The 61,465-nt window shown below is 44.1% G+C and overlaps 1 long non-coding RNA gene across 1 annotated transcript; it reads right to left on the reverse strand.

Moving 5' to 3' along the window:
* Positions 1-21,775: 21,775 nt before the first annotated feature.
* Positions 21,776-52,850, reverse strand: LOC142830937 (uncharacterized). The gene is made up of 6 exons (XR_016350599.1): positions 52,620-52,850; positions 50,714-50,795; positions 31,176-31,253; positions 29,269-29,374; positions 28,505-28,609; positions 21,776-26,282 (listed from the first exon to the last, which is right to left on the reverse strand). It is a non-coding gene; the product is annotated as an uncharacterized LOC142830937 (long non-coding RNA).
* Between the last annotated feature and the right edge of the window lie 8,615 nt (positions 52,851-61,465).

Consider the following 61,465-nt stretch of genomic DNA (forward strand, 5'->3'; position numbering starts at 1 on the left):
CAAATATGGAGGAACTGGCTGAGAATTAGAAATTGGAAGGCAGCTTCGGTGAAGGCGAACATGGCAGAGTTCCTGATTCCAACAAACGGTAGGAGTGAAAACAGCAGAACAAAGATAACGGAGACAGACCTCAGCAAATTTAGGCAACTGATAGGTAAGATCCCATGGGAAGCCAGTCTAAGGAAAAGAGAGAAAGTTGTCAGGTTTTCAAAGAGAAATTATTTAAGGGCACTAGAGTAAGGTAGGAAATAAGGCAAGAGACCACCCCGGGTTAACCAGGAGATCTTCAATGACCTGATACTCAAAAAAGAGTCCTATGAAAAGTGGAAATTAGGACAAACTGCAAAGGATGGATATAAATATAAATTACACAAGTATATAGGGATGAAATTAGAATGGCTAAGGCAAAAAAATAGATTAAACTCGCTAGAGACATAAAAATTAACAAAAACATTCTACAGATACATTAGAAGCAAGAGGAAAACCAAAGACAATGTAGGCCTGTTACTCGGGGGAGGAGCACACAATCAAAGGAAATGTGGAAATGTCAGAAGCGCTATATGACTTTTTTTGTTTTAGTTTTCACCAAAAAGCTTAGTAGCAATTGGCCACCTAACATAGTGAATGCCCACGCAAATGAGATAGGATTTTCCCTGAAGCTAAAACAGAGAAAGAACAAGATAAAATTACTTAGACAAGTTAGCATTATAGAATACTCAAGGAGCTGACTAAGGAGATATCTGAGCCTTTAACAATTATTTTTGAAAAGTCATGGGAGACAGGAGAGGTCCCAGGGACTGAAAAAGTGCAAATGTTGCTCTAATCTATAAAAAAAGGAATAAGAACAACCATGGGAATTATAGACCAGTCAGCTTAACTTCAGTACTTAGAAAGATAATGGAGCAAATAATTAAGCAACTAATTTGCAAACAGCTAGAAGATAACATGGTAAAGTAACGGTCAGCATGGATTTGACAAAAATAGATCATGTCAAACCAACCAGATAGCTTTCCTTGTCAGGGTAACAAGCCTGATGGATGGGGAGAAATGGTAGATGTGGCATATCTTGACCTTAGTGAGGCTTTTCAAAATGTGCCCCATGACTTCCTCAAACAAACTAGGGAAATACAACCTACTAAAAGGTGAGCGCACAATTGGTTGGAAAACTATTCCCAGACATAGATATCAGTATTCCATACTCAAGATGGAAAGGGCATAATGAGTGGGGTCCTGCAGAGATCCATTCTGGATCCAATTCTGTTCAATATCTTCATCAGTTATTTAGCTAATGCCATAGAGAGTCCACTTGTAAAGTTTGCAGATGCCACCAACTTAGCAGGGGTTGCAAATGCTTTGGAGGATAGGACTATAATTCAGAATGATCGGGACAAACTAGAGAAATGGTATGAAGTAAATAGAATAAAATTCAGTAAGGACAAATGAAAAGTGCTCTACATAGGAAGGAACAATCAAATGCACATGTACAAAATGAGAAATGACTGTTCTGCCTAGGAAGGAGTACTGTGCTAGTTTTGTGGAGAGGCCTTTATTAGCATATTCAGACACTTCTTTCATATTCTAGTTATTAAATGTGTCTATCACTGGCGTCTTTTCTATTGTAATAATGACTAAATTGCTATGAACCATATAATTACATGATAAAAAATTACAGTGTATTAAAATCAGTGCAGTCCCGGCAAACAGTCTTCACTAACATTTCACTAAAAAGACATATCTCTCTGTCACTTTCTGGGTCAAATGGTCAGCAATCTTAATTACATCTCACTCCCTTGTATTATATTGATACATGTTAAGGACAGCTCGATTCAGTTGCCTCTGGCCCACTGATGACTGGAGTTAATTTTTAAGTGTTCTGCAGTTCATGATGTTACAGGCACATTAAGAAGGATTCTTTTAACTTTGATGCATTCTGAGCATAGTGTTTCCAACTACTGAAAATTACTCCAAGATCTCTTTCTTGATGGGTGACAACAAATTTAGGCACAATCATTTTGTACAAATTGCGTTTATATTTCACCAAGTACATTACTTTGCATTTAACGTTGAATTTCATCTGCCATTTTGTTGACAAGTCACCCAGTTTTGTGAGATCCCTTTGTAACTCTCCAGTTTGCTTTGGACTTAACTATCTTGAGTAACTCTGTATCATCTGCAAACTTTGCCATTTTACTTGATAACCCCTTTTTTATATATCATTTATGAATATGTTGAATAGCACAGATCCCAGCAAAAGCCTCTGTTGGGCACTGCTATTTACTGCTCTCCATTCTGAAAATAGACCTTTTATTCTTACCCTTTGTTTCCTATCTTTTAACTGGAGTACCTGGGAATGCTTTCAGGATCATCTAATGATCCTTATTTGAATTGAATTGAATTGAATTGAATTGAATTACAACTCTTTTTTACCTTAATCACCTTGCCTCTGTTTATAAACCAATTCCCTGTCCTAAGGCCACAAGCTGTTAGCAGCACAGAACTCATCACATTCCTCACTCAGGCGTTGGCTCCTGAGTGCTGAGCACCCATATTTTTTCCCATGTGTACTTGAGCCCCAGAGCACCTGAAGAATCAGTGCCTATGATTTGTCCTAATCTCCAACCTCAACCACCATTGCTGCAATTTAAGCCCCTTCCTTCTTTCCCTGTCCCCTAAGGTTAAGAACAATTTTTCTCCCTCCTCCTTGTAACAACCCTTTAGATACTTGAAAACTGTTATCATGTCCCCTCTTAAGTCTTTTCTTTTCCAGACTAAACAAATTCTTTCAGTTTTCCCTCACAGGTCATGTTTTCTAGACCTTTAGCCATTTTTGTTGCTCTTCTTTGGACCCTCTCAAATTTGTCCACATCTTTTCTGAAATGTGGCACCCGAAACTGAACATAGTACTCTGGTTGAGGCATAATCAGCATGGAATAGAGCAGAAGAATTATTTTTGTGTCTTGCTTACAATATTCCTGCTAGTACACATCAGAAGAGTGCTTTTTTTTAACAAAAGTTAATTGTTGACTCAGTTTGTGTTCCACTATGACCCACAGATCCCTCCTCTTACTCCTCTATTTCTAAGTCTGCAAGTTCATCAAGAATTTGCAACCTCCTCAAGCATCAAGAAAGACACTTTCCTCAACTATTGCCTCCTGATTCCTCCTTCTCTAGGTCCCATAGCCCAAGAGTCTGCTCAGGCCTGTGACTCACCTAGTCAACAAGACAAGGTGATGGGGCCTCTGTCTCCTACTCTGTCTCCTATCACAAATCATACTGTATTAAAACATATAACTTTGTGACCCACTGAGAACAGGACAAGGCACAATGGGCTTAAATTGTAGCAAGAAGAGTTAGGTTAGACATTAGGGAAAAAATCCTACCTAAAAGAGGAGATAAGCACTGGAACAAATTATCTTGGTATGTTGTAGAATCTTTGGAGGCTTCTAAGAACAGGTGAGACAAACAGGCGGGACACCTGTTAGAGTGTTTTATGTAATACGTAGGCTACAGCTACACTGCCATGCTCTTCTGGAAGAGGATATGCAAATGGTGTGCTCATTTGCATATCTTCTTCTGATGCTTTTTGCGGAAGAGGTTTTTGCACAAAAAATCCCCATGTAGAGGATGCCTTTTTGCGCAAAAAAACCCTTTTGCACAAGATCCCTTCGTCCTCAAAAACTGAGGTGTACAGGACCTTGTGCAAAAGGGAGTTTTGCGCAAAAAGGCGACCTCTACAAAAAGGCGACCTCTTATTTGCACAAAAACCTCTTCCGCAAAGAGAATCAGAAAAAGATATGCAAATGAGTACACCATTTGCATAGCCTCTTCCAGAAAAGCATTGCAGTGTAGCCATAGCCTTAATCTTGCCTTGGTGCAGGGGACCAGTCTACAATTCTACTGTTCTGTGAAAACTAGAGCTGCTCAGCCACGGAACAGAAGAGTCATTATATCAGAAAGCTAGTGGTGCTGAACAAAAGCCCACACAGTAAAGTTTGAGGGGCTGCTCTTGTAACCATGCAGCAGCCTATTTCGTGACATCAAACCAGCAAGATAGAATTGCTGGGTCAGTGACCTCACAGAGGCCTTCATCACACCAACATGATAAACGATATTCACTTAAGGCACGTCTACACTGCACGCTTATTTCAAAATAAGCAATTTTGGAATAAACACTCTGAAATAGCTTATTTTGAAATAGCGCGTCTACACTACACATGCCCATCAAAATAGTGCTGAGCTATTTCAAAATAGAGTGTCTACCCTGATTGGCATCTCAATCACATTTAAGGACCCCCCAGAAGCACTTTGGACAGGGCGTCAGGACAGCAGACGCCTCCTGGAACTGCAGACTGAGGCCAGCTGAGGCTTGTGCTAAAAGGACCCCCCTGAATAGTCGTGTCTCAGGCTCTTCACCCTGTGATTCTCTGTTAGGGGTGGCTATATCCTACACTAGAGAGAGGGGGATGAAAGGCCTATGGGCAGAGAAAGCACCGCCGCTTTCAGCCAACTGGGCGTGCTCCCGGTGTGGGGACTGTGTAAAAGGCCTGAGTACAGCTCAGTTGGGGGAACTGCAAGCAGGGAGGGAGCTCAGGCTGGAGCTCCTGAACCAGCCTGGTCGGCACAGCCGCTCTCCGAGCAGCAACCCCAGCAGCAACCACCGCAGCCGCTGTTGGAGGAACAAACCCAGTAACCACCACCCCAGCTGCAGCCGGATCTGGAGCAGCCATCCCAGCCGCAGCCCTTTCTGGAGTAGCAGACCCTGCTGCAGCCACCACTGCCGCAACCCCAGAGACTACTCCAGGACAGGGTGACAGCCACAAGATCCAGGAACATCGTGCCACATTCTGGGGATGAAGGGATACCCCTCCAGGAGCTCAGCACATTTTGGGTGGACTTCCTGCTTAGCTGGCAGTGCAGTTTCCACTGCCAACAGAGTCCCGGGTTGGAACCCGGTGGAGTGGGAGGGCCTGGGTCCTCCTACACTCACCCCAACTGGTGTTTGGCTCTCCAACAGCCGTGGAAAGCACACTGATTACTCAGGCTTCTAGGCCATTGAACTTTGGGAGTAGGCCCGTGTGGGCCGTATTTCCCCTGAGTAAAGACAATTGAACTTTGAGATTGCTCTTACGGGGTTGATACGCCCCGTGACGGGGGCGTACCCCATGACAATCTCCTTCTACAGTTGGTGAGGGCCATCAACACCATCCTGCTGTGCAGGATCATCATCCTGGACAGCATGAACCACATCATGGCTAGCTTTGCTGTCATGGGCTTCCCCAACTGTGGGGGTGGGCATTGACAGCACCTTTAACCCTATCCGGGTCCCCAACCACCAGGCATCAGAGTACATCAACCAGAAGGGGTTCTTCTCCATGGTCCTGCAGGCTGTCATGAACCATCAACTCTGGTTCACCAACATCAACATCTAGTGGTCGGGGAAGGTGCACAATGCCCACATCTTCAGGAACTCCAGCCTGTTCCAGAAGATGCACACCAGCACCTTTCCCCCTGACTTCACACTCCAGGTTGGGGATGTGGACATGCCTATGTGCATCATGTGGGATGCAGCTTACCCCTTGCTTCCCTGGATAATGAAGACCTACACTGGACACCTTGACCCCACCAAGGAATGTTTTAATGTCAGACTCACCAGAGCCCACATTATTGTGAAGGCGCCTTTGGTGATCTCAAAGGGAGGTTCCGCTGTCTCTTCACCCACCTGGACCTCGGTGAGTAGAACGTCTCCCAGGTGGTGTCAGTCCGCTGTGTCCTGTACAACTTGTGCGAGAACAAGGGCGAGAGACGTTCCTGCCAGGATGGGAGGCAGAGACCAAGCAGTTGACCAGAGCCTTTGAACAGGAGCCATCTGGAAGGCCCATAAGGGGGCTGTGCACAGACAAGGACACCTGTTCCACTGTCCCCCAGGCATCTCCATAAGGGGCCTCTGCAGTGCCCCTCTGTGACTTTCGTCCCACACCCTTCCCTGCCCTTGCCCTCCCTTCTCCCCCCTTTCTCCATCCTCTCTTCCCCTGCTGATAAAATAAACAAGACTTTTTGTTTTGGAACAAGAAACTCTGGGGGGGGGAGGCATTTGGGTAAATGTAACTGTGGAAGAACTGGGGAAAGAACCTGGGAGGTGGGAGTGGGAGGAGGGGGGAAGAGAGGTTCAGGGATAGGGCTGGGGCTGGTGCCTGCCTCAGGCAGTCCCACTGCCTTGTGTGTGGGGCTCTCAGCAGCCACGGGTGGGGGTGGGGGTGGGGCTGGAGGGAGAAGCTGGAGGGAAAGGAGCAGGAATGGGTGAGGAGGGGTGTTGGGAAGGAGCCAGTGCAGGGGGTCTTGAGAACGAGCGCGTGTGGGAGGGCAGCTGCTGGACCACTCAATTGCAGTGATCATGTGGTTGGCAGTGGCACCGTATGCCACACACATGCTCCAGGCCTCCTGGGACAGCTCCTGCCAGGTAGAGCATCACAGCACCCGGTCAGCACAGAGCTCCTCTAGGTCTGCACCCATCCTGTGGGTTCCCACCGAAGGTCCTCGCGGGGTCGGCGGAGCCTACGGGTCTTGCAGTGTCAGAAGTCTGGCGCAGGAGTTGTGGTTCACGCCCCATTCGCAGCTGGTCCAGCTGAGAAGAACAAAGCGAAGAGCAGTCATCCCAGGAGACAGGGTGCATGAAGCCCAGCCCTCACCTCTGAGCTGAAACCAAAAGGTCTCACTTCAGACAATGGGGATGTGCTTGGAACAAGGCTATCTGAGGCCTGGACAGCAGGCACTTTCCTGCAGGGGCACAGATGTCCATGGGGGGAGCCTTGCTACTCCCACATCCCAGGAACAAGCAGGCCTGGGAAGGTGCTAGCAAGGCCGGGAGCCTGCAGGTGGGTGGGAGGCAACGGGGCACCTCAGCTTCCCTCCGTGCTGCACACACACTGGGTCCAGCAGTGGTGGCATCCCACAGAGAGAGGACTTGTACCCCTGACCTCTGGAAGAAGTGGGGGAGGGTGTTGTTAGAGGTGAGCGGCAGTTGCCACTTGCTGGGGAGGGTGCTACTGACAAGCCTTCCCCTCTCAGCAGGCTCCCCTTGCAGAAGAATGGTGTCCTCCACCTCACCACACTTGCCCAGGAGCGGCTGCTGCCCCAGAGTGTGGGCATGCCCATGTGCAGCACTGCTCTGTGTGTGTCCCTGACCCCATCTTCTTTAGTGGTGGCTTGTGGAGGAAGGTGCCCCACCACGGGCTGGTGAGTAAGGCAGGCCTGTGCAGGAACCTTGTGAGTAGGAGCACAAGGTTCCTTTGTGGCAGCCTCATTGCAGCTGTGTGCTCTGGACTGGTGCTTCATATGCACCCACATGCACAGGCTGCTCTGCGATCCCCAGGCCAAGAAGGCCAGGTGAGGAGCGCGCAACCCCCTCCCCCCACAACCGCCTGCTGCTTCCCCCACGTGTGTCTAGGGAAAGTAACAGTCACCTGATAGACCTTCCCCAGCCTCGTCCAATCCCTGGGTGGCATCCTAGGAGTCGGGGGATAGCTCCAGGGACAGGCTGAACTTGTGGCTGGTGGGCATGGTGTCGGTGCTGATCTCCTTGCCTTCCTCTTCCTGCACCTCCTTCTCTTCTTGCTCCACCTCCACAGCCACACCCTCCAGGAGGCTGGTGACAGGTGTATCCCACCTACAGTCCACAACAAGGGGGGGAAGGGACTGATCCTCCCTCCTAGGATGCAGTGAAGCTGACCGAAATACTGAAAGGTCTGGGGTGCCACCCCAGAGCAGGAGATGCACTCCCTGGCCTTGGTATAGACCTGCCTCAGCATCATCACCTTCATCCTGACCTGATCCTGGGTGCGGCTGTGGCCCCTCTGGCCCAGGCTGGTGGCCATCCAGCAGCGTATGTCAGCATTCCTGCACAGGGCTGACCAAAGAGCTTGTGGGGCCCAAGGCAGCATGTTGTGGTTGGCTGCACTGCATGGCCAGGTGGCTCCTAGCCAGGGCAGTGAGTGAGCAGCCGAGTGGGAATCCCCTACCTGCTTCCTTTCTCCCACATTCAGCTCTGGCTTCTTCACTCTGCTCTACTAGAGTGGAACAGGAACCCTCTGGGTGACCAGATAGCCAGCCCAGAACACAGCTGTTGTCAGATACCTTTCCTTCCTGGCAATCCACATAGGGCTGTGTGGGTGAGGTAGTGCTGGGAACAGAGTTGGACAGCGCAAGGGTTATTCCTCAATCTTGCTCCATACTTTTCACATGTACCTATCTTTTGACGGGCTGTAGGTCATCAGGAGTTTGATAGATTCTGTCCAGACACTTTCATTCCTCTGCCTCCATTCTCTCCTCCAAGTCATGTCTCAGAATACATAATGATACAACGTGACATCAGCTTGCATAATGACATTTTTAGATTGCAAGCCTTTCCGGGCTAACCTAGACTGCACCTAGAATGTCATGGACAACCCTGGTTCACCTCTCACTGACACCACAATATAAATCTTAAGCAATAATAAAAAATAGACACTACCACTATGGGAACTGGTGAGTTCCCTCTTTGTAGTTGTAACTACAACTCATGATATTGTCACTGGTTCAAATCCATTCTAGCCCAGTGATGAGGAAAATCACCACTAACCTGATTTATGTAGTTTCAGAGAGGTAGCTGAGTTAGTCTGTAACTAGAAAAATTTAAAAAACAATTAATAGTCTTGCAGCACCTTGGAGCCTAACAAAACATGTAGATGGGAACATGAGCTTTGGGTGGCACCCACAAAAGCTCACAATACCATCTCCATGATTTGTTAGTCTCTACAATGCTGTGAGACTATTTGTTGTTTTTTAAGATTTTCCTGATGCATGTAGTGGTGTTGTAGCCATGTTGGTTCCAGAATATTACACAGGCAACATGGGTGAGGTAATATCTTTAACTGAATCAATTTCTGTTGGTGAGAGACACAAATGTTTGAGCTCACACAGAGCTCTAGATGTCACCTCTCTCACTTTGTCTTATTAACCAGATGGCAGCTTGACTCTGTCTTTGAAATGAGGTTGGCAGTCACTGTTCAGTTCCCTGTGGGTATCACAAGAAACACTACCACAATTGATGCCCATGTTGAAACTCTGAGCAGGAATTCTGGTGGTTAACTAGGCCATGGAGACTAAACTGCCCTTTTCCTCCTAAAGGCTATCCCTCAGAAAAGGGGTTAAAGTATATTGGCAGGGCAGAGGAAGGGTATCTCACGCTGCTGTTGCCTGTACTGTACCTATTTTGTGGCTCAATAGATTATTTCAGTCTCTAATACAGAGAAGCTAACTATGGAAAATTAGCTCATTTGAGCCTGTAAAGAAAACACTTGATAAAATAGCAAACTGAGTTTTGATGCTATTGATTTGCTCCATCAAACGGCTGGTGGATTCAACCTGCTGTCCAGGAAGAAAGTGCCCTTTGCAGGAATTAAGTGTGATTCCTGATTCAGCAGTCAATGGGCCCTACAAAATGCTGAACAGGGATGTCTTAAAGAACATGTTTAATGCTTTGCTGAACTGGGTCCTAATTGAACACTGGAGAAACAAAGCAAACAAATAACCCCTCACCACATTCTCCAAAACCCAAACAACCCCTCCCCCCATCACAACTACACGACAGCTGGAATTTTAAAGCAATAGGTGGTGAATACATTTTGTAGTGAATACATTTTCTGCCTATTCATTTATCAGTTCTTAAACTATAACGAATGAATAATCAGGAATAATTGTCACATTTGTATAATGATAGAGAAGCGCTACCTGTGAAGATAGTAAGATCATTTTAAATTTATGAAATCCTATTTTATTTTTTAAACTTCTTTCTGTGAAGGCAATTCCCATTGCTAGAACTTTACTTTGCAACTCTTATGTAGATTAATCACGAACAGAATTCCTTGCTGGTCATTAAAATTTGAAAAATGAATTCCCTTTGATTAATCTAACCCAATGCCTTGCTCAGCTACTGTGTGGAGTGCTCTGTATTTTCATTTGTTTTTTCAGTCAGAAAACTTAAAATTGGGAAGTCAGGATTTGGATACAAAACAAAATGAAACAGGGATGGGATGATGGGTGTGTGAAATGTTAGGGAGATTGAATAGCAAAAGGGTCAGATTACAGCTCATGAAGAGGCCAGGGAAATATTAAAAAAATATGAAGTTTATAATACTGGACAGAGGATTAAAAAAAAACTAGAAATACAACACAGAAATAGATGGATGACAGCTGTGGGAGGGTGAAGAGAGAAAGAATAGGAAGGGGCTGATTTTGTTCTCACGGAAGTCAATAGCAAAACCCATTTGACTCCAGTGGGAGCTGGATGAGGCTTATGGTAAATGAAAACTCACCCCTGTGAGAGAAAATTCTAGAATGAATGGAAAGGGAATAAAATGAACAGGGGTAGGAAAAATAACAGAGAGCAACAATCAAAGCCTGAGGTGACACAGTAAGAGGAGTATATGTGGCCAAGACAGTCAGGGAAGTGAGGGTCTTCAATTTATGAGCCAGTCTTGTAGATCTTATTGTAGATGTGCTGTAAACAAAGCTGGGGAAAGAAATGACAGTCTTGTGACTACAGCAACTGAATGTTCCCATGGAAAATTGGATTCTATCCCTGCATCTTCCATAGAGTTCCTGTGTGATGCCAGGCAAGCCACTTAGACCAATCTGTTCACCAGGGGGTCTCTAACTCCGTGTTCCTTATTTTCTATGTGCACAATTTGAGATACCTGGCTTCTCACGTGGAGAAGTGCTGAGCAATCACAATGACAACTGAAGCCAATGGAAGCTCAGTAGGAGTTGTACACATATAAATTCTGCAGAATGCCAAGTACTCTGAAAAAATCAGTCCAGAGGCATGTCAAACTAGGCACCAAAAAGGAGTTGACACTTTGGGCAATTTTGGCTTTAATCTCCGTGCCTTCATTCCCTGGGTGCCATCTGATCTCACAGGGGTGATATAAAGAAAATGTCATTATTCTTTATAAAAAAAAGGTAAGACATTAAAATGACGACCATAGAAACACTTAGGAATACATTAATAATTCTGTATTCAGGTAGGGTTGGGATAGTGTGCAATAAATGAGACATGGGCCTTATAGCGAACGATGAAGATAAATGGAACAACCGAATCTTTCCTGTGGACTTAAGAAGGCAGATGGGGTATGTCTACACTAGCTCGGTAGTTCGAGCTAGGTAGGCAAATGAGGGCAACCGGAGTTGCAAATGAAGCCCGGGATTTAAATATCCCGGGCTTCATTTGCATCTTCCTGGGTGCCGCAATTTTTAAATCCCCCTTAGTCCGAACTCCCTGCCCGCAGCTACACGCAGTACAGAGTAGGTAGTTCGAATTAGGATCGAACTACCTACTCCGTGCCACGTGTAGCCGCGGGCACGGAGTTCGGACTAAGGAGGATTTAAAAATGGTGGCGCCCAGGGAAGATGCAAATGAAGCCCAGGATATTTAAATCCCGGGCTTCATTTGCAACTCCGGTTGCCCTCGTTTGCCTACCTAGCCCGAACTACCGAGTTAGTGTAGACATACCCATGTTCTATGGGGGAAAAATGATCATCTAATTAAAAACTATCAAAATTCACATATATGAGGGGGCCAAATTAAGGTTGTACAGGCAGCCTTAATTCTGTCAGTATGAAATTTCAGTGTATTTTTTTCTACAGTAATTAGAGGTAAAGATAGAGAAAGAGTTTAATGCAGATAAAATGTGTGTTTGTATACATGTGTGCACGTTTGTATATATACACATGTGCATATGTGAGAGAGAGAGAGAAAGACAGAGAGAGAGAGAGAGTCTACTGCCTGAGACAAAGAACATAATGTACTGTGTGCAGGTCTTTTGGGGCTGACTTGGCTTCACACGCACACCCCCTTCATTCAAAATTACACACAGATGACCCATTAATTACAATTATCCTATCTGGGAAAGGACATCAACAATATTCCCAATCTCACAGAGCTGTTGGAAGACTTAATTAATTTATTGGCCCAATTCTGCTCTCCTTACACCCTCAAAATTTAGTTTAGTTCAAGCAGGACTTCTAGAGGGTGCAAGGAAAATAGGCTCTGGTCCATCACTTGTGATCAGATTTGAGCTCCTCAAATGAGAGGGCCTGTAGAAGTGCAAAACACAAGACTGTATACACTGTACTTCTCACAGAAATCTCAGACCCGGTTTACTCCTCATCCTTGTTATTTGGCATTGCTTGTGCTGTCACTCCCAAATCTGTCACGTTAAAATCAAGTGTCAGTGAACCCTGATGGTCTTTATTCACTCTTTTTTGTTGAAAGAACAAAGATTAAAGCTAAGTCCATTGGGTATAATCACATGGTAAATATTAATTTAGTCCAGCATCTGAACATTTGGAGTAAATTTGAAAACAGAACCATCTGTTATATAAACTAATCCAATAGACTCCACACTTTGTATGACCAGCCGCTGTCAAGTAACAGATTATGAAACCAAGTAATAAATCTTAATTCAGAAAATGTTTCCCCATCTGAAAGGTTTGAGAATTCATTTCTGCTTTCCTTGTTTTAATGTAAACTTGATGCAAGTTGGCAGAACTCTCTGACCTAAAGGGGTTCTGGTATTCACTCAGATCCCTATGGGAGGCTGTGGATCAAGTCTCACTGAGGTCAATTGCAAGGCAAGCCTTGTGATACAGGCCCTCTTTTTGTGTTTCAACCATTTGCTCTCAGACACATAAAGTGTAAATCAGTGTTTAAAAAGAATTCTAAAAGGCCAGTGTTTTTCTCTTTTCCCCAAAGAAGGAGCCGGCTTCTAGTACTGGCCACCGAGCTTTCTTTTACAGTATGCTGGGGAATTACTAGTTCAGGGTAGCTGGCCCAACCCTGCTACTCTGACAATCCCTGTACTTATTGCATAGAGCTGTGCTCTTTCCTCTACTTAGGGAGAGAGATAAAGCACATCCAAAGACAAGCAGGGAAAAGGACTATCCCTTCTGCCCACATCTACCTAAAATCTGTATGAACATATTTACCTACCTCTAGTCATATAATTTAACTTTCATGTATCAATGTGACACACAGAGGAAAAAAAACATTTTTTAGGGAATATAACAAGAAAACAAACAAATTAAATGGAGGAAAGATCCACAACTATATTTTATTTTCAAAGCAAAAAGGTTTTTTACTAATTTATTCCTTTAAATCCCAATCCCAAGCCAAGTTTTGTTATATCCCAATAAGAATCACATATGTGGGGAATGCCATGGGAAATGTTAGTAGCTTTTGCCACCACATTTACAAGCTAGAATAAAGTTAATCAATGAAGAGGCCACTGGAAATACTTAGGAACACCAAGCATATGGAAAACTGCAAAGATTAGTCACCTTTAGTTTGGGTTTACTCCCAGTTCCATATGGTAGTGGAAGTTGAAGAACAGGATCTGTTTGGGATAAAATCTTTGGAAGCCCGATGATGTTGTGCTGGGACTTGTTTGCGTGTCATGGGGAAATAAACATAGGATGAAGGAGTAGCTATAATAGCTTATTCAATAATGGTCAAATTCTCTCAACTTTCTGATGAGTAATACATTATTTCTCCAGCAATCCCATCATTTCAATGGGACTACTAAAAAAGTAAGGCACTAACCTTCAGGAATAAGTGTGGAAGAGTCTACTCCTAACAGTTGTATCTCATTATAAATATACTGTTTGCTAAAATCTTCCAAACTCCATGGCAGCTGTGTATTGCTGGGGAGGTCCTAACCCAAATTATATCTTCCTATTTCCTTCTTTACTACCAATACCCTCCTCCAATGAATGATTAGGTGAGCACTTCATAAGTAGCACCACAAGTATCCAATGGGACTACTTTGTTGAATAAGGCCTGAACCCACAAAGACAGAGCTGTCCTTACCCATACACCAAACATGCAGATGCATCGGGCACCTGAAAATTTAGGGCACCACTAGTTTTTAATGTCCACCCACCTGCCTCTTTCTATCCTTGCTCTGAGGCTTAAGAGACAATCTAGTTAACTTAAAAGTGAAAAAGCCTGCCAGTCCAATCAGCAGAATCTGTGAAAGAGCCATTCAAGTGGTAACGAAGCCCTTTAACAGGCATTTGCCAACCTCTATCAGTTTCTGAATTTACTGTGTTAGTCTACAGGACCTTAGTATAAAATATGTTTTTAAAAGATTTCATTAGTGCGTTACTGAGGATTATAAAATCACATCTCTCAAAAATCATTGTCCCCTCTGGCTGCCATTGGATGCAGGGCACCGGTTTAACAGTACTGTGTAGGGTTCCATAAATCCTAAGAATAGCCCTACATACTGGAACTTGCGTACTGTGATGCTGAGTATCACAAAGGCTATCTTTTAGGTGTCTAGAAAATCACATGAACAACACCGAGCTCCACAAAGCTTCATTTAGTTGTCAAGGCTCCTTGAACAGATAGAGGGCCTTAAAATGTGATTCATAAAGCCAGCAAGCCAGGCAAAGACCCATCTAAACTAGCCAATGGGATAAGCTGATGAGAAGGGTGTATCCCAATCCCTACCCTTCTTGCAGAGATCAGCCCCTACCGGTAAATCTAGGCTTCAGGGAGGCATCTATCTCTGCAAGTGATCCACAAACCAGGGCAAGATAGGTGTTCCTTTGCCAAACTCATATACAAATCCCAGTCCAATAGGTGTGCTCTGAGGCCACATAAATCTACACAAAGCAGCTAGGGAAGGCGGGGTATCCTTTAAAACCTTTAGCTCAGTGGTTATAGCATTCACCTGTGGCTTGTCTAGACTACGCAGAAGATTCGAAAGAGGATATGCAAATTCTGTGGGAATTTGCATATCTTCTTCTGATCTCCGCTTTCTAAAGTGAAAGTAGTTGGGACGCAGCTTTTTCGGCAAACCCCCCCTCTTTTTCAAAAAGCTGCGTAAGCCTAATTTTTTGAGGAAAAGCGGCTTTTTGAAAAGGGGGACTGCCAAAAAAGCTGCATCCTGACTACTTTCACTCTGCTCTGCTTTCGAAAGTGAGATCGGAAGAAGATATGCAAATTTCCCACTCAAGTTTCAGCTCAAGTCTCCCCCTAGGGGAGAGCCCTAACCACTCACTCCTGATGGCCCACTTAATATTGGATTATTTAATTAATTGGAGTGGAAGAACCCCAATAGGACCAATTGAGGGACACCCACAGCACACAATATTCCATAGCCTAGCAGTTAGTGCACCTCTCCTGAGAGGTGGTATATCCCTGTTCAAATCCTGTGGCACGAGTGATGGGTATCGTAAGCTAGGAGAGGCTGAGCCTCCCCAAACAGCCCAGTGTGGCCCACCCAAACTCCACCCCCTGGTTCCCTCCTGCCTGCTTCCAGTTCTTGCTCTTCCATGACCCAAGCCAGGGATGGGGGCGACCGGCCTACTCAGGGCAGCTAAGGATGGTGCTCACAAAGCTTAGGCCAGAGGAGCTGAGCCTGTGGCTGTGCCCGATCTACCAGCTCCAGGGGGTAGGGGAGCAGGGATTGTGCTGCCCACTCTGCCCTCCAGAACAAGGGGTGCTTAGATGGCCTGCGGCTGAGGTAGCAGGGCAGCTGATAGTCACAGTAGGAATGTTCTGGATTCTGGCAGGGAGAGCATGAAAGGGGACAGGAAGAGGTAAAAGGGGAGGGGTCAGAGGCTAGCTTACCCCAGCAGGGAGTTCATCTGCCACCCATGACCTTTGGATAGATGGTTGAATGGAGTCTGCCACCTCCTGGGTAAGTATCCTAACCAGTGAGCTAAATGTTAGAAGGGTGTTTGTTGTCATCCTCCAACTTCCATGTGTTTAGTAGATCTAGGTAGCCTCTGAGCATGCCTACTAGACACAAATTGGGTGGAAGAACACCTATTTTTCCAATGTATGGATTGTTATGGAGTTTAGGTAGGCCATAGGTGTGCAGGCACTCAGAGCTAAGCAGCAGTGTGCATAGCTGGAGCCAGAAACATAGATTCCTAGAGAACTTTTACTGCAAAAGCTTAGGTGCTGAGAGAGTTAAGTTGCCTATAGAGAAGGCAGGAATTGAGCATGAGTTTTGTGGATTGCAGTAGTGCCTAAAATGGGGCTAAGGCATCTAAGTAACTTTCTGGGTAGAAATCTAAAAGCTTAACACAGGCTGTGTCCAGACTCCATGCCTCCGTCGACGGAGGCATGTAGATTAGCCAGCTCGGAAGAGGGAAATGAAGCCGCGATTAAAATAATCGCGGCTTCATTTAAATTTAAATGGCTGCCCCGATCTGCCGATCAGCTGTTTGTCGGCAGATCGGGAGAGTCTGGACGCGATGCCCCGACAAAGAAGCCTTTCTTCATCGACACAGGTAAACCTGGTTTCACGAGGCTTACCTGTGTCGATGAAGAAAGGCTTCTTTGTCGGGGCATCGCGTCCAGACTCTCCCGATCTGCCGACAAACAGCTGATCGGCAGATCGGGGCAGCTATTTAAATTTAAATGAAGCCGCGATTATTTTAATCGCGGCTTCATTTCCCTCTTCCGAGCTGGCTAATCTACATGCCTCCGTCGACGGAGGCATGGAGTCTGGACACAGCCACAGTGATTAAAGTTACAAGACTAGTTATTTCTCTGTGACACACATTTCAACTTCTGGGTACTTGCATTCCATAAATTACCTATATTCTTTCTGCACTTTTCCAGTTCTAACCATTATGAACCGGTGGAAAATTACTGAGAGACATTTGTTCTCCCATCGATTTACTGAACTATTTCCCATTAACATGTACACAGAAAGGAGAATAGGTTCTGCAGAATGCAATAAAAATATGTTTTGCTAACTAAATAAATTCCTTTATATATTATGGCAAGAAAAAATAAACAAACCCTGAGATTTACAGACAGCCACCTTGGCTGACATTTCACAGAGCTGGATCCTTCAGCAATACTCTTTGCTTCATTCTATCCTTTCAGAGCCCTGGCACTGCTCCCAACATCTCATTTTTCCATCTCTCCCCAACATCCTTCTTTCAACCCTATTTCCTGATCTCTCTGTTTCCCTTACCCCCCGTCCTTTATGAGATTCCTCTCCTTCAGGTCCCCAAAGCCTCTTTCATTGATGTGTTTCATTCTAACCGTCCAAGATGTCTCTCTACTCCAAAAATCAATTTGCCCTTTTTATTATTTCCAGGTCCTTCTTCCTTCTGCATGCTTTCTTCCTTTTTCTGTCTTATCTGTTCTTTCACATTCTTTCCTCCAACACTACTTCCCCTTCTGCCTCTCTCATGTCTCATCATCCCATTTCTGGCCAGGTCTTTCTGCTCTGAGGGAACCAACAAAAGGATTGTCCATCATACCAAAAATGTCACTTTTTTTTTTGAGCAGGGTGGGCTCAAAACAAACTTCCCTGGACAATGTGGGGGCTCAGCTCCACTCCCAGAATGGGCAGGGCCTCAGGCAGAAGGGATGAGGTTAGGAACAGTCAGCCCTCGGTGCTGACCAGTCTGTGCTGTGCGGAGCTCCTACAGCAATTTAAAGGATGTGGGGCTCTAGCCACCATTGCTGCCATAGTAGCACTGATGGCAACCTGGATCCACAGGCCCTTTTAAATCGACGGGCCCTAGAGCAACTGCCCCTATATCCTTCCCACCCCACCCTTGTCAGCAGCCCTGGCTTTGAGCAGTGACAACTGAAAACGCGAAGAGCTCAGGTTCACAGAAACAACAAAAGAGAAGACATTTGGACAGTTTTCACCGCAAAAATCTATGCAGAGCAACAGGCAAGATAGAGGCACATGTTCATTTCTGAAGCCACATGAAACCTGAGTTCTGAAAACCAGCCCAAAAGCTGCTGAAAACCAGTAAAAACTTTCCAGAACTATTTGTGGTCTTCCTATCCTTCATCTATATTTCCCGTGTCAAAAGGCATCATTTGAATTTGACCTGACAAGCTCTGCTCTAAAGATGAACACTCAAGGTCAATTTAAGAATTGGTGTGATGTAACTATGTCCACTAACACCAGCTTGGATTTTTTGGCTTGGTATCTTCACTTCCAAGAACTAAAATGAACAAATATTACCCAAGCGAAGTCACCAAAATCTTACGCTACATACTTGTCATTATGTATTTTGTTTCCATGTACATTTTGACATGCAATATAAAGTAAATGCAGATAAATCTAACACAAATTAATTGCTTATTCCTACTTGGTCTTTTATTGGCAGAAGCATAGGAGAAGGTAAAATCCTTTATTGGAATGTCATACATGGAAACTTTTTTTTATATTTGTGGGTTCAAATTAATATGAGACTGATTATTCACAATTTATCTCAAGTTTTCTTTGCCAACAACAAAATACTTAATTTTTATTAAGGTGTTCACTCCTGTTCCCATTAATGTCAATGAACATTTTCCCATGTACTTCATCCAAAGCGGGATTAGCAAGCAAGACAACACAATTCATTCTTATTTAACTTCTGAAATTTGATGGTGTTTTATGCTGCATTCCTATACAAGCAAAACTCCCACTGACTTCCTGTATTTGGAATGCAGAATCAGGCACTTCACTGTTATATAGCAGATTGACAGAACCTGAGTGGTACCATCTATTACTACTGACACACAACATTTGAATTCATCTTCCCTTTATTCACAGGATGACTCACGCTGTCTTGTACACACTTCACTTTCGATTTATGTAAGATGTAAATTTCAACATCCTCTTTGAGATGCTCAATTATTCCATCTATTTTTGTCTTTCTATTCATTAGCTTTTGCAAACCATTTTGCATTAATAATCAGTCTCCGTTCTGACTCATTATTTAGTATTATTTGGTATAACGGAGTATGTGCCAATTAATCAGAAGTTGGGATGAATGACACATTTACTGCTAAAAGTTAAAACATAAAACTTCAGGCAGCAAAAAGGCAACCTATTTCTAAACCTACTGTCTAGTTTTGAAAATCATGGGACTGACTTGTGGCAAGTTAATAATAATAGGGCTCTCTTCCCAGCTTTCCAAGGGTCAATACCTACCTTCCTTCCAGGAGGACACTGTACAACACCCTTAGGGAAGGGTCTATTAGAAGGGATACTCTATCATCATAGAGTGACAATTGTAGGACTGAAAGGAACCTTGAGAGATCATCTACTACAGTCTGCCGCACTCATTGCAGGACTGAGTATTATCTATCCATTTGTGACAGGCATTTGTCTAACCTTCTCTTTAAATTGCCAGTGATAGAGATTCCATAATTTCTCTAGCCATTTTATGCCAGTGCTTAACCACTCTGGCAGGTAGAAAGTTTTTCCTAATATCCAGCCTAAACCATCCTTTCTCCAATTTATGCTCATTGTTTCTTGTCCAGTCCTCAGAGATTTTAGGAGAATGTTTTTTCCCTCCTCGTAATAACTTTTTATGTACTTTAACACTCTTATCATGTCCCTCCTCAGTCTTCTTTTCTGCAAACTAAACAACCCCAATTTTTTCAATCTTCCCTCATAGGTCACATTTTCTAGACATTTTCTAGACCATTCATCATTTTTGTTGCTCTTCTCTGGACTGTCTCCAATTTGTCCATCTTCTTCCTGAAATTTGGCACCCAGAACTGGACACAATACTCAAGGTCTAATCAGCAGACAGTGAAGCGGAAAAATGACTTCTTGTGTCTTGTTTGTAACGCTCCTACTAATTATCTTGGAATGATTGTTTGGGGGTTTTTTGTTTGCTTTTTGGGGGGTGTTTTTGTTTTTGCAACAGTGTTACACTGTTGTCTCGTCTTTAGCTTGTGATCCACTATGTTTTCTGCAAACAATTTCCCATCATTCATGTATGTGCACTACTGACAATTCCTTCATCAGTAGAACACTTTGCATTTATCCTTACTGAGTTTCAGACCATTTCTACAGTTGTAGTAAAGAGGAGAGCATAGAAATTGATAAAGTACAAGTAGGAACTGAGGAAAAATAGCCAAACAAAAAAATCTCCAATTCAATTACTTCACGAGAAGGCAGACAACTAAATATTGGCACATTTTATAAGTGTGTATATATAAAAGCCAGAAGTCTTAATATTAAAGATGGGTGAACTTGAATGCCCGGTATCAAATGAGGATATTGACAGAATAGGCAGCACAGAAACTTGACTGATGATGATAATCAGGGGTGCATGTAATAGCAGGGTAGAAAATATATAGGAATGACTGAGTAGGTCTTGCAACCTCACTCCACAGTGGAGAAACGGTTTTGGAGACTGGACATCAATTCGGATTGGTGGGACCGGCTGATTATGGAGTGGTGGGACTACCAGCAGTGGCTCCAAAACTTCTGTATGCAGAAGGGCACCTTTTCAGAGCTCTGTGCCTGGCTCGCCCCTGCCCTCCAACGATGTGACACCCACCCACGGCCCACCATCCCTTTGGTGAAGCGGATCGCAATTACCGTCTGGAAGCTCACCACCCCAGACAGTTACCAGTTGGTGGGAAACCAGTTCGGCATGGGGAAGTCCACAGTCGGGGCCTTCCTCGTGGAGTTAAGGAGCTCTCAGGCTGCAATCCCTGCTGGGGATGGGGGGAGTCCTGGAAAAGGGGGACCCTAGGGAAAAGGAAGTGGGGGTAGGATTGGGATAGGGGTGGGGGGAAGCCCCTTCCCCAGGGAGTAGTGCCGTACCACCCTCACACAGCCCTGCTGCTGCAGGGTGGTGGTCTCATAGAGGGTGGCTCCTGGGGTGTTTGGAGGTGGGGGGGAGAAAGAGGAGCAGGCACCTTCCAAGGGCTCAGGTACTCCCTCTCATTCTCTGCTTCGTGTGTTTGTTTGTCTCCTTCTGCAGGTGGTGAGGGCCATCAACTTCATCCTACTGCACAGGGTCATCCACCTGGGAGACCTAGACCCGATCGTGGCAGGATTTGCCACCCTGTGGTTCCTAGTGGCGGGGGAGCCATCGATGGAATCCATATTCCAATCTGTACAAGTCATTGAGCAGCCCAGTATATTAACAGGAAGGGCTACTTCTCAATGGTGCTGCAGGCCCTGGTCGACCGCCGTGGACAGTTCACAGACATTTTTGTTGGATGGTCAGGCAGGGTGCACTACACTCGTCTATTTTGCAACTCAAGCTTCTATGGGGAAGCTCAAGGTGGGCACATTCTTCCCTGGCGTGACTTTGCAGTTGGGGACATGCAGATGCCACTGTGCATCATGGAGGATGCAACCTACCCCCTCATGCCATGGCTGATGCAACCATATACCGGCCACCTGGACCCCAGCAGGGACCAATTTAATTCCCACCTCAACCAGGCGAGAATGCAGGTGGAGTGCACTTTTGGCTGCCTCAAGGCATGGTTCAGGTGTCTCCTGACCTACCTCGACGTGGAGGAGCCCAACATCCCCAAGGTCATCTTGGCATGTTGCGTCCTCCACAACATTGTGGATAGGAAGGAGGAAGCCTTCCTACCTGGGTGGGTGGCAGAGGCCGGTTGCAAAGGGAGACCCTTCAAGCAGACACAAACAGCTGCCATCCACTGGGCCTATCAGTTGGGGGTGCATATCCGGAAGGAGAATTTCTCTCAAGGACCCCAGTAACTCTCCACAGGGCCTCCCCGATAGGGACCTGGGCCTTGCTCCAATATCCTTTTTCCACCCAAACCCTCTGTGACAGACCGGGCCTTGTCTGGGCACAGCTGAGGGCATCCGCTCAGGAAGAATTGCTCAAATCCGGGGCTCCTTACAGCCCCCAGACTGGTGACCTCTCCAAATAGGCCACAAAACAGTCTCACAGAGCACTTCAGCTGCCTGCTTGAAGTCTCACGAGCAAAACCCCTCCGACACCCCAGCAATATCCGTGCCCCAGATGGCCCCGGGCCTCATACACAGGTGAGGGGGTCCTAGCATCCAATCCCACCTACCCCGAACAAGTTCTGTCCGGTTCCAAGAAACCAGCCACAGATCCCTGGTCAATTTACCCTCTGGATCTTACCCACAAATCACGCTAGGCCAATCCTTTAGAATCTAAAACTAAAGGTTTATCATCACAAGAAAGAAAAGCCTGAGAGTCAGGTTGTTAAAGAATATTACGTTACATGCACCGAATCTCCCAGTCCTTGATGCAGGCTCTAGCAGAGATGTTACAGCTGCTGGTTTAAAAGTTCTTGTTGCACATCCTAGCATCAGGATGGGTTCACAGGTCTTCCGGGCTCTTTTATCCCTGCAATGCTGCCTCTGGGATGAAGTGCTGAGCTGAGAACAAAATGGCCTCTTTATACCTCCTTCCTGGCCTCTTCTTGTATGCAGCAGATCACCTGGTCAGAGGCCAATCTCTGTGTTTCCTGCTGGCTGCTCTCAGGTGACAGCCCCCATTCTTTGGGTGTGTCCTTGGCCCATCAAGTGCCATTGTCCTGCAGGGCCTGGCTAATCAGCCTGTCCACAGCAATGCTTAACCACATTCAGAGAAATATTCAGCTTCCACACAGATTACAGATTCCTACCTACACACACAGACATTATACACTCACATAAATAGCGTACATAAGATCAGCAAACAATAAGCTCCCATTCAAAACCCCACATGGCTCCCTTTTATACCAATTTCTGGGGCCAACACCCCCACCTAGGGGTGCAGCAGCGATCTGGCTGCTTCCCTCCAATTCGGTAATGTGACACCCTCCCCTTCCCCCCTTCCCTGTACAGTCAATAAATACACCTGTTTTGATTTAAACATAACAAACTTTGTATTTATCTTTCAATAAAAAAGATGGGGAGGAGGGGGGCTCAGAGCTGGGAGTGGCATGGGGAGCAGCTAGAAGTGCCATCTTGGGTGCGGGGACCTTGACGAACTTGGGGTTGGGTGGGTCCAGGGTAGTAGGAGGGAGGCTGGAGTAGGATCAGGGATGGCAGGGGTCAGGGGGAAGGGCATGGGCATCGCTTGGGGAGGGGGCAGAGGCATCACCTGGGAGTAAGAGGAGGGGAAATGGGCATAGCATGGGGGGCAGGAGCAGGGACAGCAGCCATGTGTGCCATCATTACATGCACGATGTCCCACATGTTGTCGCCCTGCCACACAAGCTGGTCCCACATGCGGGTCCATCATTCAGCGTCCTCCAGGACCTTCTGCACCAGGCTCTGCTGCATGTCGTGTATGATGCCCACATGATGCCTCATCAGGTCTTCGTGGACCCTGGAGTGCTTTCAGGTCTCCCAGGGTCAGGCGGCTGTTTGGGGTGGTGTGGCTCACCCCTCAGTGATGGCTGCTCCAGCTGTGGAGAATAAAGAGGGAGAGGTGGTCAGTTATCCATGCGACACTGTCTCTGAGGCTGTGCCCTCCTCTGTGAGCAGTGAGCAACAATCCTCGGGACAGAGGACTGGGATGTCCCAGGAGCAAGACCATGTGTGGCCTGCACCACAGGCCTTGCCTCACAGGGGATCCGAGGTGCCCAGGGGACCATGATGGCCGCTCTCCCGCCCATCGACAAGCAGGCAAGGGAAGTGTCCAGTGACAGTGGGATCCCATGGGGGAGGAGAGGTGCCTGGAGCAGCCTGGCCCTCCCTGGGGCCTGCACACACACCTGCACCTGGCAGCACTGTCCGCGGGAGTGGGTGGTGCCTCACGTGGGCAAGGATGCCCGTGTGCTGTGTGCGGCACTCCTCGGTGTATATGGGCTTGTGCCTGCACCCTTGGTGCCCGCCTGCTTCCAGCGGTGGCTGGTGGTGGGAGGGCATCTCCCCCTTCCCCCCAACCCCCCCCCCGCCCCACGGCCAGACATGTATGTGGCCTCCTCTGAGCCTGTGAGCAGGATCCCAGGGATGCTCAGGGGCTGCTTCCAGAGGCAGCATGGTGCATGCTGGTGCTGCACTTGGTTCCACATGCATGGACTGCAGCATGATGTCCAGCCCAAGCAGGCCAAGCGAAGATCGCACCCCATCCTCTCTGAGTCTGCCTCCCCTGCCTTGTGTGTATGAAAGAATGAGAACACTCACCTGATGATCCCTCCCCACTGTCAGATGATGCCTGAGACATGTCCTGGCCCTGGGGTACCGTCGCCAGGGTTAGCGTGACAGTACTTGCCATGTCCTCCTCCTCCTGCCCCTCTTCCTCCTCCGCAACCTCCATCCGGGAAACAATGGGCATCTCAAGGCCGGAGTCCACCACCATGAGTGAGGAAAGGGCTTCCCCACCCCCCATTATCTGGTGCAACTCCTCAGGAGTGGGGTCCTGCCCCGGAGCATGAACTGTGCTCCCTGGCCCTTGCATAGCCCTGGAAGAGCCCCTTAACTTTACTCCAGTCCTGTTCTAAGGTCCAGGAGGAGGGGTATCCCCACTCTGCCAAGGCCTCGGCCATGCACCCATAGATTTCAGCATTTTGGCATCTGGAGCAGAGAGCCTGTAGGGACTCTTCTTCCCCCCACAGCTCCAGGAGGGACAGGATCTCCACTCCAGACAAGGAGGGTGCCCACTGCTAGGTACCCCTTGGTGGGTCCTGGGAGCCCTGGTGCTGCTCCCTGCAAGGGCCAGGGGAATCTCGGGGGCTTGTAGCTGGGCCATGGTTGGCAATGCCCTATGGCAGGGAGAGCCTTGCAGTCAGATACTGCTCCAGGGCTGGCTTCCTGCCACAAAGCTTGTCCAGGGTGCCTGCAGCTTTAAGAGATGCCAGAAGACAGGAACTATAGAGTTCGGATTATTTTGGATGGAGTGGACACTAGGGCACCTGTATTATTTCCTGGAGACCTCTTCTTTCAAAAGAAAACCCTTTTCCCCGTCCACACACACCTTTTCCTGAAAGAGCTCTTTCGGAAAAAGGCTTCTTCCTTGTAGAAAGAGGTTTACCAAAGTCGAAAAAAACCCTCCATTCTTTCAACTTTTTGTCAAAAGAATGTGATTGCAGTATGGATGTAAGTGAAGTTTTTTCTGGAACCATTCCTTTTAGGTCGCAGATCTGAGGAATACTCCCAGATTCACTGTTTAAGACCATTTTCACCCGCATCACAACAATAGTTTAATCTTGCTGTGGGGAAAAAAACCAAAACAAGGCAGAAAAAAATACCTCACCCAGAAACTTTTTGAAAAACAACTATTTTTTCATAATTTATGTCTCTGGAACCCCTTATTCAAATGACAGTAAATTTGGTTCACTCCCACTACACAACAATCCCACAAAGCATAGCAAATTTCAAGAAAATTCATGCATGCAGACTTTAGAGACATTAGAAGTGTCATCTTTTGAACCAGGAGAATAGAGGACTGATGGTGAGAAAGGGCTTCTCTCAATACATCCCAATGGAAGCGCAGGCAGCTCTGAAATGTGGCAAGTTGCTCTTTCATCTCCAAGTGATGTTCTTAGCTGAGTGACAATGCACCATGAAAATGAGCACGGCCTGAAACAATAGCTTTAAGACCTGTGAACTGTTCCGTTGATTTTAGTTGTCCTTCTGTGCTTTTGAGCCTATGAGATGCATGAAATACATGAATTCTCAGCATCCCATTCAAAAGGGAAAGGCCCCTTAGAATTCAGCTCATGTACCACACACACACGTCCAGATCTTGGCACAGATATGGGGGCAGCAAGTGGGGCTCAAACACATGCAGCCAATACCATCTGCCCTTGGGATGGACCTGGATCCTGGGCTAGGACAGCAGGATAGGGACCCTCTGAAGGTAGCAAGATGGGGTTGGTTCTGGAGTGGTGTAGGGGATACATTTGCCTGGGGAACACAGGGTTGGGGGCTTGAGTGCCACCCACGCAGCCAGACAGCTGCCCTGGCCCTGCAGTACTCCTGAAAGCAGCTGACATATACAGCAGTGGCAGGAAGCTGGCCCTTGAGGCCTTGTCTCAAACACCTGAAAAGAGACAAGGTCTCCCACAATTCAGCTCATTTGAGAGGAGTAAAGAGGGAGGTGAGACCCCCTAAATGGGCAAGTATGGGTGTCATGCAATGCTGTGAGTAAAACTTGACAGTTTGAGATCATTTTCAACAGTAACTCATCAATAATTCGATCATTAGCTATGTGAAAACAAATGAAAACCTACAATTTTGTTTGAAAAATGATTAATTTGGTCTTATATCTCTGAAATCTATAGCTGAAATAGCCCCAACTTTGGGTCACTACATTTGAGGCACACCAAATTTCAAAGGGATCTGATTAATCAGATTTTTTTACAAGCCTGAGGGAAAAAAAGTTAGACTTAAAAAACAACAAATGGTCTGGTAGCATTTTAAAGACTTACAAAACAAGTAGATGGTATCATGAGCTTTTGTGGGCACAGCCCACTTCTTCAGATGACCAGTGCTGGATGTCCAGAACTAAAATAAATAGGCGAGAAGCTGGTGGGGGGAGAAAAAAAAGGGAGGGGACAACAAGAAGAGGCAGTGGGTATAAAAATATCACAGAGAAGGCAGAGCTGGAATGTAACAGGAAAAACAAATAGTCTATAAGCACCTAAAGACTGGATAGTCAAAAGAGGCAGATAAGAACCATTAGTAGGCAATTAGAGAAGAAGAATACCAACAGCAGATACTATACAGACAAAAGTGACAAGGAGTCCTGTGGCAGGAAAGCTTATGCTGCAATACATCTGTTAGTCTATAAGGGTACGTCTACACTACAGCGCTAGTTCGAACTAACTTAGTTCGAATTAGTTAATTCGAACTAAGCTAATTCGAACTAACGCGTCTAGAACTAAAAACTAGTTCGAATTAGCGTTTTGCTAATTCGAACTAGCAAGTCCACATTGAGTGGACCCTGAACAGGGCTTAAGGATGGCCGGAAGCAGTGCCGGCAGGGCATCAGAGGAGGACTTAGAGTGTGGAGATGCTGTCTCAGGCTAGCCGAGGGCTGTGCTTAAAGGGTCCCGACCCCCACCCCGGACAGACAGTTCTAAGGGGTGCCCCGCTTGCAAAGCAGTCCTGGCTTGGATTGCCCAGAGTACCCACACTGGGCACATCACACCACTCGGCCATCAGCCCGGCTGCACTTGCCGCAGGCTGCCATCTGGGGAGAGGGGGCAATCGGGGGGCTGCAGGAGAGCTTCCACCCCCAGAAGCCCGCAGAGCCAGCCCAGTCCTCCCCATCGGGGGCTCGTACCCCATTCCTTCCTCACCTCCTTCCACTTACCCTTCCCTAGTCCCCCTTCTTATTGATGTACAAAATAAAGATAACGTTTCTTCCAACATTGACTCTGTCTTTATTGAACAAAACTGGGGGAGACTGGGAAAAGGAGGTGGGAGAGGGGAAGAGAAAGGCTGGGAGAGGGAAGGCAACTAACATGATCAGAGGTTGGGAACAGGTCCCAGATGAAGAGAGGCTACAGAGACTGGGACTTTTCAGCTTAGAAAAGAGGAGATGGAGCGGGGACAGGATAGAGGTCTCTAAAAGCAGGGGTTGGGTGGAGAGGGTGCATTCAGAAAAGTTCTTCATGAGTTCCCATAAAGAAGGACTAGAGGACACCAAAGGAAAGGAATGGGTAGCAGGCTTCAAACTAGTAAGAGAAAGTTGTTCTTCACAAAGCAAAGAGTCAACCTGTGGAACTCCTTGCTGCAGGAGGCTGTGAAGGCTACAACTAGAATAGAGTTTAAAGGGAAGTGAGATCAAGTCATGGAGGTTGGGTCCATGGAGTAGTCTTAGCCAGGGGGTAGGAGTGGTGTCCCTGCCCAAAGTTTGTGGAAGGCTGGAGAGGGATGGCACGAGACAAATGGCTTGGTCACTGTCTTCGGTCCATCCCCTCCAGGGTCCCTAGGGTTGGCCGCTGTCGGCAGACAGGCTACTGGGCTAGATGGACCTTTGGTCTGACCCAGGATGGCCATTGTAAGCTCAGGGCTCAGGGTCGGGGGTCTCAGTGGACCCCCTTGATTTTCATGCACACCTGCTCCTGGGTGGCCAGGCTGGCAGCTCTCCTGCCCTAGACGGCCACTTTCCTGTGCCTAGTGCGGAGATCGTGGACGAGGTCCACAATGTCCGCACTAGCCCAGGAAGGTGCCCGCCTCTTGCGGTCCAGGGCAAGCTCCCGGGAGCCGCCAGCCTGCTCCCGGGAAGAGGGGGTGGGCTGGGGGACATCGGGTGGGTGGCTCTGTGCCATGCCAGGTGCAGGGTCTGCTGGCTGGGTGCTGGCAGGCTTGCACCTGGCACGGGCACCGTAGCCAGCCCGTGCCCCTTTAAGGGGTCCGGGGCTGGGAGGGGGGCATAGAGTTTCCCTGGTGTTGGCCAGAGTGGCCACCAGGGAAACCTGGGGAGGGCTAGCCTCCCACTAGTTCGAATTAAGGGGCTACACACCCCTTAATTAGAACTAGCTAGTTCGAACTAGGCTTAATCCTCATAAAATGAGGTTTTCCTAGTTCGAACTAAGCGCTCCGCTAGTTCGATTCAAATTCGAACTAGCGGAGCGCTAGTGTAGCGGCTATGAATGTTAGTTCCAACTAACGTCCGTTAGTTCGAACTAACATTGTAGTGTAGACATACCCTAAGATGCCACAGGACTCTTGTCGCTTTTGCAGATCCAGACTAACACGGCTACCCCTTTGATACTAAACAGACAAAGAACCATTGGCACCTTCATTGTCTGATAGGTTGATAATGTCCCAGCCATCCGGAATCTTTATTTAATCCATTAGCATGAGTATCAAACTTGTGAATGAATTGTAGTTCCAGTCCTTCCCTGTGAAAAAAAAAAAGTTGACCTTTAAATAGAAGCCACCATACAGCTAGGGACCAGTTACCCGGGAAGCATGCCCCTTATCAACATGCTTATTGGAGTGACTGGTTAACTGGCGGGGGCCGCTCTGGCTGGACTTGGCCCAGACAGAGCAGCTCCCCTCCCCACCCACAATGTGGCAGGGTGCACAATCTGTAGTGTGGTGCGAGAGGCTTGTCCAGGACTGGTGGGAGCAGCCAATGGTACCACTCAGTAGTTTCAGTCAGGCTGGAGTAGACTCCCACCACAGGATCACAGTTAATTGGTTAAATGTTATGTTTAAGCAGTTAACTTTTAAACTGGGATTTTATATCCCTAGATACAACCTTAACTATAATTGACCTGGTATGCCACTATAATCCTGCAATGTCAATACCAGGAATTGGAAATCTGGTTTTCTGGTGCTTTCCACACACCTAATCACATCACACCACACTAAAAAAAGTTACTTAAAAAGTTACTTTATTTATGGAAAGATTTATAAGTAAATGCAAGAAAATTGATGTTCAGCATGCAATTTATTTGTTTAATCTACATGTTTGACATACTGAGTCTATGGGCAGAATGACCAGCCAGGGAAAATGAATAATGTTCTCACCAGCAGCTGAGTTTTAGTCCCTTACCTCAGGGTCTTCTTTTATTGAGCCATAAATGAAGGATCCAAGACCAAAGCAACCCATTCAGAACTGAGAGTGCCAGCTGCAAGAGACCTTTCCAGCTTCTCGACAGCTAGGAGAGGAAACAACACACCCTTCCCTCCAGTTAACCATCGCCAGGACCACTTTGCCACTACCTTAATATGCACAACCCTGATCACCCAGAGGCCAGGCAGGGTTAACTCTTCACACACAGAGGCTTCCAAAACATCTTTCTATTGTGTCACAAGTCACATTTTCATGACATTTTGCCGATATATGATTAATCTGTGTGTGAATTAGGGAACTGGATTTGTGTGAAAAGTGTAGTTCAAAGATACAGTTTCCCCACTATACTCTAATTCTCATTATTCAGGAAACATGACCAGAGGCTGCCTGTAGCTAGCACACTGAGGCCTTGTCTACACTATATGGAAGATTGTCACTGCCATGACCAATGTTCCAGAGTTCAATTTAGCAAGTGTAGTTAAGACTCGCTACATCGAACACAGAGGGTACCCCACCAGCATCTGGTACTCCTGCTTTTGCGAGTAGTAAGGGAAGCCGAAGGGACACCACCAACCTCTGCTTAAGGTAAGCCAACTCCAGTTATGTATTTTACATAGCTGGAGTTGAGTACCTTAAGCCGAGCTGCCGGATCTAGTGTAGACCTGGCCGGATATGGACAACAAAGCCTGAGTAGAGTGGTGAGTATGGTGCCTGCTTTGTATCACACAGGCAGTGAATTCAACTCTAGCTGTACATATTGGTTTAATAACTTTTCCCGTCAATCCCAGACATTAGTTATCCTTACTACTCTTCCAAAGCATAGGAGTGAAAAAAGATACAGTAACTGAGTCAAAACATGTCATGCCATGTTTCTCAAGATAGAAGAAAGTTCCGTCCTATAAAGATGTATCATCTATTTTAAAAGGACAAAGACAGACAATGTTAAAATGTTAAGCATTTTATTATAGATATAGATTGTTGATTGACATAGATTGTTGAGTGATATATATTGTTGAGCAGCATGTTAGCTTTTTATCCAGATCTGAAAGAACTGTGATTGAAAAGAATCAGTACCCTCAGTCAGAGCTGAAACTAAGGTTTCCTACACTTGGAGCAAGCTACTGAACTGCACTTCCTGCCCCAAAAAAATGATAAAATTCTTAATTTTTTGTATTAATTTTATTAGTTGCACATGTTGCTAATTGCACGTATATTGAGCTTGCAAATAGATGATAGTAAAGATATAAATGAAATAATATTTTAACTTTCTAATTTTTAATTTTTCACCCCTAAATGTATTACGCCTTGGGCAAGTGCCCCACTTGTCCCACCCTTGTTACGGCTTTGCCCCCAGAACTGGATTCCTCATCACAGCAGTGTCCACCCATGACCAGAGGGTGACAGAGGGCACCAATAAGTCAGTTCGCCCATACAACCCCTAAATAAATATAACAAGGAGTCAGTTATCCATAATCAAATCACTACCATTCTTCCTTAGCACAAACCCATATCAATAAGCTAATCAGAAGGGCCTCAGAAGGGATAGCTGTTGTGGTCTCTAATTTAAAAAAAAACAATGAGCAGTGCTGTGGCACATTAGAGATTAACGAATTTATTATGTCATGAGCTTTCGCTGGGAAAACCCACTTCATCAGAGGAGGATCAAGACTCATCTGATGAAGTGGTTTTTACCCACAAAAGCTCATGACCTAATAAATTTGTTAGTTTCCAAGGTGCCACAGGACTGCTCATTGTTTCTGCTCAGAAGGCTTTGGTCAAATCTTCATCATTTGACTAACTACAGAAAACTCAAAGATGTATATGCGGTGAGAAGAGCCAGGCTATGTTGCCAAGATATTAACAGTAATATTTCTAGTGTCACTGACCTTCACATCCTCCAGATTCATACCAGGTCACTGTTTCCTACATCTATAAGTCTGCTCAGTTTCTGGCTTCTTCCATGGCTGAAATTCAAAAACCATTGTGTCACACTGATGACAAAGGTGGAACTCACTGCGACACACACTATTTTCTCCTCTTAATGCTGCTGTTGTGAAGAGAAAGAGAGAGAACTCTAGAACTGTCTTGATGTAAGATAGCTCATTATTCACATACTGAAGTTTGCACCAGAGCATGGAAAGACTAAGTCCAGGCCACAGTCTCTGCTCTCAGCCTGTGTAGAAACTCTACACACAGAATGGTAATGACATACAAAGTGGCACATAACTCACCAATGGCTTTTCCAAATGATATGATGTGATTCAGTGCTAGTTATAGCATTTTCTTTACACCCCTGAACAGAACTTGTCAGTCACAAGGACAGTCCCCTTATCAGACAGAGATAGATCAACGGAACAAAGCTGAAACATAGAATGGTAGACCTACAGGCACTTTTCTTTCCTTTCCTTTGCGTCTCTGTTTTTACATTCTTCCTTGGGGAGAAAGCAGTGTCTCTCTACAGGTTGTTGCTGTTCAGGGACTGAATGTGCTATAGGTAGAGAACAAAAGGTGGGGTGTCCTGACTCAAGTTCCAGGCATTCTATCATTGACTCTTTATGCAGCCTGCTTGGGCAACTTGATAAATCTATGTAAATAAAACAGCATATGCTTGTTCCTCTGTAAAATGGGGAGTATAATTAGAGATGTATGAAAAATTCAAAATGAAGTTTTGCTCTGATAATAATACTTAACGAGGAAGTTGTAAAGCTGTACTAAGTAATGTTTGTAAACCACTTTGAGATCTTTCATGAAAAGTTCTAGAGAAGAACAAATAATATTTTCTGCCATTCCCTTCACAAAAATACTTTCTTATCAACATAATAGAGTATTTGCTTGTGCATGTTAGAAGCATAGATCATAAAGTCGGTAGGGGCCATTGTAATCTAACCTGTTGCAGAACACAAGCCAGAGAACTTCCCTAAATTAATTCCCATTTGACCTAGAGCATATATAACACCAACAGGCCAAACCTGAGTCCTCTGGAATTTAGTGCATGAGCCTCTATAGCTTGAGCTATAAAGCCAGCTGGCTCTCAGCTAAGACTGTAGAGGAAACTCATGCTTTCTCTTTATAAGTGGTTTACGTGTCATCACATGGAACAGTGAACCACCCCCAGCAGGTGTGTGGGTTACACATATATTTTAGAACAACACACAATCTTGATTTTAAACTTTCCAGTGATGGAGAATTCACTACAGCCCTTAGTATGTTGTTCCATATATACCTATTGTTTACCTGAAAGGACAGCCAATACTGGTGGTATTTGTGTATGTTTCATCACTAAATATATAATAAAACTGTATTCACAATGTGTCAAATGGAAAAATTGGATGACAGTTTAATTTATTATTCCCAATGTAAACAATGAAGTTATAAACACCCTTTTTTCTGGATAGTCTACTTCTCTCCCCAACCTTACCTCAGCAGTCTGGTTTTAAATAACAAAAAACAAAACAAAACAAAAAGAGAGAGAACTTTCTCCTTTATTTTATTCCTTCAGGAAGCTGCCAATCTTCTTGCTGTCTTTCTCTCCTTATAATTTGGAATCTTAGGCTGTGTCCAGACTCCATGCCTCCGTCGACGGAGGCATGTAGATTAGCCAGATCGGAAGAGGGAAATGAAGCCGCGATTAAAATAATCGCGGCTTCATTTAAATTTAAATGGCTGCCCCGATCTGCCGATCAGCTGTTTGTCGGCAGATCGGGAGAGTCTGGACGCGATGCCCCGACAAAGAAGCCTTTCTTCATCGACACAGGTAAGCCTCGTGAAACCAGGTTTACCTGTGTCGATGAAGAAAGGCTTCTTTGTCGGGGCATCGCGTCCAGACTCTCCCGATCTGCCGACAAACAGCTGATCGGCAGATCGGGGCAGCCATTTAAATTTAAATGAAGCCGCGATTATTTTAATCGCGGCTTCATTTCCCTCTTCCGATCTGGCTAATCTACATGCCTCCGTCGACGGAGGCATGGAGTCTGGACACAGCCTCTGTGACTTAACCAAACACTTTGTCATTCATGCTAAACACACTGTTTGGGAATGAGTTTATCGGCATAGAAATTAACTTATAATTAAAGTTGTATTAGTCACCGGGCTGTCAAAAGTGTAGAGGACATCTTCAGCTAGGTAACTAGTAAATGGCGGGATGGCACACATAGTGCTGGAGGTGAAGGTGAGTGGAAGGCATACAGATTTTTTCCCTGTTATATTCCCCTTCACATTTTAATTACATTTTTTCAGTCTTTCCAGAAGACTAATTATATAAGAGCAAGTAATTGAGCACAACAGCATTGATTCGTCATTCTGTCAGAGCACAGAACTGCAGCTGCAGTGAGTCAGTTTTGATTAAATTTATGTGTAATCATCCCAGGAAGAGTGTTTGTATGCCATTTTTACTGTACATGCGCCAATGCACTAATCAGGATTATAGAGTCCCGGGTTCGCCACCCACCCCAACTCTCCTAGGGTATGTCTACACTACAAAGTTAATTCGAACTAACGGACGTTAGTTCGAATTAACTTTCATAGGCGCTACACTAGCGCTCCACTAGTTCGAACTTAATTCGAACTAGCGGAGCGCTTAGTTTGAACTAGGTAAACCTCATTTTACGAGGACTAAGCCTAGTTCGAACTTACTAGTTCTAATTAAGGGGTGTGTAGCCCCTTAATTCGAACTAGTGGGAGGCTAGCCCTCCCCAGCTTTCCCTGGTGGCCACTCTGGCCAACACCAGGGAAACTCGTATGCCCCCCTCCCGGCCCCGGCCCCCTTAAAGGGGCACGGGCTGGCTATGGTGCCCGTGCCTGGTGCAAGCCTGCCAGCACCGAGCTAGCAGACCCTGCACCTGGCATGGCTCGAACCAGCCACCCGATGCCCCCCAGCCCTCCCCCTCTTCCTGGGACCAGGCTGGCAGCTCCCGGGAGTTTGCCCGGGACCGCAAGAGGCAGGAACCCACCTGGTCTAGTGCGGACATCGTGGACCTCGTCCACGACCTCCGCACTAGGCACAGGAAAGCGGCCGTCTAGGGCAGGAGAGCTGCCAGCCTGGCCACCCAGAAGCAGGTGTGCATGAAAATCAAGGTGATCCACTGAGACCCCTGACGCTGAGCCCTGAGCTTACAGTGGCCGTCCTGGGTCAGACCAAAGGTCCATCTAGCCCGGTAGCCTGTCTGCCAACAGCGGCCAACCCTAGGGACCCTGTAGGGGATGGACCGAAGACAGTGACCAAGCCATTTGTCTCGTGCCATTCCTCTCCAGCCTTCCACAAACTTTGGGCAGGGATACCACTCCTACCCCCTGGCTAATACCACTCCATGGACCCAACCTCCATCACTTTCTCTCACTTCTCTTTAAACTCTGTTCTAGTTGTAGCCTTCACAGCCTCCTGCAGCAAGGAGTTCCACAGGTTGACTCTGCTTTGTGAAGAACAACTTTCTGTTACTAGTTTGAAGCCTGCTACCCATTCTTTTCCTTTGGTGTCTTCTAGTCCTCCTATTATGGGAACTAATGAAGAACTTTTCTTCATGCACCCTCTCCATCCCATTCATGCTTTTATAGACCTCTATCCTATCCCCCCTCAGTCTCCTCTTTTCTAAACTGAAAAGTCCAAGTCTCTTTAGCCTCTCTTCATATGGGACCTGTTCCAAACTTCTGATCATTTTAGTTACCCTCCCTTCTCCCACCCTCTCTCTTCCCCTCTCCCACCTCCTTTTCCCAGTCTCCCCGAGTTTTGCTCAATAAAGAGAGTTTCTATTTTTGAACATACGTGTCCTTTATTTTGTACATTAGGAATGGGGGTTAGGGAGGGGTAAGTGGAAGGAGATGAGGGAGGAATGGGGTACGAGCCCCCAATGGGGAGGACTGGGGTGGCTCTGAGGGCTCCTCGGGGTGGAAGCTCTCCTGCAGCCCCCCAATTGCCCCCTCTCCCCAGATGGCAGCCTGCGGCAAGTGCAGCCAGTCTGATGGCCGAGTGCTCTGATGTGCCCAGTGTGGGCACTCCGGGCACTCCAAGCCAGGACTGCTTTGCAAGCGGGGCACCCCTGAGAACTGTCTGTCCGGGGTGGGGGTCGGGTCCCTTTAAGCACAGCCCTCGGCTAGCCTGAGGCAGCAGCTCCACGCTCTAAGTCCTCATCTAATGCCCTGCCAGCACTGCTTCCGGCCATCCTTAACCCCGGTTCAGGGTCCACTTAATGTGGACATGCTATTTCGAATTAGCAAAACGCTAATTCAAACTAGTTTTTTAGTCTGGATGCGTTAGTTCGAATTAGTTTAGTTCGAATTAACTAATTCGAACTAAGTTAGTTCGAATTAGCGCTGTAGTGTAGACATACCCCTACATATTGCCTCTCTCCTCCTTACATCTTCTTTCCTTTCATGCCCTCACAACATCTTAATCTTTGATCCTACTGTACCCACAAATACCACTATTTGGGTTCCTGACAACAGTGCAAGTCCATAGCTCACTGCTATCCAACTGACTTTTACCATTAGGATACTGACACTAATATGCTCCAGTCACTACCATTAGCTGGATGGGGCTAGTATAACATAAACAAGCAAATATTTAGAAATGTAACAGTCACCAGGCCAGATATTTTCAAAATGGCTTAAGACCATGGATACTTTTTTGAATCAATGTGTTTTACATAATTCTCCCATCTTTATAATTAATACATTAAGATGATTTTGAACACCTCTTTACTAAAGGTACTATGATCCTGAGCTCTGGTTTGGCTAGTTTTACTCACACACTTGTGGGTTAATCTTTTGTAATAGGCTAAGGACTAACCACAACTATAAATGCTCATACAGGGAAAAATTCTATTATTCTTTCCTCTCCAATCTTATTTTCTTTAGGATGAAGAGTTAATATATTATGAACAATATTCATTCATCCAAGGTTGTGGTTTATTGGAAAGTCCAAATTCTTAGCAATCTCAAATGACATTTGGCTAAACATGTACTTGGGTGAAGTTTAGACATCAGCCACTATAAAGGATTGTGGTTAGATATCACGCTAAACTTGACATCCCAAAATATAGGACGACATGGTCTTCACACACTAGATGAAAGGGTTTCCTTTTCCCATCGCTCAACATTTTCTTTTTGCAGCCTGCAAGAATTATTGGCAAAAACATTTATAGTATGTCTATGGTACCTTCTATGAGAACCTATACTGAACAAAAGCTCACACCTACAGATGATGCCTCCATGAGCTGTTCAAATTATAAATCAAAATTCAGAAGTTTTAACGTTTGATGTCAGATTGCAACCTCTCTGCCCAGGCTAGACTAATATTCACATGGACATTTATGGACAAACTAAGTTGGGGAATGGATGTGGTAACACAAGATGTCCCTTCCAAACTTATTTTCAAATTCAAAGAAGTTGAACACATTTTAAAAGGTACTTTAGATAGTCCATAAACCCAAAACTAATCAGAAGTTGACTCAAGCTTCATTGGAACTCAGAAGATAATCTTGACCAGGTTCTGAAAGCATGCCAAGAGATCCAGGCAAGAACTTTTTGTGGCAGGCTCCAATCTCTTTCTTACCTTAAACCATCTTCTGGTTTGGGTGACCTCTCATCTTTAGAGACTGGCTAATATACCTACTTTCCACACAGTGATCTTGAGGGAGCAGCTGATTGGCCTGCTTCCTCCTATGTTTATAAAGGATCACACCAGAAACCTACTTTTTTTTCCTACAAGAACAGCAAGACTGGAAAGACTCTTGTTGGACACTCGCTACTGCCTCTTTACTGGTTCTTTAAATCATTTTGGTGCTGAGACACTATGAACTATGAGATTCAGTGAAGCAGCAGAAGCATGCAGAAGAAGCTTTTCAGTTCTACCTGGAGCTGAGATCGCAACATATATAAAGAGGATCATGTCTGTACACCTAAGATGCTGTTAGATGTGGTACGGTGAGTTAGTAGGTGCAATTTTTCTTCAGAATTAGTATTAAACCAATGTTCCAGCTTGATGTGGAGGGAGCATTATGTTATCAGAAGAGGTATCTTTTGACTTAGACATAAAAAAAAGGTCTTTACCACTTGTGGTCATTCTGCAAGTGTAGATGAATATTCCTGATCTTACAATTTTGACTATATACTCTGATTTAGGTAAAATTACAACTGCATTCCAGTTTCAAATGGATGAGGATTGCTACATTTGAGGCTTGATTCTTATTTACACTAAGTCTCCTTTATATTGTTCTGTAAATAATAATTTATAGTTGGTGCACTTCAGTGGTGTGTGAAGTAATGGCATATAAACAGTGTCTAAAACCTAGAATTAAAAAAGCATATTATACATGGCAAATAAAAATATTGTCATTATCATTATGAAATTTACTGGGATATTTTATACAGAAATGAAAATGGGGGGAGGGGACATTGTTTATTTTGTTTTGCTTTCTTTTTGTTTAAAAGCAGTATCTGTGTTTTAGAAAAATCAGTAGGTGACACGGAGTTAATCCCAGTGGTCCAACATTAAAGCTATAAACTCACTCTTAGCTCAAATAAATTCTCTATCTTTTCTTGTCAGTTTGATTAAAAGCTCATGTTCAATATAACTGATGTTCAGGAACATTAATTTTCCTTTGAATAACTGACAAAGGAGACATTTCTTTAATGTTAATCCAAAGGGCATAATGTTACAATGGACTCTTTGTGATGCACTAAAACAGATTTTAACCCATTCTTATCTCCCAAAGCCCTTGATAACAGCCAGTACAATACCTTGCCAGTCCAGTGTACACAATCAGTGGATTAGTGTGGAGCCCTGGTATTCGGCATAATGGATGGTCCGAATAAGAGAGGCAGACCCCACAGAGAATGGGGTAGATGATATAGCAGATTGGTGCGGAGCTAGTCTACAGAAACTAAGCCACTCCGCACTGGACAGGGAAAGATGGAAGGAAATAGTGAAGGAGGCATTGGACACCAACAGGCATTGAGCCATGTTTGTTTATGGTGATGATGAATTAGCTATCAACTCTCGGTAGTTGTTACTTTAGTGAGGAGAGGGGTATATCTAATCTCTCATGGGACCTGGAAGGGTTGTAACTGGCTCCAAATTAATCAATCTGAAATACAGACTGTGCTAGTCAAATGAAACAGTGGTGTCTCAGCTCAGTGAGGATATATGCTCCCCACAGTAGTCAATGTTTGTTTAGTCTCTGGATTCTACCAGAATCATCATTCCTGCTGGGGGCCTAAAAATGGCTTCTTTCATATTCACCTGCGTGTGCAGCATGGATACCCCTGCACTCTAGAGTAGAGAAGTGGTATTGTAACCATTTTTATAAATGAACTGAAACACAGCATGCATGGGCAGCCAGTATGTCAGGCAAGGAAAGGCACTGCCTTCCCAAACTACCAGCCTGGCCCCGCCCATACTCCACCACAGAACGCCTGCTGTAGCGCCTGCCCTCTCTGTGCTCCTGGCTGGAGAGGTGTGCGGTGTGTGGCCCTGCCTCCCTGTGGGAAAGGCAGGGAGGAGGCAGGAAGGACAGAGCCAGGGTTGGAACTAGGGGCTTGCCTCTGCCAGCCCTATGTTCACCAACCACCTAAGCAAGGCAGGATTGAAAGACACAAATTTTCTAGCAGAATTATGAAAATAAAGCTTCTATTCCCAAACTAGTCCGGCATCTTAACCATAGGAACATCTGTCTACCCAACTGGCATACGCACTAGAGAGAGGATGACTAAGACACTCAGGCTGTGTCTACATTGGCACCCTTTTCCGTAAAAGGGATTCTAATGAGACACTTCAGAATTGCAAATGCCGCGGGGGATTTAAATAACCCCCGCGGCATGTGCATGAACATGGCTGCCGCTTTTTTCTGGCTCGGGGTTTTGCCGGAGAAAAGCGCCAGTCTAGACGGGATCTTGTGGAAAATAAAGCCTTTTCCGGAAGATCCCTTATTGAAAGTAGGAATAAGGGATCTATCGGAAAAGGCTTTATTTTCCGCAAGATCCCGTCTAGACTGGCGCTTTTCTCCGGCAAAACCCCGAGCCAGAAAAAAGCGGCAGCCATGTTCATGCAAATGCCGCGGGGGATATTTAAATCCCCCGCGGCATTTGCAATTCCGAAGTGTCTCATTAGCATCCCTTTTACGGAAAAGGGTGCCAATGTAGACACAGCCTCACTGTGTCCTGTTGTCTACAGGGCACAGTTAACATTTGTCTGCTTTAAATAAAGTTCCATCTGTTGTTGTACCCTGAAATTGTGTGTCTTGCTTCATTCAAGTAGAACCAGGAGTTTAGCTCAAAGGAATTCATCATGTCTGAGTCCTCACTGGAATAAAATCCCCCACCCTCCCTTTTCCATTTTCCTTCAAATGGAAGGAAGGAAGCAGCTCTAGCAGAATCAGTTTGTCAGCTATCTTGCTGGTAAAAATCTGTTGAGAAACCAGATTTCTCCACATGGAAATCAGTGTGTTAATTAGCCCCTTTTGTGTCAGACTGTTTCTGAGCCAAGTCTGGAGTGGGATCTGAGAGCAATGAATGTCTGTTCCAAAGAGAGGCTTATATGACTGAGAGTGTCATGACCACTTGAAAAACTTTCTTCAAGGATGAGAACTTTTCTGTTGGCAACATATTATCAGGAACATCTAGTCCAATACCATCCAGGTTTTTTTTCTCTCTCTCTTTGTTTTAAAACATCCAGCCACTACAACTTCTTTTGGTTGCAGTGATACAAGGAAATGAGAGCAACAGGCAAAAGGTTCCGGGAAATTTAATTAATGGATATTACAGATTTGCTGTTAATGCAAGCATGTATATTGAGGCCTCAAGTTGCAGTATTATCTAGTGGTTTCTCTGTAACTCCTGTAGGCACAGGCAGAGCCAAGAAATGTAGTTAGGGAATGTAAACCTCAGTTTCAGATTGGCTTGACTTATCTGGATAGGGCACAAAGTTCAGGGAAATTTGGATCCATGTAAGCCCACTTTTGCAAACTTATTGGACTACAATATCTGCCACTTTTGGTTTATCCTGTTTGGGTGAGTAAAACCTGTCAAGTTTATTTTGTTTAAGTTATAGACAACACTTCATACTCCACTCCATCTCTTCTCCTCAGGGATGATTGAATCCCGAATCCTCTAAATAAAACTGATACCAAACAAACAACATTCACCAACATCCTAATGAAAACTGCATGTTTCTTTTCTCCTCTTCCAGCTAATAGGCCTTTGTACTCACTATATCTCTTCATCAGATACCTTTCCACCCCTTCCCAAAACAAGCCTTAGAAGTCTCCGTCCCTTTTCCATTTAGCCATATCCATGCCCTAAAAGCACCGCAATCACTCATTTTTAAGCATCTTCTGGGAAGGCCAGTACTCCCCAAATTAAAAAGATTTTACAGGCAGCCAACAATAAAAAAGTAATATGTACACCTAAATTTGAATTTACTACCAGTATGATGTAAACAATAGCATCTATCACACTACTCAAGCTTTGCTGCCCGTGTACACGTGCTAGCTACAGGTAGCGTTTCCTGAGTAATGAGGATTAGAGTATGGTGGAGAAATTGTATCTTAGAACTACACATTTCACACCAAGTTCAATTGTTACACCGACAAGTGGAATCAAATTTGGGACCGCTGGAGCTTTGTGTATGAGCTAAAAGCCAGCTGGCTCTCAGTTAAGGCTATAAAGCAGACTCATTATTTTCTCACTGGAAGTGGTCTTGGTGTCACTAGGTGGGACAGTTAACCACGCCAGCAGATGTGTGGGTTGCACTATCATGTCTTTGCAAAACCTCCACATAAAATTTTGAGAGAATCAACAAGTGGCTTATGCGCTAACTCCGAAGTGTTTTTATGTTTGCTGGTGCTCCGACATTTCTCAAACGGCACATGATCCCTTGGAAATTATAAGTAGGTGGCATTATTTTTATTACTAATAATTATGATTAGCATTGCTGTAGAGCCTAAGAGTACTAACCATAGACTAAGACCTCACTGTGCCAGGCACTGCACAAACACAGAACATAAAGATGGTTCCTGCCCCCAAGGAGAGACAATCTAAATATAAGGCAAGAGACAACAACAGATACAAACAGATCAACAGAGGAGTACAAATGAACAATGAGAGAATACTGGTCAGCATGAAATACTGAGGTCCCTGCATAACTACTGTCCATTTTCTCTAGGCAAGCCAGTGTGATGCTCTTGCCCAGACTGCAGGCATTAACTAAAAACTGGCAGCCAAATAGCTGGGAACCAGATCAGGTCATGTGTATGTCAATATTGCTAAAAAAGATATTAGTCTGATACGAATGTATTGCGTGATTAGACTCCATGAAAGGCTTGTATATTATTGCCTGCATTAACCTCACTTATAATTTCTATAGCCCATATTATACAGGCATGGTTTCAACCTGTGGTCTGTGGACCTTTAGGTTCCACAGACTACACATAAGGGGCCTGAGAATGGTTGTTCTTATCATTGAACAGTAACTTTCAACCTGTGGTCTGCAGAGTCCTGGGGGTCTGGAAACTATGCCTAGGATTTCTAAATGGGGTCTGTACCTCAATTCAGAATTTTGTAGAAATCTGCAAATTAAAAAAAAAGTTGAAACCCACTGTTAACAGTCAATATTTAGAAATAATTAAATTTGAAATAATAACCCGTGAAATAACTATTTTGAAATAAGATTATTCCCCAAGGACAGCAGGAGAGCAGATTTCAAAATAACCAACCTGTTATTTAGAAATAACAAGTTTGGTGGTGTGGATGCTCTGCTTATTATTTTGAAATAAGGGAGGTTATTTCAGAATAATTCCCTACTGTACAGCAGGGCTAAGTGTTTCTATACTCTAAACATGTTTGCTCTGAAATTGTCATACACACACCCACAGTGTTCTCTCTAATCCTTTCCATCTGTGTGCAGAATGCATTTTTCTATGTGTACCCAGTGCATCACCAGTAAAAACAAAAACTTAACTGAAGACACTTTGCTAACCAGCAGGACAGCATTTGAATCTCTCCTAAGTGGTCGCATAGAAGAAAGCAACATTACCAAGTATGAAAGATGAGTGTGTTAAATGGGATTATCTCCTGCATAACAAAAGAAGACCCATAGACACCAGGAAAACCACTGTGGAACATCAAAGAACACAAGATATTATTGATTCTTGCTACACTCCTGCCCCTGCACAAGTAAAATACAAACAGGAAGAGGAGACAAGAACTCATCCTGTCATTTTGAACTCTAGGGGAAGGGAATAAAAGTCTGTGACAAAAAAGAAAGTATATCTTTTTTGGCTGTTTGAACTCTCAAGGTCCAGCATCTCCAAACCAAAATCAGACATCCTGCAAGAGCTTCCTGAGTCTGTCCTAAAAGACAATTTGAATAGACAGGCCACTACAATGCTGTCACTCCTAGGATTTAGAGCAATGGTCCTCAACATGGTGCCCTCAGGCAGCATGGCGCCCGCCGGGCCATTTCTGTGCGCCCACCAAGTGATTGGGGCTGGCCCCAGCTCCGGGCATGTGGTGCATGGGCAGTGTCGGCCCCTGAGCACACAGCGTATGGGTGGCCCCACCTCCAGGTGCACGGCGCAAGGGCTGTGCCAGCCCCGCGCGCGTGGCGTATGGGCGGTGCCAGCCCCTGGGCGTGCGGCACAGGCGTGGTGCTGGCCCTGGGTGCATGGTACAGGGCTGGCACCAGCCCCAAGCATGCAGCACATGGGCGGCCCCGCCCCCGGGCACGTGGTACATGGGCGGTGCCAGCCCTGGACACGCGGCGTATGGGCGGCACCGGCCCCTGGGCACGGCACAGGCATGGCGCTGGCTCCGGGTACACGGCACAGAGGCGGCCCCACCCCCGGGTGCACAGTGCATGGCTGTGCCGGCCCCAGGTGTGCGGCATATGGGCGTCCCTGCCCCTGGGCACGTAGCACAGGAGCGGCTCCAGCCCCAGGTGTACAGCGCATGGGCGATGCTGGCTCCTGGGTGTGCGGCACAGGAGCGGCGCAGCCCCGGGAGTGCGGCGCATGGGTGGTGGAGGCACTGAGCACACAGTGTGCGGCCCTGCCCCCGGGTGCTCAGCGCATGAGTGGCCCCACCTCCAGGTGCCCGGCAGCCCCAAAAGGTTGGGGACCACTGATTTAGAGAGTCTCAGAGGGGTAGCGATATTAGTCGTATCTGCAAAAACAATAAGGAGTCATGTGGCACCTGTAGGTGGCACCAGGAAGTGCACTCCAGAACACGTTAGTTCGAATCAAACCCCTTGGTTCGAACTAACATTACTCCTCATTTTTCAAGCACTTCCTGGTTCGAATCAGCTTTTGAGCGGAATTATGCGTGGGCGAGATTATGCTAATGAAGTGTGGGATATATAAATCCCCGCTTCATTAGCAATTTCAGTCGGTTACATTTGCATCCCTAGTTCAAACTAGGGAACAAGTGTAGATGTACCCCATCAGATTAATTAGAGTGGAAATTGCAGAGGCAGGGACATATATATTAATATAACAAAAGAAGGGAGTTACTTATCAAGTATAGGACCAGTGTTAATCAGTCAGGGTAGATGTGGCTGACTCACAACTGCTTATGGGGAGGTGTGAATATCAAGACAGGGGAAATTGCCTTTATAGTGAGATAACCAATTTAAATCCTTATTCATTCCTAATTTGATTGTATTGAATTTGCAAATGAATTGCAGTTCTGCTGTTTCACTTTGTAATATGGTTTTGAATCTTTTTTTTGTAAAATAGTTACTTTTAAATCCATTATTGAATGTCCAGGGAGATTAAAGGGTTCTTCTACAGGTTTATGTGTGTCACATTTCTAGATGTTTGATTTGTGTCCATTTATCCTTTTGTGCAGAGACTGTCCAGTCTGGCCAATATACAAGGCAGAGGGGCATTGATGGCACATGATGGTATATATCACATTAGTGGCTATGTAGGTGGATGAGCCTCTGATGGTTTGGCTTATTGGTTAGGTCTTTCTGATGGTGTCCCTTCTATAGATATGTGGATAGAGCTGGCAATGGGGTTTGTTGAAGGAGTAGGTTCCTGAGTTAGTGTTTCTGTGGTGGAGTGCATGGCTGCTGATGAGTATTTGTTTCAGGTTTGGGAGCTATCTGAAGGTGGGGACTGGCCTGTCTCCCACAGTCTATGAGAGTGAGGGATCATTTTCCAGGATAGGTTGTAGATTGTCAATGATACACTAGAGGGGTTTTAGTAGGGGGCTGTAGGTGATGACCAGTGGTGTTCTCATATTTTCATTGTTGGGCCTGTCCTGTAGTAGGTGACTTCTGGGTACTCATCTGGCTCTGTCAATCTGTTTCTTCACTTCCTTAGGTGTGTATTCTAGTTTTAAGAATGCTTGATAAAAATCTTGTAGGTATTTTATGTCTGTCTGAGGTAATGGATCAGATACGGTTGTATCTTAGGGCTTGGCTGTAGACAATGGATTGTGTGGTGTGTCCTGGATGGAAGGTAGAGGCATGTTCGTAAGAATAGCAGTCAGTGGGTTTTCAGTATAGGGTGGTGTTTATGTGACCATCATTTATTTCTGCTGTAGTGTCCAGGAAGTGGATCTCTTGTGTGGATTGGTCCAGGCTGAGGATGATGGGGGGGGGGGGAATTGTTGAAATCCTGGTGGACTACTTCAAGGGCTTCCTTCCAATGGGACCATAGCAACATCAATGTAGCCCTACATTGCTGAGATCTTCATCATACGTACTCACAGGAAGGAAGTCCTTGAAGAATTCCACCATGATTTCCAAATTTTCATCCCGACATTAACCTCAATCTGCACCAATCTACACATTGATCATGCAGTTCATTGACTAGTCAAAAGCATTCATAATCATCCAACATGACCATCTTTGAATAATACTGGTGAACAGGGGGATTCCGAAGCACCGCATTGAACTCATCAGAAGTCTCTACTGTCAACAAGAAACCAGAGTGAAAACAGCAGCAGGCAATAACAAGTAGTTTTCTACTGAGAAGAGTGTGATACAAGGGTGTATTCTGTCCCCATGCCTTTTCAACATACACACTAAATTTACTATGAGACTCACTGGAAGGTTCTGACAAAATGGAAGGAGCTGGGATTTCCATTGGTGAATGCTCTTAACTGCCCTATGATTAATGATGTTATGATTCTCTTTACTAGAACCATTAATGTAATGCAAAGAATGCAAGTCTGTGAAAACAGTTAGTGAGAAATATAGACTATTCAAAAATGAAATGCCTGCATTCTGATATGATTAACAAAAATAAGATGCAAGCAAACATCACAATTTATGGTCAAATTGTAGAAGTAGATGAAGTAATATATATACACACACACACACACACACACACATAAGTTTAGAAAAACTGTGGCAGCTGGAAATGTACGAAGGTGCAACTGGTGAAAAGCTTAATTTTTTTTCCTTAGTGACATTTGAATGTGAATCATGGGAAATTAATGCAGCTCACAAGACAAAAACTGAAGTCTTCAAGATGTAGTGCTGGCAAAGACTCTTGCATATCTTCTGGACAGAAAAGAAGATGAATGCTTATGTTGGAGAGATCAACCCATACTGTTAGAACTCAAGAGGCACAACCGTACTTCGGTTTCATCAGGTGTAGAAATGGAAATAACCTCAAGGAATGTATTACAGAAGGAATGTTGGTGGGTCATACCAGAAGGGGCCAACCAGCACATAGCTGGATAGAAGGTGTTTGTGAATCACTTGGAAGCCAGTTGCTGAATCTTCAAAGCTAGTGATAGATCAAGAAGGCTTTCAGAATTTTTGTTCAGGTGTCACCAATATTCAGACATGACTCAATGGGTTTTACTTACTTAATGAGGTAGCTTTGAGGTTATTTATGTCCCAGATTTTCCTGGGTGTGATAGCTGATAGATTTCTTCACTATATAGTTGCTGAACCAACAGAGGTGATGCCATTTTAGATGTGATATTGGAGAGTAGTGAGGACCTCTCAGAAGAGCTAGATGTAGAGGACAACCTTGGTTCAAGTGATCATGAGCTAATTCTCTTAAACTAAAAGGAGGAACAAACAAATCTGCAACAAGGTCTTTGATTTCAAAAGAGTTAACTTTTAAAAAAATTAAGGGAATTGGTTATGGAAATTAAGTGGACTGAAGAATTCAAGTATCTGAATGTGGAGGAGGCTTGGAATTGCTTTAAGTCAAAATTGCAGAAGCTATCTGAAATCTGCATCCCAAGTAAGGGACAAAATATATAAGAAAGGATTGCAGACAAAGTTGGATGAGGAAGTATCTCAAACAGGTTGTTATTAAAGCAGAGAGCCTACAAGGAATGGAAGATGGGAGGAATCAGTAAGGAAAGTTACCTTTTGGAGGTCAGAAAGTGTATGGATAAAATGAGAACTCCCCAAATCTGAGCAGAGTTGAATCTTGTAAAGGGAATTAAAACAAACAATAAAACATTCTATAGTCATGAAAGAAAGAAAGAAAGAAAGAAAGAAAGAAAGAAAGAAAGAAAGAAAGAAAGAAAGAAAGAAAGAAAGAAAGAAAGAAAGAAAGAAAGAAAGAAAGAAAGAAAGAAAGAAAGAAAGAAAGAAAGAAAGAAAGAAAGTTCTGTCGACAGAAGGTGTTATTGCATCTAGGGTTGTGTCTAGACTACAGGGTTTTGTCGACAAAGCAGCTTGCTTTGTCGACAGAACTGAATGTAGTCTAGAAGCTCTTTGTCGACAGAAGCCTGTAGTCTAGATGTACCCTAGGAGTCCTAGATATGGAGGTAGCAATTACCACATTTGAATTGGACAAAACATCTTAATAAGACTAAATCAAGAGCCTAGAGAATCACCATCCAAGAATATTAAAGGAATCGGCACATGAAATTGCAAGTTTGATAGCAAACATTTTTAATTTATCTAGCATACTCTTAGACTGGAGAATTGCTAATATATTTTCTATTTTTAAGAAAGGGTAAAATGTTCTGGGAAACTACAGCATTGCTAGTTTGCTCTCAGTTATATGCAAGGTCTTGAAACTAATTTTGAAAGAGAAAATAGCTAAGGACATAGAGGTGAATGATAATTGGGATAAAATGCACCATGGTTTTACAAAGAGTAGATCATACCAGGCCAACCTGATCTCCTTCTTTGAGAAGATAACTGATCTTTTTCAGACAAAGGAAATGCCATGGATCTAATATACCTGTAGTTCCATAAGACATTTGATATATTTCTATATGTGAAATTATTAAATTGGAGAAGATGGGGATTAATATGAGAATAGAAAGTAGAATAAGAAACTAGTTAAAGAGGAAACTGGAATAAGCCATACAGGTGAAAGATGAACTGTCAGGCTGGAGGGAGGTTACTAGTGGAATTCCTCAGGAATCATTCTTGGGACTAATCTTATTTAACATTGGTACAAAAAGCAAGAGTGTACTAATAAAATTTCCACAAGACACAACATTTGGAGGTATTCCCAATACTGAGGAGGACTGGAATTTCATATAAGAAAATCTAGATGGCCTTGTAAATGGGAGTAATAGAAATGGAATGACATGTAATAGCGCAAACTCCAAAGTCTTGAACTTAGGGACTAACAACAAGAATTTTTGCTGTAAGTTGGGGATTTATCAATTGGAAGTGATAAAGGATAAGAAAGACCGAGGTTGATTACTGAGGGTACGTCTACACAGCAGGGCAAAAGTTGAATTAAGCTACGCAACTTCAGCTATGTCTATTGCATAGCTGAAGTTGAAATAGCTTAATTCGGCTTTTGGCACTGTCTACACAGCAGGAAGTCGAAGAAAGAACACTCTTCCTTCAACTTCCCTTACTTCTTGTGAAATGAGGTTTACAGGAGTCAGAGTAAGAAGTCCTCCAGTTCAACATTATTTCGAAATAATGGCTTGCAGTGTAGACGTGCACTTTGTTATTTTAGATTAACATTATTTTGTTATTTCATAATAACACTGCCATGTAGACATGACCTATATAACCATGGGCCACCAATGTGAAGTGGCTGTGCAAAAGGCTAACGCATTTCTAGGATGCATCAGGCAAGGAATTTCCAGTAGAGACAGGGAATTCTACAAAGCACTGGTGACATCTTATCCACCATGTTGTGTGCAGTTCTGGTCTCCAATATTTAAGAAAGATTTCTGGAACAGATGTAGAAAAGGGCGACTCGGTTGATCTGGAAAACTTACCTTATGAGAGTAAATTCAAAGAGCTTGCTTAGCTTGTTTAGCCTAACCAAAAGACAGACTGGGGGGGGGGGGGGGAGGAGTAAGATATGATTGCTGTCTCACATAAATAAATACCAAGGAGGGAAAGGAGTTATTTAAATTGAGTGCCAACGTGAGCACAAGATCAAATGGATATAATCTGGCTATCAACAAGTTTAGGCTCAAAATTAGGTGAAAGTTTCTAATCATCAGAGTGAAATTCTGGAACAATCATCCAAGGGGAGCAGCGGGGGCAAAAAATCCTAACTGGCTTCAGGACAGAACTTGATAATGTTATGGTGGGGATGGTAAGATGAGAGTGTCTACAATAGCATGTGGATACTCCAATAGCAAAAATCCTCAAGGGCCCCAAGGGATAGAGACAAAAGACTAGCTGAGGAGGAGAAGGGCTCTGAGTTACTACAGAGAAGGCTTTCCCAGGTAGCTGTTTGTTGGGTCTTGCCCACATGCTCAGGCTCTAACTGATCACCATATTTGGTGGCAGAAAGGGAACTTTTCCCCAAGTCAGAGTCATAGAGATTTTAATGCTTTTCTTCCTTCCTTTGCAGTATAGAGTCATTTGCTGGTGTAAACTAGTGTGAATGGTGAATTCTTTGTGACCTGAAATTTTTAAGCCATGATTTGAAGACTTCAGGAAGTCAGCCAGAGGCTAGGGGTCTATTACAGAAGTGGGTGGGTGAGGTTCTGTGACCTAGAATTTGCAGGAGGTCAGACTATATGATCACAGTGAGCCCTTCTGACCTAAACATCTATTAGAGGAAAACGTTAAGGGAAGTTTAAGGGAAGAGATTGAGAATGTGTGCAAGAGAGATCAGGACATGGGATGGAATCTCAGGGGAGAGTGGATTTAGAATAGCCATGCTAGGGCTGAGGTCATAACCAGTGTGCCTTGAGAATCAAGGAATAAATAACTAGTTCTCTGACTGCCTCCTTCCCTATTTCCCTTGAGCAGAACCGGGTGCAAGAGAACATTTGGACCATACTAATTCTTCCTAATTCATGCAGGAGGTTAAGACTTGAAGTAAAAATTTATTCTAACCTATTCCCACTACTGGAGACATTTGACAGCTACTCTATGGATTGGATATGCAGAAAATGTTCCACTATCTCCCAAGGCCATATTTTCTTTGTTTCCTAAAGTTATAACCTTATGTATAATGTTTATTTAACATTTTCAGCAAGTTTAGATGTATCAATTGCAAGTTTAGTAAGACACACCCATCTTGTTGATTAGTCATTGGACGTCAGGTTTTCCTTGGAAGGATTTTTGAAATGTAAGCAACAAATAAATAAATGCTGTTTTCTGTTAATAAAGGTCATGTAATTCCATGATTTACCCAACATCAGTTATTTAATGGTATACATAAATTTGTGTGTTGCTTACATGCTTTTCTCTACTTTTGGTAGTAGCTGAATTTTCACAGTTCTTATAAATTTACCTTAAAGGGCTAATTTAACAATGAGAGCAGAGTCTGTCAATCATTCTAATTGCAGTGGTTTTGTGGAGGCTGCACTGTAATCTACTGGGAGGATGCTAAAGGTCTTAAACCAAAAGAAGAAAATGCTTTTCTGGGTGTCTTTCTGTCTCTATTTTCACACAGGCAAATAGAACTCTGCCTTATTAGCATAATCTATAAAGAAAGATAACAGTTTTGCATGTGCACAGGTCCCAGTCACTGAAAGTGAATATGGATGGGTAGAAACACCACGTCTTGTCTGTGAAAAAGATGATATTCTCAACATCTGGACAATATGGTATTTTCTTTATATGATTACCATTAAACGCAATTTTGTTGTGTTCTTACAGAGCTATAAAAAAGTTGTTAACGTGGTTATATCATGAACTTCAGCTGTTTTTTATAACACATGATTTTACCCAAAGCAGAGATATTCACTTACCACTTGTTTGAGGAAAAAAAAGTAAGATATAATGTATTTCAACAGGATTTCTTGCAAGTTTTCTTTGGTTAACTTCGGAACAGATGTGCACTGATAATACTTAAAAATGCATGTAGTCTCCTTGATTGTAATAAAGTGCAATTCAGTGTGAGTCAAGGGGGCAGATTCTGGTTCATAAGTAACTGACCATTTCTTATTGAACCACTCTCTCCAATCTGTAGCTTAAATGTAACCTTAATTATGACATTGGGCACAAAATGCTAGGTGATTGTGTTTTAAATATAGATTGCTTTGGCCATGAAAGAAAATAAATTACAAGTTTTACCTCCTTGGTCCAGTATCCTTGGGACCTGACCAGTCCCGAACCACAGAATTTGCCAGACCAGGGGAGGTCAATGCCAGCCCTCCTGCAAAATAAAGATGTGAGAGCCATAAAAACAGCCACATCAGAAAGGAGTGGATTGTTTAAGATACAATTAGCTTAATTTGTGTCTTCCCTCCTTCCCTCAATCAAAAGTTCTCGGTATAGGTTTTTAAACCTCAAGCAAAGGACCAATTTCCCCCTAAATGTACCTTGTTTAACCTCACCATTTTAATAGTCTACCCTTTAATAATATATTTTATAAAGCTCTTTCTATGACAGAATTGTCCTTTTTCTTACTTGTCCTTCTACATATCATAAAACCTTTCAGATCAGTTATTTATTTTTATTTTTATTTTGAAAAAAATCACAAAAATTAATCTCCAATCACACTGAAGGAGAAAGAGTAATAGAGTCACTTAGAATTACAAACAAGAGTCAAACAGGGCCTGACACTCAGAAGCATGGAGCATCTACATCAAATGCTTAGTACCTCTCAGAAATAAGCCCATTGTTTTATTTGCCAGATGTTGCTGTTGGTTCTGTTTACCATCTCTTTGCCAAAAGATCTAAATTTGTTCAAATGTAGGCCCTGATAATCCACCAGAGCAAATGCATGTGTGGACCCAGAAACGTCAAATGGGATTTTGCATGAGCATGGGATTCCATACTTGTGGATACTATTGTATAGAAGCAGAATCTTATTAGAAAATAAGAACATCAGAACAGCTATACTGGTCCATCTAGACCAGCATAATGTCCTCCTAAAGTGGCCAATGCCAGGTGCCAGAGAGGGAATGAACAGAACAGGTAATCATCAAGTGATGCACTCTCTGTCACCCATTCCCAGCCCTGACAGAGACAAGAGACACCATTCCTGACCATCCTGGCTTATTGCCATAGATAGACCTAACCTCCATGAATTTATCTAGCTCTTTTTTGAACCCTGCTAAAGTATTGGCTTTCACAACATCCTCTGGCAGGATACCCCTAATCATTTGCTTTTTTCTGAACCTTTTTGGAGATGACATCTGTACACAGTATTCAAAATGTGGATGTGCCATGGATCTATATAGAGTCAATAATATATTATCTGTATTATTCTCTATCAGTTTCTTAATGATTCCCTACATTCGGTTTCCTTTTGTGACTGCTGCTGCACATCGAGTGGATATTTTCAGAGAACTATTGGCAATGACTTCAGGATCACTCTCTGGAGGTAACAGCTAATTTAGTCCCCATAATTTTATATGTATAGTCGGGATTAAATTTTCCAACATGCATCACTTTGCATTTATCAACACTGAATTTTATCTGCCATTGTCACCCACTCACCCAATGTTGTGAGAATCTTTTTAAGCTCCTTGCAGTCTGAAGTGGACTCAACTATCTTGGGTAATTTTGTGTCATCCGCAAATTTTGCTTTACCCCTTTCTCCAGATCATTTAGGAATGTGTTGAATAGGATTGCTCCCACTACAGATCCCTGTGGTAAACCATTAGTTACTTCTTTCCATTCTGAAAACTGACCATTTATTCCCACCCTTTGTTTTCTATCTTTTAACCAGCTACCAATCCAAGAAAGGATTCCCTCTTATTCTGTGACAATTTACTTTACTTCAGAGACTTTCGTAAGGGACCTTGTTAAAGGCTTTCTGCAAATCTGAGTACACTTTATCTCCCATGCACACATGCTTGTTGACCTCCTCAAAGAATTCTAGTATATTGGTGAAACACAATTTCCTTTTATAAAACCATGTTGATTCTTCCCCAACAAATTATGCTAATCTATGTATCTGGAAATTATGTTCTTTGCTATAGTTTCAGTTTGATTGGTTCTGAAATTAGACTTAAAAGAAAGAGTTACTCACTTTGTGCAGTAACGGTGGTTCTTGAAGATGTGTCCCTGGGCATGCTCCACTCTGGGTGCTGGTGCGTCCTCGCGCTGGCGACCGGAGACTTTTTCTAGCAGTTTCTACCATGCCGTGCATGCGCTTCAGTGCTCCCTTGTGCTGTTGGAATCTGTTAGGCACGTGTGCAGCGTGGCTCCTCAGTTCCTTCTCTACTGTCCTCGGCAGCAGATGGAGCCTTTTGTTCTCTCAAATTTCTGTTAAAAAATAGACAAGTACCCAGTTATTCCCTATAGTTACCTCAATATCCAAGTTCTTTCAGCCCCTTTTCTCCTTCCCAGTCAAAGTTTCAAAAAAAAAAAAAAAAAAGTTTTTCATTGCGGCTCGCTGCTTTTCACCCCAATGCCTCATGCCCTGTTCTCCTGGCTTTAAGAGGTGCGAGTCTTGCCGCGATGCTATGCCCATTTCTGATGGAAACTCTAAGTGCATAAAGTGTCTGGGGGAGTCACATCAGACACAAGAGTGCCCCCACTGCTCTAAACTCACCACGAGAGCATGTCATGATCAAGCTAACAGACTTAAGACACTCCTCTACGAGAAGTCCCTTCGCCCGTCTTCAGAGGATTCTTCCATGGCTCCAAAACCAGTCTCACAGAGTAAGGGTATGGATAAAGATCGTCCCTCTACCCACTCCGGCCTCACGGCATTCAAAACAGGCCTTTCCCCAACTTGTGCATGGGTCAGAACTGAGGATAGACCCAGAACGTCTGGTACGGCACTGCCTAAGACATCGGCACCGCACAAGACAGCCCACTCAGAGCCAAAACAGAAATCAGCGGCGCCGCAATCTACAGCACTGGATACACCTTCGGCACTGGCCGCACTGGCGGGTCAACACAGGGAGCGACTGGCACCGAAGCACCATACAAGAATGGCACTGGTATCTGTACCGAAGAAGCCCCGCACCGACATGCCTCCGCCAGATCATTCGGCACCGATGCTGTCTTCAGCACCAACTAAGTCACATGCCTCAGTATCGGCTAAGCCACACCACCCAGCACCAATAGAAGGACGAGACCAGTACCGATCGCCGGTGCGAAGTCATACAACAATGGCACTGATTTCACTGGGTTCGTCCATATAGTCGGTGCGGTCCCGTAGGTCTTCCAAGGTTTCTCGCTCCCCCAGCAAGACTGACACGGAATCAAGGAGCAGTTTTCTTCTCAACTCTCCAGCCCAGCCCACAGACCGCCCTCTTGGCAACCTGGCACAGTACAGTACACATACCCTCCTCCTCCACCACCATGGTATGCACAGCAGTATGCCTACCCACCACCGCCATATACCACTCAATGGCAGCCATGGGAGCCACGTCCCAAGAACAGCCATCACCATGCCCCTTCTACCATCTGTAGACCACCAGCAGCCTTGCCACCTTTCACTGCTTTGGTGACTGAGCCAAACGCTCCAGCTCACTCTGAGATACAGTACTCTCTCTCCGAAAGAGAGGCTAGATCCCCCTTACACAATTCATCATCATCTCCCAATGAGGCAATCACAGCTGAAGCCCCACCATCTGTCGACGATGCAAGAAAGCTCCAAGACCTTTTCAAAAAAAGGGTGTTTTTGCCTGATTCTGAAGTTAGACTTAAAATTGCCAAGATCACTCCTTGAACCCTTTTTAAAAATTGGTATCATATTAGCCATCCTCCAGTCATTTGATAAAGTAGATGATTTAAAACTTAGGTTTCAAATCGCAGTTAGTAATTCTGCAATTTCACATTTAAGTTCCTTCAGAACTCTTGGGTGACTGCCAACTGGTCCTAGTGACTTATTAATGTTTAGTTAAACAATTTGTTCCAAAACCTTCTCTAATAATACCTCAATCTGGGACAGTTCCACAAATTTGTCACCTAAAAAGAATGGCTCAAGTTTGGGAATCTCGCTCATGTCCTCAGCTGTGAAGACAGATGCATAGAATTCATTTCATTTCTCCAAAAAGGCCTTATCATTCTTGAGTGCTTCTTTAGAATCTTGAATGTTCAGAGATCCCACTGATTGTTTAGCAGGCTTCCTGCTTCTGATGTACTTTAAAAAAATGCTTTTACTTTGAGTTTATGGTTAGCTACTCTATAAATTCTTTTTTGGCTTTCCTAATCATATTTTTATGCTACATTTTCCTGAGTTCATATTTCTTCTATTTTCCTCACTGGAATTTAACTTCCACTTTTAAAACTATGCCTTTTTGTCTCTCAGGCTACGTCTACACTGCAGGCTTCTTTCGGAAAAAGATTTTCCAGAGGTCTTCTGGATAAACTTCTTTCGAAAGAGAGTGTCCACACAGCAAAAGCACATTGAAAAAGCAATGTGCTTTTTTGAAAGATCACATCTACACTTATTGAATGCTATCTCACATTTAAGTTGTGATTACTATGGATGGAGTGGCCACTAGGGCACCTGTGCTTTTTCCTGGAGGCCTCTTTGGAAAAAAAAAACCCTTCTTCCCCGTCCATACATGCCTTTTTCTGAAAGAACTCTTTCAGAAAAAAAGCTTCTTCCTCGTAGAAAGAGGTTTACAATTGTCAGAAAACCCCCTGCATTCTTTCAACTTTCTGTCAAAAGAACACAATAGCAGTATGATCATAAGTGTAGTTATTCCAGAAAAATGGCCATCTTTCCGGAAAAACTCTTCAGTGTAGACATACCCTCAGTGCTTCTTTTACTTTGTTGTTTAGCCATGATGACACTTTTCTGGTTCTCTTGCTGTATTTTTGTTTAATTTGGAGAATACATTTTAAGTTCTTTTAAAAGTTTCCGTGCAGCTTGCAAGGATTTCACTTTTGCGACTCAAAATTGAGACACTCTCTCAATGACTTAACCACCTGCATTCTGCTACAAAGACCTTTTACATCTGCACTTGAAAGGGAATCCTCTGAACTGTCATTCATGTTAAAATTCGACACTCTCCAGGAAGGAATGAACAAACACTCAAACTATCTTACCCATTACCAAGATAGCTTCCCCAATTATCACCTCTAATACCATTAGCTCACAGACATCCCACTCTCCCCACCTCTAATATCATCAATTCACAGACACTTACCTCCCCCCCCCCCCCGCATCCCCTTCCTGTTCTGAAATGTGATTTGTCCTTTTCATATCTGTTCATTTTTTTTAATTGTATCCTTTGGTATATATGGTTGTGACTATTTTCTTCCACTATTTGATCTGAGGAAGTGGGTCTGGCCCACGAAAGCTCATCATCTAATAAACCATCTTGTTAGTCTTTAAAGTGCTACATTGTCCCGCATTTTGCTTCAGCTACCCCAGACTAACACGGCTACATTTCTATCACTTTTGTGACTGTACCTTATAATTTTTGTTTAACTAATTTCCTCATTTTTATGTAATCCTCCTTTCTGAAAGTAAATGCTACAGTGCTGGGCTGCTGTAGTATTTTCCCCTCCACAGAAATATCAAATCTATTTATATTATGGTCACTATTACTGAATGGTCCATCTATATTCACCTTCTGCTCCACTTAGGACTCAATCAAGAATTGTCTCTCCTCTTGTGGGTTCTAAGACTAGCTGCTCCAAGAAGCAGTAAGTTGAAGTTTTAGAAACTTTATTTATCCATCTCATCTTGAGATGACATATACCCAGTCAATGTTGAAATTCCAGATTATTGTTGAGGTTTTTTTTAATGGCCTCTCTAATCTCCCTGAGAATTTTCACAGCAGGATCACCATCCTGGTCAGATGGGCTGTAACATATCCCTACTGCTATATTCTTACTATTAGAGCATGGAATTACTATCCATAAAGGTCTTATGTAAAGATTCATTTAAGATTTTTACTTCATTTGATTCTATACTTTCTTTCATATATAGTGCTATGCCCCCCCCTCCCCCACACACACACACCTCCCATCACCACCTGTTCTGTCCTTCCAATATATTTTGTATACTGGTATTACTGTGCCCCATTAATTATCTTCACTCTACCAAGTTTTAGTGATACCTATTATATAAATATCTTCATTCACTATGAGGCACTCTAGGTCACTGATCTGAATTGTTAGTTTTCTAATCAAAATTTTTGCTAGACAAAACATTTATGAGAACAAATTTCACTGCCCCCTTTGCTCCCTCCCCATTGGTGGGCCTGTTAAGTATCCAGTACCATTTAAGTCAATGGGAGGCCTCCCCTTTTACTTCAATGGGCTTTGGGCAGACCCTTACATATATTGGAGTGCTTACAATATTAACAATATGTAGCCCAAGGTCCAGTGTGTTTCAGCAGCAGCCCTGGGAACTACAAGTTGTGGACTATAAACTGCGGCATGTTGGGAGAACTTCCTGGACCCTGCCAGTATGTGCCCTCTGCCCCCAGCAGGGTCTCAGCAAGGACTGTGCTAGAAGCAGCACCCAGGCTGCATGCTGAGAGAAGGGGCTGCTGAACTGTTTTCCTCTTCTATGTTTTTTACAGGTAGGACCAGAAAGGGCTATAGAGCACCCTGAGAGGAGGTTAAGTGACACAAAGGGAGAACCTGGACTTGGTTATGTGGGGTTTAGTTACTGTGGGAGTTGGAACATGTGTTCCAAGGGGGCTGTGTTGTGTGCTGTAATCTCGGCCCCCAGCAGGGTCTCAGCAAGGACTGTGCTAGAAGCAGCACACAGGCTGCATGCTGAGAGAAGGGGCTGCTGAACTGTTTTCCTCTTCTATGTTTTTTACAGAATAAAGCCTGTTCCTGGTGATTTGTCTGAGTGGGTCTGGTCTGAGGTGCACTCACACATACACAACGCAGAGCACACCAAGCAGCCTCAGGCCTAGCCCCCCACAGTGGTGTAAGAAGTCACAAGCTTCCCCTATGCTGAATAACCTCACACTGGGCTAGCCAACAGGAGGGGTTACAGATCTTTGAATGGTACAACTTATTTGTAACAATCTTTTATTGTCGCATAGGCCTTGCCTGGGATGTGGCGTGGTGGTGAGTACAAGAAAATGGACTGTTTGGCTTGCCTTTTTCCGTTTGGAACTATCTCCCTCCCTCTGCCCCATTAACATTTGTTTCTAGGAAATTTATAGAACTTCAGACATTGGTAAATAAATGCCTTATCAAACCTCAGACAACATCGCTTCAGTCTATGATAAGATAAAAACAGGTTTTTCTGCCATGTCCTCGCACTGCCTGTTTTGTGTGGAAATGTGCAGCCTGGCTAAAATATACTTTAAAAAACACAGACATTTTTATTTTATGGTTCATTTTTTAAGTCAGGAAAATAAACAACCAACTAACCCGCAGAATAGAAATCTTACATCTCCACAAAAATAAGTTATAACTGCATGGAAAAAACCCTAAGTCATAAGTTGACATGGTAACTTTGAAATCACTTAATAAAGTGCAATAACATCTTCAATATTGTATTTTTATGCATATATAAGGTCATGGAACATCCTATAAGCTGCCACAAGAACATAATCAGTTCTGAGACATTCTTGATATCTTCTGCATCAGTAACTGTCTTCTACAAGCAGAATTTCTGGATGAAGCTCCCCCTCCAACCATTCTCCTCTTGATCCAACTGACAGATTTTCTGGAAAAACAGTCATTTTTCTGGAAAAACTGTACTTACATCCACATGGCTATTGTGTTCTTTTGATAGAAAGTCAAAAGAATGGAGGGGGGTTTCCAACAACGGTAAACCTCCTTCTATGAGGAAAAAGCCTTTTTCTGAAAAAGGCCTGTGTGAACGCAGAAGAGGGAGTTCTTTCAAAAGAAGAGGCCTCTAGGAAATAACACAGGTGCCCTGGTGGCCACTCTGTCCATACTAATCACAACTTAAATGTGAGATAGCGTCCAATCAATGTGGACGCTATCTTTTGAAAAAGCACATTGCTTTTTCCTTGTGCTTTTGCTGTGTGGATGCTGTCTTTCAAACTAAGCTTTTCCAGAAGATCTCTTCCGGAAAAGCTTCTTCCAAAAGAAGCTTGCAGTTTATACATAGCCTTTCCTTCCCTTTGGACTCTCTTCAGTCCCATCAACATACTGTTATTTCTGGTTGCACTCCATTATCGCTCAGTGGAATGTATCCCTTGTTCTTCAGATGCTGTTGGAGCCAGTGTTTGAGCCCCTGAAAAAAAGACTTTTTAGTTGCTTCTACCTCTGCTAGGCAAATAAATGAGGTGAGGTCCCTCATTATTCTCCACTACATGCAGTGTGACAAACATGGTCTTTCATTGTCCACCTGACTATAGATCCCCACGTCACAGAGCCGACACTAGGATTTTCAAAGGCAATTAGGCACCCAACTCTCACTGAAATTCAATTAGAATTGGATGCCTCTCATTTCAATGCTGCTTTGGACATCTCAACACTAACACCTAAATTAGTCAATGGAGGCACAAAGGAAAAGCTGCCACGAAGCCTATAATTGCCAGATAGACCAAAGAATTTAATTTAATACCAAGCTAATCAATTGTATTTACTTAGGCATCACTCCAGATGGGTCTCTGCTTCTTGAGGAATAAGAGTGGAAGGAATCTTACCAAAAGTATTCAAGTCAATGTATCTCCTCACGTTACTACGGCACTACCACGTTAATCTCACTGCATCTCTGAATGGTTTCGTTCAGTATTACTGTCCTTCAAGCAGCTCAATATGATGACTGCCCTGCTTCTGTGATAGAGTCAGAGAAGAGAGATGTACAGTGAGGCAAAATTACTCTCCTTCATGGTCCTTTTTTATGGTCTTTTTATGGTCTTCTGCCATCCCACATCCTACCCTCTCGTCTTCTTAAGAATGGGGATACTGTGCATCTCATCCTCTCCCAAACCATCTCGATCTCTGCCCCCAAAGACTTTATCATCTATCTATATGACTGGATACAGTCAACAGATGGGTAGAACACAAAGTAACAGTGATACAGTTATGATTAGTGTATTAAGCAGAAGTCACAGCACCTCAGTTGCCTTCCCTTTATCAAGTGATTTGCAGGCATCACATCATTAGTGGGTTTTAAGGAGAAATTTAAAGAAGGCGACTGTAATAACAGATTTTTACTAGGATCTCCTTCTGTGTATAAATAAGGACAAGGAGAGAAGGTGCCATTGTGTTTGTTGAAAAATTTGACACGTGAGCATTACAGCATGTTATTGACATCATACATATCTTAAAAATGCAAAAAGTGATGCTGATAGTATATAAATATCCCAAAGTCCAATTATCTCATATGTTTGCATTTAGCTGTGTGAGTATTACATCATTTCAAGTTCTAGTCAAGATGCACATTCAACAGACAGAGCACCACCCATGCAATCATTCTGTAATGTTAGATGGATCGCATACATTCAAATTAAATCCTTATTTGTGACCTGAACATTTCTTGGTGATGATTTTTAGGACTACTATGTAATCTATAGTTTACAGATGTGCTCTATTTTATGGGGCACAAATAACCATGTTAGCACCCAGTTAATAAATAGAAATCATATGGCACATTATTCCCTGTGGTTTACATAATAAAGGCTATTAGAATTAGCAAGGAAAGAATGTATTCTTTTCTACCGCTACATAGCATACCACTACATAGCAGTGACATTCAATAGATAATCCTGCATGATAATAAATAACATCTCCCAAACTGAAATCTACAAAACAAATGTTTTGAGGGAAATTGCCTCTCACTACTAGAAACTTCCATTTAAAGTTAGAATGGTTCAAAATGCTCAGCTAATGAGGATGATTACAGCTCATCAAAAAGCTCAAATTTATTGATTTTGTGTCTAATAGCTAGAACATAGATCTAAAAATATTATCTTCAAAGACAGGGCTAGAAAGAGATTAATGGAAAGTGTCCACCAGAAAAAGGAGCTGTAGGAACTATAGTAACCTTCGTCATGCATCTGACGAAGTGGGTCTTTGCCCGCGGAAGCTTATGCTCCAATACATCTGTTAGTCTATAAGGTGCCACAGGACTTGTCGTTGTTTATAGTAACCTAAGCTAGATGTCATCTATGGAACAGTTATGGAGAGAGGCTTAGCAGTGCTGTGAAGTGACCAAAGACCACAAGTCTGTCCAGTCACTATAGGAGCTATATGCCAAGATGTATAAAAGTAGACTTTTATACATCTCGCAAGGGGTACAAACAAGGAAGGGCTAGTGAAGTGGGAGGGAGAAAGGAAGCATTGAGGGATGGAGGAAGGTAGGATTTATGTTTGGAGTTTGTGCTGGTTAGGGGAGACGGTGAAGGTAGGATCAAGCATATTCATCTTCATTGCTCTTAGGGGTACAACTATAAGAGATCATTTCCTTGATCGCCTCTTTCCCAAAGCAATCAGATTAAACTGATGAAGAAAGGTGATAGATACGAGCATTCTGAGATACAGCAGAACATGTCCGACTCTCCCCATGATCATGTGAGTATTCAATGACCTCTCTGAAATGTATCGACAAAATATATAGAAGCCACCTGTACCACACGTGAATATGAAGTTCCCTTAAATGTTGGGGATTAACCAAGCAATCAAAGCTTAAATTAGCTCAAAAGTACAAATGAGTCAGCCATACTACTCCATGATTAGGAGGGAGACGTCCCCACCAAGGAGAATTGTGTTTGGACAGTTGAATGCAGGCCTGCTGAGGATGCTCTAAGGTAGGCTAAAGGAGCAGTTTCCCTGGGATCTGGTGCTGCAAAAAAGCCCAGGGTTCCCAGCTGTCACCACTGCTGCTCTGGCAGTGGCAGGAGCTGGAGCCCCGAGCCCTTTAAATTGCCGCCAGAGCACTGTTCCACATGTTTCGCTCAGGTCTGAGGGCTGGGAAGGGCCCAGCACTGTGCTCCAGGTGGCACTGAGAACTGGATGCCC

This window comes from Pelodiscus sinensis, chromosome 1 (genome assembly GCF_052426305.1).
Source record: "Pelodiscus sinensis isolate ZL-2025 chromosome 1, ASM5242630v1, whole genome shotgun sequence".
Taxonomy (NCBI): domain Eukaryota; kingdom Metazoa; phylum Chordata; order Testudines; family Trionychidae; genus Pelodiscus; species Pelodiscus sinensis.